The sequence below is a fragment of the Papaver somniferum genome, chromosome 10 (assembly GCF_003573695.1).
Source record: "Papaver somniferum cultivar HN1 chromosome 10, ASM357369v1, whole genome shotgun sequence".
Taxonomy (NCBI): Eukaryota; Viridiplantae; Streptophyta; class Magnoliopsida; order Ranunculales; family Papaveraceae; genus Papaver; species Papaver somniferum.
The window spans coordinates 159393039-159465127 of NC_039367.1; the positions used below are offsets into that span (position 1 = coordinate 159393039).

At 35.4% G+C, this 72089-nt stretch overlaps 1 protein-coding gene across 1 annotated transcript; it reads left to right on the forward strand.

Moving 5' to 3' along the window:
• The first annotated feature begins 24053 nt into the window (after window positions 1-24053).
• LOC113316707 lies at window positions 24054-36903 on the forward strand. Its single transcript, XM_026564854.1, has 8 exons — window positions 24054-25773; window positions 25972-26494; window positions 26615-27060; window positions 27576-27634; window positions 32424-32583; window positions 32783-32910; window positions 33244-33326; window positions 36717-36903. The coding sequence occupies exons 1-8, from the start codon at window positions 24054-24056 to the stop codon at window positions 36901-36903; spliced, it is 3306 nt and encodes a 1101-aa protein (XP_026420639.1).
• The last annotated feature ends 35186 nt before the right edge of the window (window positions 36904-72089 follow it).

Genomic DNA, 72089 nt, shown 5'->3' on the forward strand with positions numbered 1-72089 from the left:
ATAAACTTGATCAAAGCGAAACGCTTTACCAACACATTATTTTGAGATATAGAAAGGCGAGATATACTCGGCTCGAAATATCAAATGTGTATGATCCAGTCTATATAGCATATGACTTTTGTCTCATAAGAATTAGGAGATAGAAGAGATATACTTTTGAGTGATAGATAAGTTCAAGTCTCCACATACCTTTTTGTTGATGAAGTTCCACGGTTCCTTGAGTAGATCTTCGTCGTTGTATGATGAATCGCCATGAAGTCCTTGAGCTCAACTACACTTTTCTATCCTAGTCCGAGACTTAGCTATGTAGGCTAGAAATCAAGACTCATAGTTTTGATCACTAACATTGACAAACATGCTTGAGATAACAACGTATGCGAGGTCGACGGAGCTATGCTCTAACAATCTCCCCCTTTGTCAATTTTAGTGACAAAACTATTAATACATATGGAATACAAAAAAGATAAACTTTAGTGGATCCTATTCAATAGTATAATCTTCAACGTTCCCTGAAATCTTCGTCCTTCCAAGTACTCCAATGATCCCAAAGGTTGTAATTTTAGCATCACCGTTGTTGAAGATCCGTAGCTATAACAATGAGAGAAATCGAGATTCTCGATCATCGTTATACAGTGACATAGTATTATTGTCCAATTGCATCACGACTTTTACAATAATACTAAGGTGATATGTATGACTCCCCCTTAGTCAATACTCCATCTCACATGGAAACCACTCCCCCTTACACAATGATCCGAAAACCATATGTATATGTAGTAGAACTACACATTAATTCTCCCCCTTTTTGTCAATAAAAGAACGGGATCCTATTGAAATTTCCGAGAAGAAACGTTTCATAGACTAAAAGAAAAAAATACATACCAACTTAATTTAAATGCAATCATAAATCCGAAGATAAATGCATTCATGAAGGAGTTTTAAGATACAAGATAACCCCTTTAAAATTCCACAACCGCACACCCCGCAAGATATTACCATTAAGCACAAGTTCAAAAGAACTCTCCCACATTTGATGTCATTTCCGAAAGAACAACAAGAGCGACCTTAATTTCGAAAGAAAAGAAGGATTTTTTAATTGGACACCAAAAACCATAGAAATGATTTTATATATCCAAAACTCAACCAAATTAATAACAATTAAATCCATGATTAATTTAATTGGAATACGCAACTAAATCAAACCACAAAAGTGATCAATTTAATTGAAAGTGCTCAACATAAGTAAACTTACGGAGCTACGACTAAGATAATCATACGGAGATGACTAACCTAATCGTTCACATACTCAACATAAGGAAAACCTTACGGAATATACGACTACATCAACCAATAGAACATGATTAGTATAGCCGTTCATACTCAACACAAGGACTTGTAGAATATATGAAAACTCAACTAGACTAATTACAAGAGAACCCATAATTAATCTAATTGGAATACAAACAACCAAACTAATCACAAAAGTAATAAATTTAATTGTCAAAAGATTTTCTCGACAAAAGAAGACTTTAGGAGCAAATAACTAAATAACCAACCAAGATGATTAATTTAGTTCATAATGCTCGACATATAGCATCTTATGGAACAACCAACAAAGCCAATAAGAATAATCGACTTAGTTGTATCGTGCTCAACATAAGACACACAATGGAGCCTTAACGGTAAAACATAACAAAATGGATCAATGAAGATCAATACCGTGGATAACATACAATGATCTATTATATTTTCCATCATAACGACATAATAGACTTTATCCTTGTCAAACTAAAGATTTTATCCTATTTTCCATCAAATACATGACTGCATAGGCATAACTTTTGTAATTGTCAAAAGTCCATTCGTCCTTTCATCAATACGAAAACCAATTTATGAACGACTTTACTTTTGACAGCATATGGGACCTTCAAGTTCACGGACGCAAACAATACATATCCCATAATCAAATTGCAATATCACAAAATCATAAATATCAATACTGCAATAACATCATCCTCCAAATATTTGTAGAATTTAATACCAATAAACCTAAAAAATAACATATGAAGATGAAAACAAAAATAGCTATGTGTAGTCACAATCTTCACTATTCAAAGCACTAGTTATTCTTCCAACAAATCCAAAAGGAAGACTATTAGGCAACAAACTAGAACCAAGATCAGACGAAAAAACTAAATCTTGTCTGCAACCAGAGATTGAACAAGAACGAGTTCCTTAGTCGTCTTCCTTAGTTCGCCTTTTAGGTAGTCGAGATTCCGCGTTGCGATACCAAGTTTTTCGCGTACGACCTTAAAGTCTCCAAGAAGATTTCCTACCGGTTGTGAAGAAATCTGAACTGGCAGTTTGTCTTCGTTTTCATGATCAAGAGCATGAAAGCATGAGATATCAATAGGACATAGCTCAACATCATCAACCTTGTTGCTTCCATCCATTGTGCACCAAAAAGACTTTTAGAAAATCTTTTTGCACCTCTGGAACACATTATATATAAGGAACTCTATCAAACCCTAGGAAACATGACGTTCGTGAGGGTTGGTGCGTGCACTAGAGAACCGGGCCTATGATAGACCAAAGAAGCCCAAACAGTAAAAGAAATAGATGTTGATGAGCAAATGGAATAATGTAACATCGAATGCAGTACAATCCTGCAACTTTCTCAAGATCAAAAATCCTGAGAATCATGAGCATCCCTTTTTAACAAGATAAACATTAAAAAGAGATGCAACATGAACATGTCAGGCTGTAATAAAATGAACATCTTTCTCATCATTATTCACTTCTTCTTTTTCCTTTTCATCGGTATTTAACAAACTACCTGGTTTAGTTGAAGAAGCATTATCAAGAGAAGATTTAGAAGTACCTGGGTTAACAACATTCCATGTTTTCTTGATATTCAGTCTCAGTCTGTTTAAGTGAATCTTTAGATCAGAGACTCGATTGTTGACATGTAAGAAATCTGGATTGGAAGTCTTGGATTCACAGTCCTTTTTAAGAAAATTAGAGGAAATTAACTCGTTTTTCTTTCTCATGTTCCTTTTTCTCCTTCCAGACTGATTTACTGCACCTATCACACTTTTGTTGTTTTTCCTTCCACCACTGTAGGCATCCTTCGGTTTGAAGACATAATTAGGAAAATCCTTATCACAGTATATCCCTTGAGGTCGAACAGGGTTGATTCCAATCTGTGATATAGGTTTAACAACTTCTTTAGATATCCAAATAAGAATGTTGTGAAGTTTTTCATTCCTTACCCGAAGACGACACCTTCGCTCAGAGTGTCCTTTGTTTCCGCAGTAATAGCAGTTGAAGGACTTACGTTCAGTAGTTCTCTTTTGAGAAGATTTAAAAGAAGTAGAATCCTTGTTTTTGCAAGCTGGCACATGTTTTTCACATGGAGAAATATTAACAGCTTTAACAAACTTAATCTTACCAATGTTAGGAGCGTTTATTCCTTTATATCCCAAACCACGTTTGTCATGATGTTCTTTACAGGCTCCCAGCATAGAAGACAGTTTTGTAGAGCTAGAACCGAACCTATTTAGATTCTCTTCCAGTGATTTTAGCTTATTAAAAGCAGCAGTGAGTTTGGTTTCCAAGGATTTCTCTTTGGTAAGAAGACTGTGTTCTTTGTCATTGAAACACTTCTGTTGAGATTGACATCTTGCTTCAGTTTCTGCAAGCCTCTCTTTTAATATACAGAGGTTACGAAGAAGAATATCACATTCAGATGTTTTTGAGCGAACCTCTTCTTCATGATATTTAACAGTAGATTGTAACAGTTTGTATTCACCATCATAGCCTTTGAAGAGTTTTCTCAACTTTCTGTTTTCTTGACAGAGAGGACCCATATACTTTCTCAAGCAAGCAGTTGTCCTCGTTTCTTTCAATTCACAATTAAACAACTTGATGTATTGAGAAACTTCCTCATCAAGACTCTGTCCTTCTTCAGAATCACTATCGTCCGAGAGATCGTCCAACTGTTCATCAAGAGATTTTCTCCACTTGAATGTAGATTCGGCTGAAGGAGACGAGAAGGAGTTTTCCTTAGTGGTTTCAGATCTTTGAAACTTATCTGAGCAGTCCTGTACTGATGTTGCATTTTCAGAGATAGTACTCTTGTATATAGAGTCATATCGCTATAAACACGGACTTGTTAGGTCTTAAACGTGTTTTCCTGCTCTGATACCAATTGAAAAAACGGGGGTCTAACAACACCACCCAATATTTCTCTTAGAAATCTGTATGGACTAGCTCCGAAATACTTTGCTAGAGAATCAACTAGACAGTCAGAATCAATCTAGATAAAAGTATCTCAAGAAGTTAATATCTCTCTCTTGATTTGATTTTTACTCAAGCAAAAAACAATATCGAGTATTTATCAAATACAAGGAATAACTTGTACGGTACCAAAGACCAATGTCCAAGGATCAATCAATATCAATCAACAACCAAAGGTTGGATTTCCAATTGATTATCACGAACGCACAACCTGTATTATTTCAATTATATAAAATATAATACGGAAAAGAAATAAAACAGACACTAGAAGTTTTGTTAACGAGGAAACCGCAAATGCAGAAAAACACCGGGACCTAGTCCAGATTGAATACACACTGTATTAAGCCGATATAGACACTAGCCTACTCCAAGCTAACTTCGGACTGGACTATAGTTGAACCCCAATCAGTCTCCCGCCGATCCAAGGTACAGTTGTACTCCTACGCCTATGATCCCAGCAGGATACTGCGCACTTGATTTCTTTAGCTGATCTCACCCACAACCAAGAGTTGCTGCAAACCAAAATCGCAGACTTGATAATAAACAAATCTGTCTCACACAGAAAAGTCTATCAAAGGATAGATTTGTCTCCCACAGAAAAACCCTAGGTTTTCTTCCGTATTAAGATATGAAATCAAGGTGAACATGAACCAATTGATAATCCGGTCTTATATTCCCGAAGAACATCCTAGATTAATCAATCACCTCTCTACAATCCTTCCTGACTACACATGCGGTTTGTCGAGGAATAACAAACAGTGAGACGAAGATATTTGTGACTTCTTTATCTTGCCTATCGGAGAACTCTCACGATATCAAGCCAATCAATAGATTGTACTCGTACGATAGAAGATGCAAGATCAGATCACACAACTACGATAACAGTAGTATCGGTCTGGCTTCACAATCCCAATGGAGTCTTTAAGTCGTTAACCTAGTTTTAGAGAAGAAACCAAAGGTTAAAGGCTAATAGACTCTAGCGAGCGCACTAGTATCACACAGACGTGTGGAGATTACAAAGCCAATTTCTCCGGTTTCTCTCAATCAACAAAGTTCGAAAACTTCGGATTAAGGAATACATGGTTATGTAATCTAAACTCTCATTCCAATCATTGAGACATTCTTAGAGGACGTTATATAGTCATTATTCACAGACCGTTTCACGTCAGAGCAATTCTCAAAATAATTGAAACTTTTCATGACTTTCGTCACTAGGTGAAGATAAACTTGATCCAAGCCAACACATGATTTCGAGATATAGAAAGGCGAGATATACTCAGCTCGAAATATCAAATGTGTATGATTCAGTCTATATAGCATACGACATTTGTCTCATAAGAAGTAGGAGATAGAAGAGATATACTTTTGAGTGATAGAAAAGTTCAAGTCTCCACATACCTTTTTGTTGATGAAGTTCCACGGTTCCTTGAGTAGATCTTCGTCGTTGTATGATGAATCGCCATGAAGTCCTTGATCTCAACTACACTTTTCTATCCTAGTCCGAGACTTGGATATGTATGCTAGAAATCAAGACTCATAGTTTTGATCACTAACATTGACAAACATGCTTGAGATAGAAACGCATGCGAGGTCGACCGAGCTATGCTCTAACAAGACTCAATCGAGATAAAAGTATATCAAAGAGTTTATATCTCAATCTCTCGATTTGATATATACTCAAGCAAATAGAAATCTGCGAGTCTTTCTCAAAGAGAGATAACTTGGATGGTACCAAAGACCAATATCCAACTGTCAATCAATTTAAACAAACAACCAAAAAGTCGGATATTCTAATTGATTGAACAACGCAGAACCTATGATATTTAAATTATATAAGCAAATATAATGCGGAATAGAAATAACACAGACACCAGAATTTTGTTAACGAGGAAACCGCAAATGCAGAAAAACCATGGGACTTAGTCCAGATTGAACACACACTGTATTAAGCCGCTACAGATACTAGCCTACTCCAAACTAACTTCGGTTTGGACTGTAGTTGAACCCCAATCAATCTCACACTGATCCATGGTACAGTTATGCTCTTACGCCTCTGATCCCAGCAGGATGCTGCGTACTTGATCTACTTAGCTGATCTCACCCACAACTAAGAGTTGCTACGACCCAAAGTCGAAGACTTTAATAAACAAATTTGTATCACACAGAAAAGTCTACGGTAATATATAAATCCGTCTCACACGAATATACCTACGAGTTTTGTTCCGTCTTTTGATAAATCAAGATGAACAGGAACCAATTGATAAACCAGACTTATATTTCCGAAGAGCATCCTAGTATTATCAATCACCTCACAATAATCTTAATAGACACAACGAAAAAAGATATTGTGGAATCACAAACGATGAGACGAAGTGTTTGTGATTACTTTTCTATCTTTCCTATCGGAGATATAAATCTCAAGTCAATTATTACAATTGTACTCGTAACGACAGAAGCAGCAAGATCAGATCACACAACTACAAGAAAATTAGTATCGGTCTGGATTCACAATCCCAATGAAGTCCTTAAGTCGTTAACCTGGTTTTGAAGAAGAAACCAAAGGTTAAAGGAGAATCGACTCTAGCTTAGCACAACTAGTATCACACGTAAGATGTGGGGATTAGGTTTCCCAGTTTCTAGAGTTCTCCCTTATATAGTCTTTCAAATCAGGCTTTGCAATCAATGTTAGCTTGGTAACAAAGCATTCAATATTCACCGTTAGATGAAAACCTGATTAGATTCAATATAATATTTCTCAACCGTTAGAAAGAAGACTTAGCTTGTTACACACAAATGAAATGTTCAATTTTGGGTTTATGTAGCCGTTCCCAAACATTAACATTTTTTGGTTCAACAACAGTTAACCAAATGATTAGCCATATGATCACTTTCATATCCACCATATTCTTCTTCACCATAACTAGTCCAAATGACTCAAATGAACTAGTTAGAGAGTTGTTCAATTTATTATATCTTATGTAACTACACAAGACATAATCGAAGCAAAATCGGTTTGATTCACTCGAATCGGTTCATGAGCTTTATATCCATGGTTTGCAAAAGCATTCCTTAGTTTATATAAACATGAGTTCAAGAACAACCGATTTTAAATATAACCTACTGAAGTTCGCGGAATGGGTTCGCGGACTTAACCTCACGAAAGGAGTTCACAAACTCCAGCAGAAATTCTCGGGTCGAGAACTTCCGCCGGTTTGTGAACTGAGTTTGCGGACTTGGCTCACGCCACATTCCGTTTCTCTTGATCAACAAAGTTCACAAACTTTGGTTCAAGGAATTAGGACTTATACATATATGTGTTTCCACAATAATGCTTATATCCTACTAATGGTTATGTAATACAAACTCTTATTTCAATCATTGAAACATTCTCAGAGGACTTTATACAGTCGGTATTCACAGACCATTTTTCATCAGAGCAATTTCCAAAGTGATTGAAACATAACATGACTTTCGTCACTAGGTAAAGATGAATTTGGCTAAAGCGAAAGCTTACCAACACATATTTCGAGCAATACATAGGCGAGTTAAACTCGGCTCGTAATAGGAAACGTGTATAATGAAAGTCTATACATCAACACGACTTTTATCTTAAGAGTAGGAGATAGAGTAGATAGACTTTTGAGTGACGTATAAGTTCAAGTCTCCACATACCTTTTAGTCGATGAAGATAGACTAGTTCCTTGAGTAGTCCTTCGTCTTGTATGATGATTGGCTTGGAGTCTTGAGCTCAACTACACTTTCTATCCTAGTCCGAGACCTTTAGCTATATAGGATAGAAATCAAGCCTTATAGTTTTGATCACTAACATTGACAAACATGCTTGAAATAGAAACGCATGCGAGTTCGACCGAGCAATGCTCTAACAATGTGACTATGCACAGTACTCACATGGAGGTAGAACCGAAACTTGTTTTGGTAGAACCGTTAAACCCATGATTTGTGATTGAGAAGTTCTTAATCAATCGCATAGCTCTTCAAAGTCAGATGAACCAATTCTAAACTTGTTTGGAAGTGTGGTAATTCGGTTTCAAATGAGTAAGTATGAAAGAGGACTTACAAAGAAAGGATGTCGACACACTTTGAACACATGCAGTAATGTGTATATTTTTTATTGTTCAAAGATATTCCTTAACGGCTAAGAAGGAAGTAAATCCCAGGATCGAAATTAAATAAGTTTAGAATCTTTTAATTAAGGTTTTTAATTATATATGGAAAATAAGAATTAGTAATGTGCATTTTGATAGTTAAAGATTTTCCAAGGAGATTTTCAATCATTATTTTGGACAGAGCATTCTCAGGAATTATGAAAACCGAATATGGAAATTATTATTGAATATCTTGAGACTATTTTCGGTTTTGGAAATTCCTTGGTGTCCAAACTTCCTTGTCTATAAATACTTGAAGTTTTCCTTTCAAGCAAACTAATCCTTCGTGACAGTAAACTTCCTCTGTTGTACTGTTACTGGTGAAGCCGCCTATTCGGAGAAGAGAGTAACCTAATTAGGTGAAATTTCTTACGGCCGCTCAGTTTAACGTCTTCTTTGGGATTGAGAAGCTCTAGCGCGTACCGTTGGTGGGAAACTAGATAATTGCAGTTTATCTTTTGTTTTCATATTGATTTGATTGACTAATGGTGGTTGAACTTTTATTGCACCTAGTTTGTTTATGCTTGTGAATCTTCTCTTCTGATATAAGATTCACTCAAACTAGTTCAAGGTTTCGACAGGGATCTTTAGACTATTGTTAGTGCTAAAGACAATCTTGTGATAATCCATTGTTAACAGACTCCGTGCTGTGTGTGATTGATCATAAGAGATTCAAGTAGTTGTGTGCAGGTGTTTATTGAAGATCTAAGAAGATTTGAAGACAACAAAGATATAAAAGATTTCTGACTTGGTTATATAAATCTTTGGTGTGCACAATAATTGTTTCGGTAAAAGAGGATCCAACTATAATCGATTTATCCTTGTGGTATTTTGATAGAATAGTTTTGTGGATCGGCATAAATACGTTTCCTTGGGATTAAAGGTATTGATTGCAAAATATTAACGATTACCTTTTGGTAATTGAACATAAGATAGATCTTGGAACCTGGCAAAGGAGTTTATGTTAAGATAAACAGAAGATCCTTTGTCCAACTCATATCACTTGGTTGAAGAGAGTTGATACCAAACAGATTTGTTGTTTCTTTACTATTTGGAATACGAACCAAAGGAATTGGTCCAAGTACGTGACTTGTTTACAGGTCGGAGGCGTGGGAATATAGACGGAACTAGGTGAACTATAGGTTTAGTTGCTTGGTATCAACTATACGAAGTTGGTTTATTTTGTATAACGGCTTAATCCTGAGAGTATTCAATTCTGGACAAGGTCCCGGGGTTTTTTTGTATTATCGGTTTTCCTCATCAAAAAGATCTTGCTGTGTCATTTACTTTATGTTTTCGCATTATAATTTTTTATTATAATTAAAGGAAATTACACAAACGTTAATTTCTATTTACTTGATAAGAAATCCTATTGTGTTTGGTTAAGTCCGAACCTTTTGTATCAAGTAAACATACTTCGTTGTTGTATCGTCCCGATCTCGTATCCATAGATGATCTCACGAAGTGTGAACCGATTTGTTGTATTGTCTCGACTCAGTCCATGGACAATCAGTTTCGGAGAAAGGACTTATAGGAAGGAAAAGTTTTAGCTTGAGGTATATTTGGGTACCGTCGCCTTTTCAGATCTTCAGATTCTCTTCTTTCAGACTTTATTTCTTCAATGAAGACAAAATTTGCTCTGAAAGACTTGGGTGCACTCCACTATTTTCTTGGTATTGAAGCTGTACTAGTTACTTCTTCATACTCCATGTTACTTACTCATACAAAGTATTCTTTGGAACTTATCAAGAAGTTTGATATGCTAGAATTCAAACCTTGCAAAACACCTATTGCACAAGGTCAAAGAGCTTCTATTTGTGATGGCACTCCTCTCATAGATCCTGCTTACTATAGGCAGATTGTTGGCAGTTTACAATATCTGACTCTAACTAGACCAGATATCAGTTTTGGTGTCAATTATATTTCTCAATTTATGCATCAGCCAACTGATGTTCATCTGCAGCTAGCCAGAATAATTTTGAGATATGTTAAGGGATCTTTTAGTTCAGGTATTACTCTTAATGGTGGCAACTGCTCTACTGTTACTGCTTATTGTGACAGTGATTGGGATGGCTATCTTGACTCTAGAAAATCTACAGCTGGATATTGTGTTTTTCTTGGACCAAATTTACTGACTTGGTGTAGTGAACCCACTACAAATTAGTTTATCAGGAACATCTTGGATCTCTAAGGATAGATATGATTTAGGATAGATAGAGGGATATAGAGACTTAGGAGAAGAATTGGACGAATTAGGGGAAAAATAAGAAGGCATTGATAGACAAGAAGTTTCAAAAGGATTTACTGAAGAAGATGAAGTTTTACATTTTCATTGGCCAGCTCATAAAATACAGCTCGTTTGGATAATATAGCCGGTTTACTACTCTAGACAATATGAGCACCTAAACTACCCTCCAGATAACAATAAACACCACATATATCCTAGCCCCGGTACATGACACTTGGTCTTCTAAAAAGTGTCCTACTGTGTCAAATTCTTCCACAAAAGCTGAATATAAATCCCTTGCAGTGGCTGCTTCGGAAGTTATATGGGTTTCATATCTCCTTCATGAGTTACAGGTTGACTGTCAATATCCCTGCACTATTTTCTGTGACAATGTAGGTGCCGCTCATTTGGCTAATAACCCTATATTTCATGCTAGAACAATGTAGGTGCCGCTCATTTGGCTAATAACCCTATATTTCATGCTAGAACAAAGCATGTTGAAATTGATTATCACACTGTCAGGAGTTTAGTAGCTACTGGTTTTCTTCTGGTTGAGTACATTCCTTCTCCACTTCAGCTAGCAGATGTCTTCACAAAAGGGCTTTCCAAGAGTTTATTTTCTACACTGCAGTCCAAACCGATGCACTCGACTAGTCCTCAGTTTGAGAGGGATGTTAGCAGTATTGTCTTGCACTGTCTTGTACCTGCTTATAGCCTATCTATGTATGTACTTAGTAATTCCATGTTGTACTTTACAAGCTGTCTCTTGTAATTGTAACTGTCTTTATCAGACAGATTGTCAGTCTCTGCAATATAAGCACAGACCTTGTGTCCTGTAATCTTAAACAAAAATTAATACTGCTGATCACCATTTCTACGCACATATCTCCAGACTACGACATCTGTTTGTGCACCTTATGTGATCAAGAAAATTTAGTTCCATCTTACTGCAAAATATGGTACCGAACAACTTAGCATTGGCTCACTGCTCATACAATGAACTAATTTTGACCTAAACCAAAAGGAGACTGTACTGCCGGTGCAAAGCACGGTTTACGATCTAGTAGTAACAACTTGATTTCCCACGTTTGTTAACACGTTATGATCCCTTCTTTTCCGTAGGGCTTGTTTTGGGCGAGGTGGTTTTGAAGTCAGTTTCCGTGTTTCCCCCAAAGTGCATACATGCACTATATATACCCAACTTGTTCTTCTAAATCGTCATCAGATATTTGAGAGGCATGAGCGATTACGGAACGGAGACAGTATTACCACATGATGTTGCCCTACAGGTATTTTACCGATTACCTATTCAATCAATCTTTAAATGTAAGCTAGTTTGCAAAGCATGGTTAGGTATTCTTAAGGATCCCTTTTTTGCCCTACAGCATGTTGTCTATCGCCAGCTTATTAATGGTAGTGATCATTATGTTTATGACCACGGCTTCCTTTTGTTAGTTATAGATAGTTCAATCGTCTACGGTTATTCCCTTTGGTATCAAGATTATGTTAACAATAACGAAGAGCAGGTCGGATTGTACATGCCACCAATCAAGAGGATCAGACATCCTCCTATTCAGAGATACGATCGCTATGACCGCAAATCTATTATTGGTTCTTGCAATGGGTTAATTTGTTGTTTTTTGAGTTTTGACGGCGATCCTATTTATATTTGTAACCCCGTCACCAAAGAGTACTTGTGTCTTCCTAAATTGATGGACTCTCAGATGTATGCGTCTGGCGGATTTGGCTATCATCATTCAACTAATGAATACAAGGTCGTTAGAATTTTAAGAAGAAGAAGCACCTCTGGGAAACGACAAGTCCAAGTATATACTCTTGGTGGTACAATTGATCATGGATGGAGAAACAAAGATGATATTAGCTATCCAATTTTCAGTCGAGGGGGCATCTTTGTAAATGGAGAAATTTATTGGTTGTGTCATGACAAGACAATTGTGGCCTTCAATATATCTGACGAAAAGTTTCACGAATTTATCAGTTTGCCACCTTCTATAACAGATTCGGTTTTCCGCCATCCCCCTTTTGAAGTGGACGGATGTCTGTGTGTGGTGGAATGGTTTTGCGATGATAAGAAAACTGACGTGTGGTTGTTAAGAAAGAGAACTGGTAATGATGTGAACGGGCGAGAATTCCATACTTGGAGTTGGAGGAAGGAGTTCAGTATCTCGACTACTATGACCATTTTTCCACTCTCTATTACAAAAAGTGGTGGACTTTTAATCTGGCAAGATGGTGAGTGTGTTTGTTATGATCCAAAACATGGAATTGCGCAGCACATTGGATACAGTAACATTGGAATGTCACTAGAGGTAATTCCACATACAAACAGTTTAGTTTCGTTGAAAACTCTAGTTGGTGAAAGGCCTGCTGATAGGAAAAAAAGAAAATTATGTGTAACAGGATAAGAAGAGAATAACTTGTAAGTAATCTTTAGTTGTTTGAATGGTTTCTTTTATGCTTTTTTAGGCATAATTTGAAAACACAGTAATTTTTCTGCATTTTATCGTGAAGGAAACCAAGAAGAAGCAGAAGCTTCAGGACTTCTACAAGCATCACAGTGGGCTAAGGAGAAAGAATTGAACCACTTCAGCATACAAGGAGACTGGGGGAACTCAAGGCTCTAAATTTAAAGTATTGCTATTTTGGAGGAGACAAAAAAAAAATATTATCTCTTGTCCCAAATTTCTAGGTTTTTCTTTTGATCATAGAAATGGGAATGGGGTGGCTGATGCCTTCGTCAAGCAGGAAAAATATTATACTCGTAATCTTGATTGCTATGTAGTTCCCCATCTTTGTATGAAGCGAAAACTTAAGTAGATAAATACAATACTACTAGAAGTCTTGAAACTTATAAGGCTTTAACCTTTCAGACATGCATATTTTGCCATTTCAGGGATGTTTGTCGTAACTTACGTTTATTTGAGCATATCTCCATAAATGAGTTGCTGTGTTACCCAGTCTCCACCGCTTGACGCTTTATTCATGGTTTTACAAATGCCTTGATCATTGCTTCAATGCACGGTTTGCAGAACTTTGGCCCACCCAACCCAACGATGGAACGCTCATCAAGACATTTTTTTTTTTAAAATTAGAGTGAAGCGCAGTCCATTAGAAATTGCTAGCCTCCGCAAATTGGAGGTGACTAATTTTAGTTCCATTAGACTGCGAATCCTCCAAACAGTAGGAACTTAAGAGACAAGCAAGAGGAAGGGAGAAAGATGCGCATTAAGAAAAAATTAATCAGAGACTCTGGTCTCATCTAGGATAATTCCCATTCACTATTTAGCAACGCTGTGAAGACTAAAAGTACATAGACAGAGAACAAGGTAAGATCCAAGATAGAGATATCTAATGACCGGTGGTAAACAAACACGTGTGATTTGCAGATAACATGGCAAACTGTAGCTTTGATAATGATGATGTGCTGGAAGAAGTGTGATTAATAGATGACATGGAAGAGTTCAATCAACTGGCGAGCCCTGGATTCTTTTGAGATGGTGCAACTTTTTTCTTTTGAAATACCGTTTCACCTAGACTCTCAGTTTCTCACATATTCTTTTACCCCATATATATCCAAAAGAGTACCCGTGTCTTCCAAATATTATGGATCGTGAAACGTTTGCATGTACCGGATTTGGCTACCATCATTCAACTAATGAACACAAGGTCTCTGAATTTCAGGACCATAGGCTGGAAAACGGGTGCAAGTGTATACTCTGGGTGGTAAGTGATGGATGGAGAGACAAAGATGATATTAGCTCTCCATCTTTCACTCTGAAGGGTATCTTTTGAATGGAAAAATCTAATGGTTGTTATATGATATGAAAATTGTGGCTTTGAATGTAGCTGAGGAAAAATCTCATAAATTTATCAGTTTTCCACATGATATACAGGATTTTCGGTTCTCTACCTCGCGTTTTTTTGACGGATGCTTATATGTTGTGCAACGTTTGTTGCATCATGATAAAGATGACGTATCGTTATTAAGAAAGAGAACTGGTAATTATGTGAATGGGCAAGAATGTCATACTTGGAGTTGGATCAAGGAGTTACTTTTAATTTGTTGGTACATTTTAAGGATAAAAAATGCCTTCTCTATTGACGTAGTTTACCTATCCCCGATTGTACCATAACCTTGCAGCATCAGCAAGAAATTTAGCATGCCATGGAGACGCAGCTGATGTTATTAAGGTTAAGCATTTACTCCAGATCAAATCAAAGTGTTACGTTGCAGTAGCTCTGCGTACATGGAAAGTCGATGCTTGCTATTGGTGCACTTTATTTTTGAACTGTACATATACTCTTATAGGATATGGGTTTGCAGAATTTTAAAGAGTGTCATGATTGATTTGGGTGACCAGATTCTAATATTCAGAACATACCTATTTTGGTTTACGAGTGGTCTGAAAAATCTACTACATATATTCAGTTCTAGCAATAACTAGTGTTGTTAAATACTAGTAACTAATTTTACTGATATTTTCCATAGAGTATATTCAACTGCAGAAAAACAACATAAATGTGATCATCTTATTCATGAAAAACTGGAAATCTACAGCCATGATGTTAGAAAAGAGTAAAACAATCCGAAATCTTACATCGTCACATCAACTTTAAAACAAAGAGCGAGAAGAGATTGGTACATAAGAAGATAGTGGTAATCATAGCGACATACCCAGCATTTAAGTTTAGAAAGGACAGAATCTCTGAAAGATTTCACTTTGAATTCTAACCTTACAGATCAAACTTCTAAAAATAAATTATCACTCCGTTCTCAACTTATTTCTAGCCTTAATTATTCCCCAGGATCACCTGAGTCCCTGGTCAACCTCTTTTCCCAAATTTCCTCCTCCGTAAATTCCTTTGTTTCCATCCGGAATGGATGTAAAGCTGCTGAAGTTCCCATTCCATTAGTTATTTCCGCTGTTGCGGCCGTTGCATCAGGAGAAGGGTGATGTTGGGGGTGTTTTCCATATTATTAATTAGTTATTTCCGCTGTTGTGGTCGTTGCAGATGAAGGTATACTAATTTCACTCAGTTTTTGGTTAGCAGTATCAAGATTCGGAGTAACAGTACGCAATCTCTTATGAAGTGATAAAACAGTTCCAGTTGTGCCGTGAACATAGTCGTAATGTCGAGCATGAACTTCAAACATTAGTCATGCGCTTCTTTAGCCTACGATATTTGTATTCAATAAGCCATGAGGTATATTGATTTAGATATATGAACTAAATCAGATAATATAATACACAAAAAACAAACAATTTGACATCTTATTCGGAGTGAATGGGACTCCGAATAAGACTTTTAGATCTAAACAAACAAGGTCTGAGTATTTGAACTGGTGTCTACTGGAATGGTTCATTGAACTGGATGAATGATGAAGGTACTTTAGTTTGTTTTGAAGTTGATCACGAATTAATCAAGCATCTCACCGTGATGCCGTACGAAATTGAAGAAGTAACAAAAAAAAGTTCACTACTTGGATGTTTGAAGGGGTCACTTGCTAATGATCGTGCAAGATGGCACAAGTGCAGGTAGCCATTTTGATGTTTTTGAGATAGAAACTGCTTACACAGGGTGGAATCTAAGATCAACCACAGTCACGCCTAAATTTGGGGACTATACCCAAATTTGGTCCGAAAACGCAGTGCAGTGGGACGGATCATAGGTATATTAGTCTGGAAAACTAGGGTTTGAGACTAAATGTAGTCGTCAACCCAGACTAAATCAACATATAGTGGGGCGTAAGTATTGAGAGTGTGTGTTCAGGTGAGAGTATAGTGACCGTTTCATTTTGGGCGTGAATATAATTAACGTACGAGAGTTGAGCGGAGATAAAATAACCGTCTGAATGAGGCGCACTAATAAAATCCGGAAAAATATATACAATACATTGTAAGGCGCTAGTACAATGTTCGCCTGGTATAAATCACACCCCACTACATGAAGCTAATAAGTCTGCCCCTCAACGGGTGTGCTTTCTATGTCCGTGTCGCGTCTGGCGTGGGTAATAAATACGCCTCACAATAAGCGATCAAAATACCCGCGTCCCATTCGCAAGGATACAATACATACGCCTCAACATCAAGCACCAATAATATGTGCGTCCAGCTTCAAACGTTGTTTTAAGGTCCGCCAGACTAAATTTCAGTCGTTTGCCATTGCGTTTCACCTCAAAAAAAAAAACAATTCTTTTTCGCTTTTAGCATGGCATTTGGTCTTTAGTTCCCCTCATGACTGTGGTTGCTCTAAGAGGCATCAAAAAACATCAAAATGGCTACCTAAACCTTTATTTTGCAAGTGTCCCCTGCAAACATCAGAGTAACCTTTTATGGATATTTCACCCAAATTTTATGACTGATTTTATATTCCGGTACTAATATACCCTTTTTAATTATCATTTTTTACAACCTCGACGGCGGCCACAACCTTTTCTTTTTCAAATTGACACAGCTTCCCCTCCTCCTTCTTCTTCTTCTTCTTCTTCTTCTTCTTCAGTTCAGAGGAAAGAAGCACAGATCCGTTGATTGTTGAACAGGGATTTCAGCCAGGCAAAGAATGATAGGTCTCGAATTAGTGGAAATTTGGTCGAGTTTCAAGATCAGAAATGGAAGCTAGGGTTGGTGATGAATGAATCGAAGAATCTGGTGATGATAATTAATGATCTAAAAAGGGAAGAAGATGGGATTCACTTGGTTTTAATGAATTGAAGAATTAATCCATCAGGTAAACTCCTTTATTTAGGTTTTAATATTTCTGGTGGTAGCTGCATTTGGATTCGTTTGGTTAGTTTTCTTTGTGCATGAATATTTTCTGTCTAAGATGTGTTTTTAAGATGGATTTTAATTGTAAACTATAATTCTTATATTGGGTTTAATAAATTATGAGTATCGAGACGGATCATCGATTAGAGAAAACGAAATAAAGGAAAACAATGTTTAAAGTGGTTCGGCACTAACGCCTACGTCCACTGATAGAACCCCGTAGGGTGAATTGGATTACGGATCTCCAGAGTTTTATGATTCTGGGATACTTTTACATATACATTAGGATTCCTATTTATAGGAATGACTAGATGATTAGTAAACCTAATCCCTAGAAGATAATAACAAACTCATTGGCTTGGCTAGGTAACCTGACTATACAAACATATTTACTAGGTTGACTACAATGACTTGGTCTTCTTCTGACTTTATCTTCACTCTGCCTCGGCTCTTGTATATGACGAGATATTCTAACACCCTCTCAAATTGAACACGGAAAGTCTTCGAAGTGTCCAACTTGAACAATCTTGAGTAGAAATGCAGAATCTAGTAGCATAAACTTCAATTAAAGTCTTGTAACTTGGACTTCAGTATCATTAAAATTCACTTAATCTTCAATCACCAACATTAGTGAAATACAACAACAAGCATCAAAGGACTTCCACAACTCCAGCTTCAAATACTTAGTGTGTTGAAACCTGATTTGATTGCCCAATAGGCTTAAAAGCTAAGACGTTAAGCAGCAAACTCGTCTTAACGGACCTTGATCTTGGCATAAGCCTTTAACTCCACCGTTCAGCATTGACAAAATATTACAGACGATAAAACTCTACAGGTGATACTTAAAAGAGTTTGAGAACAATAATTGATTGGATGCATGGACTTGATTCGAAAAGCAAACATGCCCACATAAATGGATTAAAAAGCTAATTTTATCCTTGACGAGAAATTTGATCAAGTCAGTCAATAGATAAGAAACTGACCAGTAGAAAATATAACAAGAGCATATGTTGTTAAAGGGATCGACCTACTTGTTGTATTTTCGAGTAGCAAGAAGCTTGCCGGAAAACATTGATTGGTCGTCGAGATAAGAACACGAAAAATGAATTGTTCTCAAAATTGATTTTGGATTAATACCCAAAGAAACAATGACATGTTTGATCTGGAAAAAAAAATGTTCACAAAGACAAAGATGATTTATTTCTTGATGAGATGATAAAACATCAAAAATGATGATGAGATGTAAAAAAAACTCAGATAACAAGTTTAAATATAAGAAATAACAGTCAGTCATCGAAATATAGTGATAGACGTCCAACTGTAATGTTCCGAGAAAATCCATATAGTGATTAATGGATTGTGATGAATAGATCCAAAAAAAAATATGTCACAAGAGCAGGATAGAGTCGTAGTTGATAACAGCAATAGAAAGCACGAGCCGTATTGTGCACGGCTTAATGACATGACTAAAAGTCTCTCCATAGTCCAAACCCTCCTGCTGATTACAACCCCTTGCCACCAGACGAGCCTTGTACTTGTGTATACGTCCATCAGGGTTCTGTTTTACAAAATACACCCATTTTGATCCAAAAACATTCATGCCCTTCTCGTATTTCACAAGAGAATACATACCATTTCGAATTAGAGCATTAATCAGGACATCCACTGCTGTCTTGCACTAGGGTTTTTCGAAGCCGTACTGTAACATGTTGTCTCCATGTAGTCTTCATCAGGAAGTGGGTGCTTGGAGGAAGTTAAACACAGCTTCTTGATGGGTTTGACAATACCATCCTTTGATCGTGTCACCATTGGATGAGTCAAAGATTCTCGCTGAACTTCAGGTGCTACAGGGGCAGTTTGAGACTGTGTAGTTGAACTAGATGATGAGGAAGAGTTAGCTGGACTGACATCTATAGATATTTTTGGCAGCTGTGGAGAGTTTTGTGACGCAGACACAGTTGGTGAAGCTTGCATATAGGCTTCACTATGCACTGGTGATTGTTCAGAAGTAGTTCTTGAAGTATCTGGTTCATGACTACGAACAAATGACGGTGACAATAAAACAGTGGTGCTTGATGGAATTCTACCTTGGAAAAGCTGAGGATCCTTCAACTTAAGAGACCGAAAAGGGAATGTACTTTCTTCAAATCGAACATGGAGAGATATATAAAACCTGTTGGTTTCTCTATGAATACACACATATCCTTTGTGCGCATTGCTATACCGTATGAAGACACAAGGAAGAGATCTGGGGTATAGTTTTGTATCATTGTATTGTCTAAGGCACGGATAAGCCAAACACCCGAAAACGCGCAGAAATTTGTAGTCAGGTTTTAAGCCAAAAAGAAGCTCTAAAGGGGTTGAACTTTCTGATGCAGATTTAGGTAACCTATTTATCAAATATCACGCAGTAGTAAAGGCATCAGCCCAAAAAGTTTTTCTCATATGTGCATTATACAACAAAGCAAGACCTGATTTTGTGACATGTCTAATATGTCTATCTGCTATCCCATTTTAAGGAGAGGTATGTGGACATGAAAAACGATGATGAATTCATGATGCATTGAGGTAGGATGTAAAAAATTTGTATTTTAAAGCATTGTCTGACTGGAAAACTTTAATTTTATGGTCTGTCAAGTTTTCAGCTTGTTTGTGAAAGTGGATAAAAGTTTGTAGTGCATCATATCGTTGTACAAGAGGAAACACCCAAGTAAAATGAGAAAAGACATCCATTATTAGAAGATAATAACGAAAACCAGACCTAGATTTTAAGGTGAAACCCAAATATCTGACACAACCAAACTCAAGGGTTTGTCATAGACAGTACTACTCAAGGAAAAAGGCAACTTCTTGCTCTTACTGATGGAAAGAATGACAGTACTCAAAGTTTTTACTGGAAAAAGAAAGGGAATTTTTAAGAAATATATGAGACACATTTCTTAACATAGGATGTTATAATCGTTGGTACCATAATGGGAAGGAAGTTGATACATGTGCTTGTGGCTTAACAGGGTTGTCCAGCATGTCTACTCCTTCAAAAACGTACAGCCCATTCCTATTTATCCCTCGCAGCAGAATGATCCCCGTGAGCTTGTCCTTCACAAGGAAATGAGAATTGTGAAATTCAAAATACACATTGTTATCTTTACAAAATTGGCACACTGACAACAGATTAGTTTTTATCTTAGGAACATGATATATGTTATTCAACCGAAATGATCTTGAGTTGTGTGTGAATGATGCATTACCAACGTGAGCAATGCCAAGAGTATTACCATTGCCAACATGAACCATTTCTGTGCCATCGTATTCATGGAGAATGGTCAAGTTTCTCATATCTGACGTAAGATGGTGTGTTGCTCTAGTGTCAGTAACCCATTCATTCCCATGTGCACCATTTGGAAGAGCAATATATGCAGCAAGCTGATAATATTGATTATTGCTTGGTTTGTAACGAAACCAACAGCAATCTTCCTGATGATTATCATTCTTACAGATCTGACATGGTTGCTCAAACTTGGGAGATTTTATTTTAGATGTCTGAGAACGTCGATTTACTGAATTATTTTTGTTGGGATGGGATGGTCCACTATTGCCGTTGTTGTAGTGCCGCGGTGCAACTTTACTGGAGGAGCCATGGTTAGCAACAACTACGCTTGCTATGGGCTGTTGAATAGGACATAGTTATTGTTCGAGCCTCAAATCAAACGTCAGAAGATGTGCATAAAAGGTTTGCATATCCAAATCTTCTATAGTGCTCAGCGCAGTGACAATCGGACCATACGTTTGATTCAATCCATTAGTTATGGATTTTTTCATCTCATCAGCATTAACAACATAACCGATAGCTGCAAGCTGAGAAAATAATGCTTTAGCATCATTAAAATAATCTTTGAGTGATTGATTACTCTATTCAGTGAATGAAGTTGCTTCTTCAAGTGCATTTGATGAAACTTTGTTTTTGAAGCGTCCTCTGCTTCTAACATATCCCATACTTCCTTTGATGTGTCTAAACCTCTAAGTACCCTAAAACTTCAGGAGTGGGGGTTGAGTTTAGCCAACCAACCAGAAGGGAGTCTTGTTCTTCATAAGTTGTAAAATCAGGGTTCACAGCTTCAGAATTTGGTTAAGTTCTTGCCGGTTTTGTTTTTGTGCCATCAATGAAACCAGTTAAGCCATGGCCATTCAGGATTGGTTTGAACTGCGTCTTCCATAATGGATAGTTTGTTTCTGGTAATTTGAGGGTTACCATATGATGAATCTGGACGTTTCTGAGTTGATTGGTTGTTATCATTTTTTTTTGATAGGGTTTTGTTGTTTTTGTTTTTAGGTTTTGGAAGCATAGCTTGGATTGAGGATGATTCCAAGTTAGAAAGTGGTTTGGGGGGAATGACTTCCACACAGAAACTTGTGGAGTCGAGATGTATTTATATTGAGAAAGATACCTCTTAGGTGTCACAACTTATTGGCTATTCAATAGCTAACAGATTGCTATTCTAATGATAACAAAAGAACCTTAAAAACAACATGAAGACTTTCCCAGTAAACTCGGTCTTGTAGAAGTGTTCTCAGTGCGTTTACCCAATCTGTTGAGAGTCTTCAGCTGCCGAGCTGTTAGCCTTAACAAGTGCTAATATGGTTACACATTTACTAGGAAGGGTACCAAGTCTTCTTATATAAGGCAAAATATTTTTTTTGATTTTTGTTATAGGAAAAGCTGATTTGTTTAAGGGGAAAGCATTTTAAGGGGAAATCTAGTACTCCCTCCGTCCCACTCCTAAGTGACCTATTTGATTTTAGATTTTGTCCCAATGATAAGTGACCTATATCACTAAACAATGAGATATTCCGGAATTATCCTTTTAGTTAATTATAAATAATATATGAAATATGTATAATTTGATAGGCATGTTTATATTCGTTACGTAGGTGTTTTAAAATGCTTTTCAATTGTATGAAATTTGCGAACATCCGTGGAGTATTTTGAGAGATAAACCATTTTTAAATTTCACTAGTTATTATTCATAAGGGTATAATTGTAAAAAATGATTAAAAATACTATTTTCCTTGCTTGCCTTTAAAGTTGTGCAAATTTCAAATAGGTCACTTAGGAGTGGGACGGAGGGAGTATTATGAAAATGTGTATAGGGAGAAGTATTTACTGTATCTGACTTTTAGAAATTATCTCGTATTACCGGTTTACCCTCCGACCAAACCCATACCCTAACAGACCGTAACAGCCGAGTAAAGAATCATTACGCCCAAAGAAGAAGAAGAAAAGACATGTATTGTTTTGGATGTGCTGCCTTAAAATTTTATCGTCTTGTCTTATGGATTAAATCTTAGTTTATTTTATCAAATCATCTCATGTGATCTTTCTATCTGTTATATAGCAAATGTTGCAATATCAATTTTTGCAATCAAATAATTGTTTTAGTATGCTCTGACGGATGCTTATGTGTTGTGGAACGGTTGTTGCATCATGATAAAGATGACGTATCGTTACTAAGAAAGAGAACTGGTAATGATGTGAATGGGTAAGAATGTCATACTTGGAGTTGGAACAAGGAGTTCAGTGTTGTGTTCCTGCAACTATTTCCATTACCCCGCTCTCTATAACAAAAGGTGGTGGACTTTTAATGTGGCAAGTTGGTGAGTGTCTTTGTTATGAGCCAAAACATGGAATTAAGCAACACATTAGATACAGTAAAAATGGAATGATTGTAGATGCAATTCCACATATAAACAATTTAGTCTCGTTGAAAGGTCTAGTTGGTGAAAGGCCTTTTTTGTTTTTTTGATCGAGAAAGAAGAAATTTATTAAAGAGAGGAGAAAGAATTACAAGCAATAAGTTACAATCAAACAGGAAGATTGAAGTATAAAAAGAGGCAACAAAGGGATACATTCCAATCGCAATGGATTGGAAGTGAAAGGGACAAAAACAAAATTGTCCGAAAGTAATACCTGCAAGTAGGTTGGTTTCGTTTCTTTTATCGAAAGATTTTATTTTTGAGGCGGTTTATCTATCCGCCCATTGTACCTTAACCTTGCAGCATCAGCAAGAAATTTAGCATGCCATGGAGATGCAGCAGATGATAAGCATTTACTCCAGATCAAATTTTACGTTGCAGTAGCTCTGCAGTACATGGAAAGTCGATGCTTGCTATTGGTGCACTGAATTATTTTTGAACTGTACATATACTCTTATAGGATATGGGTTTGCAGAATTTTAAATAGTGTCATGATTTGATTGACCAGATTCTAACATTCATAATATAACTATTTTGGTTTACGAGTGGTCTGAAAATCTATATGTTCATTTCTAGCAATAACTTGTGTTGTTAAAGAACTAATTTACTGATATTTTCCATAAAGTATACTTAGTGCCGATTCAACTGCAGAAAAACAACATAAATGTGATCATCTTATTCATGAAAACCTGGAAATCTACAGCCATGATGTTAGAAAAGAGTAAAACAATCCGAAATCTTACATCGTCACATCAACTTTAAAACAAAGAGCGAGAAGAGATTGGTACATGGGATCATTTCCCATGTATCTCTGTCAAGGCTATGGCTAGGCCTATGTCTGACCACAAACCAATCTTATTGAGTTGCAATATCGAAGACTGGGGTCCTCCACCTTGGAGATTCGAAGGTATGTGGCTGTTTGAAAACTCTCTATTGGATCTTATGGCTGAATGGTGGAACTCTTTTGTAGTCAGCGGTCCTCCGGGATTTCAATTGGCTAAAAAATTCCAGTTGTTAAAGGCCAAGATAAGGGTCTGGAATAAAGAAGTCTTCGGAAATATTGATAGAAAATTTGAACTGACTCTCGATCAGATTAAACTTCTAGATCAGTTGGCCGATGAGGGTTCTATCTCTATGGATCAACTTGATACTAGGAACCACCTAAAGCTCAAGTTTGAGGACATTGCGGATATGCAAGAGATGCACTACAGGGCTAAATCTAGAATCCAGTGGCAGATGGAGGGGGATCGGAATACCAAATATTATCACAGAATTGCTAAGTCTCGTAGGAGGAGGAATACTTTCTCCAAACTGCGTATTGAGGGTTCTTGGGTGGAAGATAAAAAAACTATAAAAGACAGTATTGTCTCTCATTTTCAAGAGAGATTTAAACTGAAGGATGATTTTCAGTTCTCTCTTTCTAATCTTGGTCTTAATTCAATTTCTGAAGAGGAAAGTGTGATTCTCGAGAAAAGAATTGAAGAAGAGGAAGTTTTGCTTGCTCTTAAAAGACTGGGGCAAGATAGAGCTCCAGGGCCTGATGGGTTCCAAGTCAATGTTATTGTGAAGTGCTGGAGTTTTATGAAGAATGATATCATGGAAGTGGTTAGGAAATTCGAAAGCTCGGGTTTTATCGACTGGAGGCTTAAGTCCACTTTTATCTCTTTGCTTCCAAAGAAATCTGTGGTGGAAGAGATAAAGGACCTTAGACCAATCAGCCTTTCCAATACGGTCTTCAAAGCTATATCAAAAGTTCTCGCTGAAAGGTTGAAGTTGTTGTTGTCAAAGCTCGTCTCCAATTCTCAAACAGCCTTTATTAAAGGTCTTCAAATCTTGGACAACATATTAATAGCTAATGAATGTCTAGACTCCAGGTTGAAATCTAAAAAGTCGGGGCTGATTTCTAAAATCGACCTTGAAAAGGCTTTCGACAATGTTAAATGGTCCTTGGTCGACGAAGTTCTTCAGCAAATGGGTTTCGGACAAATTTGGAGAATGTGGATTAAAGGTTGTATTGAAAAAATACCCTTTTCTATTCTAGTAAATGGAAGCTCTTGTGGGAAATTTATCAGCGAGAAGGGTCTTCGTCAAGGCGATCCTCTTTCTCCGTTTCTTTTCTTGCTCGTCTCTGAAGTCTTAAACATTATGTTCTCTAAAGCTTCACGTGCTGGTAAAGTAGGTGGTTTCATTGTTAAGAATGGAGGCACCACCATTAGTCATCTGCAATTTGCAGATGACACTTTGGTTTTTCTTGACGTCGACCTGGAGCAAGTTAGATTTTTAAAGTATATTCTCTTATCGTTCGAGTTCGCCTCAGGTTTAAGCACAAATTTCAGTAAGTGCAGTCTCTTTGCAGTCGGTGAAGTGAATAATCTCAACACTTCGGCAGCTGTCTTTGGGTGTTCTTGTGAAGCTTTTCCTTCAATTTATCTCGGTTTACCTCTTGGTGAGCAAAGTCTTTCGAAATCTAAATGGGATAGAGTAATCGAAACTTGCAAAGATAGATTAGCCTCCTCGAAGAGAAGCTCTTTAACGAAGGAAGGTAAACTTACTCTAATTAAAAGTGTGCTTCTAAGTTTTCCTGTTTATTATATCTCTCTTTTCATGGTTCCGAAATCAGTTGTTAATAAAATTTAGAAAACAATTAGAGACTTCTTATGGCATAATTCTGAAGACAAGAGAAAAACCCATTGGGTAGGCTGGTCCAAAGTACGTAAACCTCTTGATCATGGTGGGTTAGGTATTCGGAAACTAAATAGTATGAATAAGGCGTTACTTATGAAGTGGTGGTGGTGTCTTGGAAAGGAAAGAAATTCTTTGTGGGCTAAAATTACTTTTGAAAAGTATGGATGCTCTGATCTCGGTTGGAGGACTAAGAAAACAACAAGTTCTCATGGTGTAAGCTTGTGGAGGAACATTTATAAGGTTGCAGAGGACTTCTTCAAGTTTACTCAATTCAAAATTGGAAGGGGTCATAAAATTCTCTTTGGGGAAGATAAATGGTGCGCACAAGGTCCATTTGCTGAAACTTTTCCAAGGTTGTATGAGATATCTAATATCAAACATTGCTCCCTGCTCCAACTTTATGTTCTTGATGAGTCTGGATGCCATTGGAACTTCGGTATCTCCCATAGACATTTATACGATGCTGAGATTGCTGAATTTACTGTTTTGACTCCAATTCTTAACAGTGTAGTCTTTTCTCCCGATGAAGATGATGAGCTTGTTTGGGTTGGTGAATCTTCAGGAGCTTTCTCTGTTAAGTCTGCCTATTAGCTAGATACCTTAACTACCAGTAATCCTTCTTTTCCTAGAAAGAAAATTTGGTCCAATGCTTGGCCTCATAAAATTGGATTTTTCCTTTGGCAACTTGTTCTTGATAGTCTTCTTACCATTGACAATCTGCAGCGTAGAAATTGCTCTTTGTCTGTTTTTGGGGGCTCGTCAACAACAAATTTATGTTCTCTGTTCAATAATATGTTGGAATCTGGTACTCACCTCTTCTGGAATTGTCGGTTCACTCATCAAGTTTGGGCTTACTTTTTCGCTCAAGCAAATGTGCAGTTTCCTACTTTCTCATCCCTCTTAAATTTGTTTAAGAACTGGTCATCTGTGGCCACTCAAAATGATGGGAAGGAGATATGGAAGAGGATCCCTGCCAGGGTTTGTTGGAACGTTTGGAACGAGAGAAATGTCCGCACTTTTAATGGCAAGAAAAGCACTGTGGAGGCTATCATTGCTGATTCTAAAATCAGCGCTTTTCATTGGGCTGCTAAGAATTTAACTTGTACAAATCTGTTGCATCATGATGTGATTTCTAACTGGAGAGGTCTGTTCTTTGACCCTCCCTAGTCTTTCCTTTGGTTTTCTTTGTTGTGTTTCCTTTCCCCCCTGATTGGTGGCTTCTACTTTGCAGAGTTTGTAAATTGCCTTTTTCTTGATATAATTCTATTTACCGAGCAAAAAAAAAAACATAAGAAGATAGTGGTAATCATAGCGACATACCTAGCATTTAAGTTTAGAATGGACAGTTATCTCTGAAATATTTCACTTTGATTTCTAACCTTTCAGATCAAACTTCTAAAAATAAATTATCACTCCGTTCTCAACTTATTTCTAGCCTTAATTATTCCCCAGGATCACCTGAGTCCCTGGTCAACCTCTTTTCCAAAATTTCCTCCTCCGTAAATTCCTTTGTTTCCATCCGGAATGGATGTAAAGCTGCTGAAGTTCCCATTCCATTAGTTATTTCCGCTGTTGCGGCCGTTGCATCAGGAGAAGGGTGATGTTGGGGGTGTTTTCCATATTATTAATTAGTTATTTCCGCTGTTGTGGTCGCTGCAGATGAAGGTATACTAATTTCACTCAGTTTTTGGTTAGCAGTATCAAGATTCGGAGTAAGAGTACGCAATCTCTTATGAAGTGATAAAACAGTTCCAGTTGTGCCGTGAACATAGTCGTAATGTCGAGCATGAACTTCAAGCAGTAGTCATGCGCTTCTTTAGCCTATGATATCTGTATGCAATGAGCCATGAGGTATATTGATTTAAATATATGAACAAAATCAGATAATATAATACAGAAAAAACAATCAATTTGACATCTTATTCGGAGTGAAAGGGACTCCGAATAAGATTTTTAGATCTAGACAAACAAGGTCTGAGTATTTGAACTGGTGTCTACTGGAATGGTTCATTGAACTTGATGAACGATGATTTTAGTTTGTTTTGAAGTTGATCACGAATTAATCAAGCATCTCACAGTGATGCCGTACGAAATTGAAGAAGTAGCAAAAAAAGTTCACTACCTGGATGTTTGAAGGGGTCACTTGATAATGATCGTGCAAGATGGCACATGTGCAGGTAGCCATTTTGATGTTTTTGAGATGGAAACTGCTTACACAGGGTGGAATCTAAGAGGCATCAAAAAACATCAAAATGGCTACCTAAACCTTTATTTTGCAAGTGTCCCCTCACTACAAGAAAACTTGGTTTAAGCGACCAAAATCTTAGCAAGCTCTCAAAATTTTGGTCGCTTTAATAGTTAAGTAATCATGTTTGCAATTACCAAAAACTTTGGCTGCTATTAACATGCCCCCATTAAATCGTAGCTACTAATTAAATTTATGGGTTGCTCCAGCCTTTTTCCCAGTACTACATAGCGGGTGGAATAGTAGGTTAGTAGCTATTTACTTCAAGCTACCGTGTATCAGCAATTCAAAATATGTTTGGCTGCTAAAAACCTGTCTCAGCAACTAAGGTATAGCGACCACCAATTCAGAAAAGGAAAGTGGATGATTCTAATAATGGAAAGGGAAGCGATCACCAATCTAGTGTTTGATGTTTGATGTTTAATTTTGATTTGTAGAAATTTTACGAGGTGGGTTTCTAATAGAAGTTCTACAGTAATTTTACGAAGTGGGTTTCCCATTCTTTCTCATTTTTCTAATCATTTTCATTCAATTGATTTATACACATTCGTAGTATTCAATCCAAAATATATATATTCTACATATTTTCTACGATAATAATTCACTTGTTCATTCCGTCCATTTCTAATACAATACTCGAAATTCTATCTAATTGAAAACCGAAGGTAATTACCGAATTTGTTTCCAATCATTACCTAGCTCTTGGCTTTCTATTGGCCAGATAAATTTGAAAAATCGTATTCCTTGTTCGTTTTGTAATTAGCACAATTTTATATGATCTAAAATACTCTTTATATCCTAATTGCGTGATTAAAAAAAATTGGGACAGAAAAAAGAAAGAATCGGAAAAATCTGATTCCTATGATTCAACATGAAATTGTTTTAGGTGTTTTATCAAAACCTTGAAAATTTAAAAATTATATCATTAATTCCTTTTTTTCAAAAAATCGGTGGAACTTGGTCAATTTTCCCGATTTACTGTCAGTAGTTCCCATCCTCGGTGAACTAATGACGGACATTCAGTTAAAATAATGAATAACTGGATAAACCAATTTATGTAAGAGAAATTGAGTAAGGTCGAGCGAATTGGATAACATTGATAGATAAAGGGTGAAATACACAAAGGTCGATGGACATTCAGTTAAAATAATGGATAACTAGATAAACCAATCTATTTAAGAGAAACTGAGTGAGGTCCAACGATATTGGGTAAGATTGATGGATAACAAGTTAAATTAAGTCAAAGCGAAGGAAATTTAGTTTATTTGATCGATAACCATATAAACTCATGGAATCTAAGAAAAATTGAGTGAGATCCAGTAATATTGGACAAGATTGATAAATAATGTCTTTAATTAATTAAGGTCGATAAACATTCAATTAAAATGATAGATAACTGAAGAACCTTATGATTTTTGGGAAAATCTGAGTGAGGCCGGTTGACATTGGGTAAGATTGACAAATAACAAGTGAAATTAAGTGAAGCCACGAACATTCGGTTTATTTGATAGATAACTATGTGGCGAAATTGACTAAGGTCGATCTATTGAGATGCACTTGTATAAACCAAACAGTAGGTTTCGGATAACAAGGCCGGTCTAACTTATAATCAGGAATCTATTTTTAATGACAAAGCTGGTTCAAGTAGTGATAGTGTGTTATACCGAATTTGAAGTTCGAACGGACATTGAGCTTCATATTTAATGATTACGATGATGTATCATGCTAAGTTTCAAGTCAGAACTCTTCTGAAGCTTCGTGGTTCATAGTTTGTATGCCATTTTACCACATTTAAAGTACAAATCGACATTGAGATTCATATTTATCTATTTTGATGATGTATCCTTCTAAGTTTGAAGTCAGAACCCTCCTAGATCTTCTTGGTTCATAGTTTCGTTGTCGTTATACCGAATTTGAAGTTCGAGTTGGCATTGAGCTTCATATTTATCGATTTTGATGATGTATCATGCTAAGTTTGAAGTCAGAACCCTCCTGAAGCTTCGTTGTTCATATTTTCTATGTCGTTGTACCGAATTTGAAGTTCGAATCGACACTGAGCTTCATATTTATCGATAAATATGATGTATCATGCTAAGTTTGAAGCCAGAACCCTCCCGGAGATTCGTGGTTCATAGTTTCTATGCCGTTATACCAAATTTGAAGTTCAAATCCATACTGATCTTCATATTTATCTATAATGAATAGTAGAAATTACTTCATGACCTACATGACTAGTAGAAATTACTTCATGACCTATGCGGCTAGTCGAAATTCAAACCGGAAACACACAAAGAAAGCACAAAAACACAAAGAAACACACCAATTATCGATTTCATTTTTCATTTTCCCGATTCATTCTTATGTATTTTTTGGATTTTTTTATATCATAATGTCGATAACAATGTCCTAAATTTATTAATATTTTTTTTGGATTTTTTTCGTGTCAAATGTTGATAACAAAACCGGATACATGAGTACGTATTAGCACAAACAGAAAAACACTTACTTCTCAATCCGCATGAACATCCCAAATATAATATCAACCGTCAAGATCTTTTTCTTGATCCGTATGAGTGGATCAAACGAAATGTGGTCCGTCGATAATTTTAGTTTTCATTTTGGTTGTATCATCAACTATTCGAACTCTAATTCCTTTTGGTTCTCTCTTTCTTTCTTCCTCTCCTCCGAAGCACACCGTCAGCGCTGCATCACCACCGCTGCTCTTCTCGCAATCCCTCTTATTCATCTCCATTTCTTGATAGAATCGACCCATCTTAATTCTTATCTGCAATTTCTGGTGAAAATTATCACAACCTCAGTCACAAAAACTCATCAATTGAATACCTCAGATCCACCTTCTACAAACACTAAATCAAACGAAACCCGATTTCAATTCGTGATCTTCTACTGATTTCTTCTTTCACCGATTCAATCTCAGAACCCCTTTCAATTCTTCATTCAACATCTAACCTAGCCATAAGAATCATATCTCTCCATCCCTGAACATCGAATCAATAACAGAAAATTCATAATCTCTTCTATCTCTGATTAAAGTTTCTTAATCATGGGTTCGATTTGTGGAATTGGTGTTGCTGCTGCTAGAAATCAAGATGGATGGTGAATTACAGTTAGGGTTTGAACAAGATATTGGAGATGAAGATTTTAACTGAACTGTAGATGGAATTGATTACAGAAAAGAAGGAATTGAAATCAAGATGGATGGTGAATTACAGTTAAACCCCATCATTTCTAATGTTTATAATTTTGTTTTCGTGGCCATACAAACACTGAAGTTCGGTCTTACAAAGATCTTGAAAGTAAAATGCTTAAGAAACTAAAGAAATCAATGTTTTTAGGGATTTTTTTTCTCTGATTGTGCGGCTTTTTATGGGATCCCATATTATGAAAATGTAGTTTCAGATGTAATTAGGATTTTAGAGGGGTTTTTTGTTTGGTAATACTTGTCTGAGGCTTTAAGCATCTCATTTTGATTGTTTGATAAACATTTTGTTACATGCTTATGATGTGTTTGTTAATATTCCTCTGAGAAATAATTATTTTGAAGTGATTTATAGTGTGATTCATTCAGTAACTTGAAGGAAGTTCTTTGATAATATAGTTGGATTATAGTAGCCTTTGATAATATGGTTGATTATAGTAGGTCATTCTCTGTATTGTTAGCATGGGAGATGAGGGTAAAGTTGTTAAAGTTTTGTTGAATTGAATATGGTTTAGTCTTTCATTCGTAGTCACTTATTCATTTTTGTTTCTTTCATAGTGTTTACATTGGGATGAGCTAGAACGGGATTATCACAAAGTCTTGGCGAGGTGATCCCTTGCACTATTCTCTGCCAAGTAGAAGTGTTATTGCAATTCTGGCGAGTTGAAATTTAAGTCACTTGACTTCTTACATTTTCTCAATTACCTTGTGTTGGTTTGCTAATTTATGCAAGTGGTTAATTGCAGGAACAGGGCAAATTAGTTCTATTTGGTAATACTTGCAAGACGATGTTCGAATCAATCATATTATTGTTTGTCATGCACCCATCCTGACCACTGTGTTTCTAAGGTTCGACAATCAAAAGCTAATCTATATGTAGGTAGGACATTTGTGTCCACCTTCATTACATTTTTGGATCATACTAGGTGGTTCAAACTACCTGCAATGAACCCCATTTGCTAAAATATCTGCACAAGCATTTCCCTGTTTGTGGATATATGATTCATACTGTTCAGTTGATTGATAGTTGCATTTTCTGTAGGAATTGATGCAGAGGTCAAGGACATGTGATCCATTATGTTCAGTTGATGATGTGAGCTCCCAAGATTTTGAAGCGAGTTACCAGCCAAAGACTGATTTCTTGAAAGCGTTTGCAATCGTTGGAGCAGCTGCGGCTGGGGATGTGGGTTGCTGCCAATCAGGTCCATCCCCATGTTTTGTTTTCCTGAATCGTCATTTAAATTGTGCTTTCTTTGATTGCTTATGAGTAGAACCATTGCATATATCCATATAGGTTAAGTTTCTCTTTAACACTGTTCGTTGTTTATCTCCATTGAAGTGCCTAGACATGCAAAAGAACTTGCTGACACTGGTTTAACTGGAATTTGTATCATGGTACAGGACATAGCCATGGATTGGTATTCGGATTAGGATATGCAGGGATTATCTTTGAGGAATCTTTAGCATTCAATAAAAGTGGACTTGGATTATTGATGGCAGTTAGTTTATGGGTTATCAGAAGCATCGGGGTAAGATTCATTTCAATTTCTTGAGATTTCAGCTTAATGGGAAAAGTATATAGAAACATGATACTTCATATTTTCTTTTTCGAAATAATCAGCTGCTTGGTGCTACAAAGTCGAAGGAGTGTTCATCTTTAGTTTCAAAATTAAGGAAATTGTAATCAGCATTTTTTAAAGAAATGATTAGTTTGTATTTTTGATCTTTTTGTTCCTCTAAAGATTGTCTTTTTTTTAAGAAATGATGTAAATTGATCTATGTGATATAATAAAACATGATTCAGTTTTTAATTTGGTTCATAATTTGTTTTAGTATCAATTTTAATTGTAATTTCAATTTAGGATTATCTAAATCGAAATAGGCCAGATAAGTTCGGCACCAGAACAACAGATGTAGCGGGAAAAAAGTTTGATAGCTCAAAAATGTAAGCAACCAACTTTAGGGAAAAAAGTTTGGTAGCTCAAAAATGTAAGCAACCAACTTCGGTAGCTCAAAAATGCAAGCAACCAACTTCAGGGCAAAACATTTGGTAGCTCAAAAATGTAAGCAACCAACTTCAGGTATTTCACTTGCTCTATTATGGTTGGTCTATCTATGAAGTGATCAACGTTTTACTTGCTGTATTTTGGTTGGTCTAGCTTTAAAGTGATCACTATTTTGCTTGCTCTAGGGAGGTCGGTTTAGCCATGAAGCAATTAAGAAAAAGCACGTTACATGATAGTTGCTTGATTACTAAAGCGATTGCCTAGCTGCTCTAGACTTGTAGAAATCCCACCTTTTGCAACTCGAGAGCGAGAGCCAAATTAAGTCGCTTTAAGGGTTAGAGCGACTCAATATGGGCTTTTCCAACCAAAAATGCCTGATCGCTTAATCCAACTTTTCTTGTAGTGCCTGCAGCCATCAATGAACACTTTTTAATTACTCCATATGGCATAAATGTAAGATGCTTGATCATTTCTTGATCAACCTTAAAAATAAACCTAAGTCCCCTAATCGCTCAACCAGTTCAAAGAACCACACCAGTAAAGCCAGAGCTAGATGACACGTGAGCCTGTGTTTTCCACAAGCCTTTCACCTTTTAAAAAGCGTATTTGAATGGATCGGAAGCTAAGGTAAAACTAAAACGGCATCTTCGAGGTATGAGTTTATAGTATATACTTTTTTATAAAGAACGAAAATTGGAGAAGAAAGAAAATAAAATAAAATATGCAAATCAATGAGAGAAGAGGAGAAATAACGAGAGATGGTAGCCTGCTCTAGCCTCTCGGATGGTTTGTAATTGGTATTTTTATTTGTATTTGGGTTTTAAGTTACGGAAAATGGGTCATTTGACCAAATATTTTTAAATCACGGTTGAAATGGAAGAGTAAAAAATAGTTTGGGTGAAATGGCCAGAAAAAAATTAGTAAGGATGAAACTGGCAAGGATGAAACTGGTTTCATCCTAGCTTAAATTTAAAAAATAGCAAGGATGAAACTGGATACATCCCGTGTAAATTAAAAATACGAAAAAATATTTGAAAATGGGGACGATGAAACTGGTTACAACCTGCCTATTTTTACATTTTTGTCCATTTAAACAGTATTAAAATCTAACTGTCCATTTCACCTAGGAATTGTTAATTTTGGTTTTTTTAACCAATTTTGTGTTTAAATTACTTGTATTTTGATATTCTTTTTCTTGTAAACAATATGTAATCAGTCCACAATGAATGCAAAATTATGACATAATATTTCGAGATTACAACAAAATAATGTTTAGCGTTTTGAAAATATTCTGTAATAATGTTGCAGAATTTATTAAGCAAAAGATACTCACCTAATCAGATGTAATAAAAAAAGAGATCTCTTGGTTTACAGCCTCCAATTCCCTCTTTATATCAATTTATATAGGTACTACGAATTCTTCTATAATCCTCGTAGAATTTTAAAACTTGCTCCATAAATTAAAATTTGCAATGAGTTATGGAAATTATCTCATGATCAAAGATTTGTTCATCAAATTATGAAACCATTCATGTGATCCAAAATTTATAATAGAATTTTAAATATGCGTTAAGGACCTTTAATTTTTCTCAGGACCTGAAATATATCTTCTGATCCAATACATATCCACTGATGCGGAGTTACTTGGCAACTTAGAACTTTCTCCCTAGCAAAAACCCTATAATATGTACCAAGTGATCCGAAGATTACCAAAAATTGTAGTAAGTTACAACTATAATTTACCCTATAACTTACAATGTGTTTTCATGAAGACTATTCGTATATTTTTCTTTTAAAAGTAATTCCGATATTAATTTGTACCTGCTAGACTAACCAGTCCATTTTGGCCAGAATTTTGGGCTAAATTATACGAAAAACAGTGAATTACTGGGAAGGCACCCCGTTTGGAAACCGTAGCCAAGTCAGCACCTCTATGTTTAACTGTCTACGTCGCGTGGGTAAGTAATTCAGATTCCCAACAAAAATCAGATTAGTGAGCTACTTCCTACCTTCGTACCTTGAATATATATACTACATAGTACTCAAAAAGTCTCAAAGAAGAAAAAAAAGGTCTCAAAACTTAACCTTGAAAACCGATAGAAACCTCTGCCAGCAAAAAACTAGGGTTGTTCTTTTTTTTTTAGATCCATGGAGAACCTTCATCCAGATATTACTGAAAACATACTTTCGCGTGTGCCCCGGAAATCTGTCTCAAACTAAGAAAATCCTCGTTGATATTAAGGTATGGGTCTTCTTACTTAATCTCATCCATAATATTGTGTTTCATTGTAATTATTTATGATGCTTATTAATTTTTAATATATTCTATATGATTGATTTTTTGAAATAGAAAAAAAGACCCAAGGTTACGAGATCATGTGAAGGTTGTGCAGCCTGCAAAACTCAGAGGAAAAAATGTACACCAAATTGTCCCTTGGCACCATATTTTCCCCGAGAGAAGATGAACGCTTTCATGAATGTGCGTGATGTTTTCGGCGTACGTAATTTCCTACGGTTACTGGAATCGGCCAAGCCTCACAAACAATATACGGCAGAGAGGCTAATATCTGGAGCCTGGTTTATAAAAAAATATCCTGTGGATGGGATGTTTAGAGTAGCTATTGGAATTAATCAGCGATTGAGTCATTGCACTGCTCAACGCGATTCTTTAATTTAAACAGAACAGGATTTTATCTGAAGAAAATGAAATTCTCCGCCGGTCTGCTGCGAATATGGAACGAATCTTACAATTTTAGCACAAGGAAAACAAAGCTTAAAGCTTATCACGTTCTACTCCGTTGATGTCAGTACTAATATTAGACAGAATTTTATTCGTAAGAACGTATTTGGATTTAGTCGCAAAACCTTAAGTTTATCTAATTTTCTATTCTCATTGGAATTTTCTTATATAGTATATTTAGTCGGTTACAATCTAATCGAGAACTAAATTAAACAGCTAAGACAAGCAAACCATGGGTTACGAAGTGCAACAATAACACCTTTACTTCAAAAATTATTGAAGTGAAGGCATGGCCTCTTGGTCTTTCCTAATTATCCCCGAAACATACAGCTTGAGCGACAATGGGCAATGCTTCTTCTTTAAATTTTTGCGTTGCATGTATATAAAAAACTCAGTTTTGTGTTGCTCTTGTTTACGTCTCTTAAGTTCTGGTACACCTATCTCATCCACTCATCATCCTGGTTTTCGCAAAACTGAATTCCATCCTCCACAAAAAACAAGTGGTGGACTATGACTCAATTTCTTGTCAGATTTGTCATAAACAAGGCCATCTTGCAAATCATTGTATATTTCGATATACTGCATCTAGAAACAATGTTGCACCTCCACAGAAGGCTTTTCTTGGACTTAATCTCAATGCAGGAAGTACCTCAAATCCTTCTCTAGGGTTCTCAAATGAGTTTGATTTTAATGTGCAAATTCCTTCTGATACCGCTAATGAGAGTGGAGGATATTGGAGTCACGGTACTTCTGGTCCTGTTTGGATACCCGACTAAGGGGCCTCTAGTCATATGAAAAATGACTCATCCATTCTACAGGCAACTACTATACATTTTGGCACATAAAAGATTATGGTTGGGGATGGTAAGTTACTTCCTATCCGTAAGAATTCCTTAAATTGTTGTTATGAATCCCTAGATTATTACATAACAAGGATACTACTTATACTACCACACATGGTATAACCCAAGTGTTACTTACATATCCTAATATCCCCCCTCAAATTGATGCACGTTGACCATACAAAGGGATCAATTTGCAGAAAGAAAATAAATGCAAAAAAAATCTTCGAACTTCAAATTCCCTTTAACTTTGTACGAGAAAATTGGTGTTTCTCTTCGAATCCATAGTGTGAGATAGTCAAAATATCCCTTCAAATAGTTGTGTGAGATAGTCAAAATACTTATTCAATTGGTAGTATTGATCTGTGTTAGTTAACGAACATAATTGGTATTGGTATTATCTGTGTTGGTTAATAAATATAATTGATAATGGTTTTGGTATTGATTTGTTGTGATCTCATTGTTTAAATGATTTTGAACGGTGTTTAGAATTGGTGGAAAGTAAGTACTGGATTAGTTGTGAAACAAAGATGAATCCAGGTATTAAGAAGTTTTAAATTGGTTTTAAGATGTTGTTAATGGGTAGTGGAGATTTTTTAAAAGATTTAATGGTGGAGATTTTGGTTGCAAAGCTCATGACCAAGTTCTGAGTTGTTTAGGGTTTTAAATCGTAGTATGAAATAGTCAAAATGCCTCTTAAAAGTTGTTCCACTATGTTGGTTAACATAGGGGGTATTGATGATTTTTCAGACCAGTAAGTTGTCTTCATTACCAATTTTTAGGAGATTTTAGGAGATGGTTATGTAATAAGCATCGAGAAGAATTAAAAAAATTTGAGGTGTTAAAATATTGAAGAAGTATTGAAATATTATTGAAAGCAAATTCCCATGTACACAACTCCTCTCAGAGACCATAGAAGTAAGCATATATATAATTGTATCATTGCCAACCTCAGCAGAAGAAACATTTGACTCACCATTTACATTCAAACCGTATTAATCAGATGTAGTACTTGAAAATATGCAGTTTATAAGATATCACAGGAAGTAAAATTGGTGGTGTTGATAATGGGTATTAGTAGACATAGATATCAATAAGACAAGATGTATTGAACGATGATAAGAGTTTTTGAGTAATTTAAACTAATGTTGAAAAGAAAAGGTTATTGAATGAATTTGAACGGGAATTTCCAGATCTTTCTCCAATTTTACTTCCTTCACAATTGATGCCTTCTTCGTTACCAATTTTGGGTTACTACCAAAATTCACCAATACATATTCTCCAAAAAAAGGTTGATACGGACCATTCTCAAATTTTAGAATCCTCATATAACATCATACACAGATTGTAAGAAAAGTTGGGCCATTCATTGAAGATATGTGAAATGTAGAAAACCTCAGAAACCCAAAAGAACCAGAAATTTCTATTACTTGATATAAATTCCAAAGTCTCCAATTTTTCTCTGCTTCCTTTTCCTCGTCCACTTCCTCCTCTTCTTCTTCCTCTATTTCAACTTCACTTTCATTTGTGAATAATCAGTAATCTGAGATGACACTACACCATTTTAAGGTTTTAGCAACCCAGAGTAGCAACAACACTAGTGCAGTTGCGAAATTTTCGTTGCTAATTTCGGTTGCTAATATTTCGCAACGGCGGAAACCTGTTGCTAATTTCGCAACCTTGAAATTGTGATCGCTAACAGCAACTGCTGGTTATTCATGCATGCGAAGCACGCGTGTGGTCGGGAACACTTTGACTTATGTTTACGCCCAAGTCAAAGTTTGGTCAAGTCGTCTTCTTTTGTTTTCCGCCCTTTAGCCTTATCTTCCTTATCTTTCCATGTTTGAGTTATCTCAGCAACATTTTTTTTTCATTCTCTTTCTTCTTCGAGATGCATCTCTAAAGAACCCTAGTTCAGCAACAACTCCAAACCCTTTTAACCAGATCGATCATAGGACCACCATCAGTCTCTTCACATCTCAAGACCTCATCTCATATTCAAAAGAAAACTCTAGTCTCTTCTTCAACTGACTTCTTTTTAGTCAAGAGCATAAATTCATCAGAATCAGCTTCAGATACCCTTTCGCACAGAAACCCTAGCTAGTTTGATCAACAGGTAATAATCATTTTGTTTTGTGTATATGTTGGTTTTAGGTTTATGTTTGCTAATGGATTTCAGTTAGAATTTTTATTGCAGTTAGAAGCATTGATCTGAGATTTTAGGTCATTTTTGAGATTTGGAAGTATCGATATGATAATCAGGTAATAAGGTTAGCTTTTCGTTTTAATTTTATGATTTTGGGTTCAAGTTTAGGTTTCGTTGTCTGCGAGATTTGGGTTTCTGTATTTTTTTTTCTCGATTCTGAGTTTAAATGTTATACCCAAATAGCAGTTGCTGGAGGTGTTAGGTGATACATCCTATTTATGCTACCACATACCTTAGATATAATATTTGATTATATGATTTGAAAGTAAACATCTTTTATGTGATTATGTCTTTTGATTGTGGAAGAGTTAGCGTTTTAGGAAATTATTTATTCTCAATGGTAGGATTAACTTATGGAAGTTCTTTTTCTTTTAACAGGTTCGAACCTTATGGGAATTCTTTTTATTTTAAAGGGGTTGTTATTTGAAAGCTTCTTGAAATTGTATGGATGCTTTTATGTACCAACTGTCCTTGCTATTTACTTTTTACTTTCTGGAAAGCTTTTTCATCTAATTTGGTGGGATGTTTATTACATCTTTTATTTTTTCATAGTTATGTGCAAATTATGTTTTTCATAGGTTCATATTCCATAAAAATATATGCTTATTTCATATTTTACATTTCTATAGTCTTGAATACTGCGGTCATGAATATCAAACGATAATGGCCGTGCTTTGAAAGCAAATCAATGATACTAGCAAAAATTGGCGCCACGTGTACAAAGTTTGCACATCCCCTATGCTCTTTCTGATTTTTGTAGAGCTTTATATCTGAGATGCTATGGCGCGGTATATGTGGTCTTGAATGGTGGACATTGAGTCAATGCCCGATATCAACTTCATCACTTACTTATTGATGTATTTTCTGATCGCGTCTTTGTATTTTTGCAGTCCGAAAAATTAAAAATTGCTAAGACAAGAAATGCGATTCAAGTGGAAGTGCTCGAAAATACTTTAACATTCGGTTTATGATAATACAGGTCACTAAATTAAACCCCTAAATATTCAAAAATTTGGATAGAATTTTAGACACAAATTGAAGTAGCTGCTGATTCTAGTTAGTAAAACCATCCGAGTTTTGGGGAATATGATGGAATCCCTATTTGTGTTTACCTATCTTTGCATTTAGTGTGGTAAAATGTAGTTTGCAAGTATGAGATGAGTGGTGGAAGATTTAAAGTACCTCTCCTGGTGCTTTGCACGTAACCACAGTTTTGTTTTAACGGGAGACTGGGCATAGCTGATAATGGACACGATATATAGAATGACGTAACCACAGTTTTTCTCTTTTGATTGTCTTCTTCAGATTTCCCATACAATGAAGGCTTTTGGCTGTAAATTTTTGAACTGTTTACAGTGCATGTTTTAGAACAGCGCCCACTTATTCATAATTTAAAACGATAGTCTTCACGTTATCTCTGTTCTTGTTCATCTTTATATCACGATCTTTTTATTAGTCAGCAGCATAACTGAATTCCCACTAACCTCCCATTGATTTAAAGCTTTAGAGAGCCCTCTTCATTGGATTGCCACTAACCTTACCTGGTGGGACATGGGTCTTAACGTGTTATCGATGAAATCAAAGAACATGCCAAATTTTATCTCTGTCTGTTAATATTTTCCATTTGGAAATGATTGTTTGCAACATCTAATTTGAGTAAGTTTTTACGATGTAATTAAGTATTCTTGATGATACTCCTGTTGAGTTTATTTCGCAACTCTCTGTTAATCGCACTCCTCCATTTTAAAATATATTAAGTGAGCTTCTTTACTGAAACATGCAAACATTATCTGATTTTCAGTATATGGAATCCAGTTGGAGGAACCAGGGAAGTAATGTCATACAGAAAACTCAGTCTTTGGTGGCACTAGTGAACGATAAAGTTCAAGAAGCCAGACAGAAAGCAGGGAGAAGTCAGTCTCCTTTCCAGAATACTCGAATGATTTTTAAACCTATTGCATATGGATAAAATTTTAAAAACTTATTATTTTACCACATACCGTAGTAATCTTTTTAAATATTTTTAGATAACCAAGATTAACTCTCTTGTATGCTTGTGTTGCTCAAGAATGGACTTTTCATTATTTGAAGTTTCAGAAACTTATGGTAAATTCGGAGAATATTTCCTGCACATATTATAAATCAATTCCATTATTTACCTTGTCTATGTTCTTGTTTACGAAAGTTAAATTTTCATACATAACACCTTTATGTATACCGACCTTTAAAATTTCATAGGATTGGCACAAACTCACCCAGGGGAATGTCTAGGCCCGGTTCAAGAGGTTATGGGGATGAAGATTGCTACGGAAGTAGAGCCGATGACCGAAATGATTATGGGAGAGAAAGTGAATATGGCTATAAGGATGATGACAAAAACAGAAGAGGTGGTGATTCATACAGTCGCGATAGAGACCGTTATGGTAGAGATTCTGATGGTGGTTACAAGGATGATGATTATAATAGAGGAAGAAGTCGAAGTAATGAAGACTTTTAGTCTGGCCAGAGAAGTAGGATTTCTGATAAATACAGGGAATGTGGTTATGATGATGATGGTCGTCATTCATCAAGGTATGCTATTACTTTTCAGTTACTTATATTTTGGTTAAGGAAGATTCAACACATTTAAGGGGTGTGAAATTTAGTTTTGATTTTATGATTTCAGATCATAAAAAAGTTAAAAAAAATTCTATGCAGTCAGAAATATCCTCGTAAGGCACTACACCAAAACCAGGATTTTGTAACAGTGCAACCTATCACAGTTTATTTTTCAGTTACAGATACACATGTGATAAGTCCTGCAACAGTTATAACTGTTATTAAATTTTGTATTCGTGATAATAATTAGGAATATTAAATTCTTTTATTAGTCACAATAATATTTGTTGACAATTTTACAGACAATCACAATTATAATTCAAAGTGATGATTCCACCCAAATATTTCACCACATCTAAAACAACCCCAAAATTATAACACTTTGAATTTTACTTGTCACTAATTTTCACACATTTGTACAAACTAACAATTATGTTTCATTTCTATAAATCAAAATACATTTTTCTTTTCTTTTTAATTTTCTTAATATTAGAAAACAGGATCAAGACCAAGTCAACAAGTCATGACTTTATAGAAATTTGACTTTGACAAATCTGCTTCTTCCGAAGATGGTGAAAATTATCAGACTACCCTTATCCGAATAAGTACAATAAAAATTCCGAAGATTGTGAAAATGACCAGACTGCCCTTATCGGAAATAAGTAAAGTAAATATTACAGACTGTTAAAATGACCATATTACACTTAATGGAAAAGTGCAACAAAATATTATGCAGACTGTGAAAATTACCAGACTACCCTTATCAGAAATAAGTGAAGTAAATATTACAGACTGTGAAAATATTACCCTTAATGAAAATTAATGCAATAAATATTATCGAAATTATGAAAATGACCAGACTACCCTTATCGGAAATAAATAAAGTAAATATTATAGACTGTGAAATGGTCATTTTCCGGTAAAGTTAAAATTGTCATTTTCACAGTCTATGATATTTACTTAACTTATTTCCGATAAGGGTAGTCTGATCATTTTCTTTGTCACCATGATATTTATTGCACTAATTTCTAGTAAAGGTAATTTGGCCATTTTCACTATCAGTGATATTTACTTTACTTATTTCCGATAAGTGTAGTTTGGTCAGTTTCACAGTTTCCATAACACTTATTGCGCTTATTTTCCCTAAGGGTAAAATGGTCATTTTCACAGACTGCAACATTTATTTTACCCATATCCGAAAAGGGTGGTCTGGTCATTTTCACAGTCTTAATAATTAATTTTTGCACTTATTTCCAATAAGGGTAGTATGGTCATTTTCACTGTCTATAATATTCACTTTACTTATTTCCAATAAGAATAGTATGGTCATTTTGACAGTCTCCGTAATATTTATTGCACTTATTTCCAGTAAGGGTAAAATAGTCATTTTCACAGTCTGTAATATTTACTTTACTTAATTTTGATAAGTTAGTCTGGTCATTTTCATAGTCTCCATAATATTTATTTCACTAATTTCCAGTAAAGGTAGTATGGACATTTTTACCGTCTGTGTGATATTTATTGCACTTATTTCTAATAAAGGTAGTTTGGTCATTTTGACAGTCTCCATAACATTTATTGCACTTATTTTACCTAAGGGTAAAATGGTCATTTTAGCCGACTATAATATTTACTTTACTCATATCCGATAAGGGTGGTCGGTCATTTTCACAGTCTCCATAATATTTATTGCACTTATTTTCTGTAAGGGTAGTATGGTCATTTTCTCTTTCTGTAATATTCACTTTACTTATTTCCAATAAGAATAGTCTGGTCATTTTGACAGTCTCCATAATATTTATTTCCCTTATTTCCAGTAAGGGTAAAATAGTCATTGTCACGGTCTATAATATTTATTTTACTTGTTTTTGATAAGGTTAGTCTGGTCATTTTCACAGTCTCCATAATACTTATTTCACTAATTCCCACTAAGGGTAGTATGGTCATTTTCACCGTCTATGTGATATTTATTGCACTTATTTCCATAAAGGGTAGTTTGGTCATTTTGACTGTCTCTATAACATTTATTGCACTTATTTCCCCTAAGGGTAAAATGGTCATTTTAGCCGACTGTAATATTTAGTTTACTCATATCCGATAAGGGTGGTCTGGTCATTTTTGCAGTCTTCATAATATTTATTGCGCTTATTTCCATTAAGGGTAGTATGGTCATTTTCACTGTCTGTAATATTCACTTTACTTATTGCCAATAAGGATAGTCTGGTCATTTTGACAGTCTCACAGACGGTGATAACGGTAGTTATTTTCACAGTCTGTAATATTTACTTTACTAATTTTTGATAACGGTAGTATAGTCATTTTCACCGTCTGTGTGATATTTATTGCACTTATTTCCAATAAGGGTAGTTTGGTCATTTTGACAGTCCTAATAATATTTATCGCATTTACTTCCAGTAAGGTTAAAATAGTCATTTTCACAGTCTCTAATATTTACTTTGTTTAGTTTTGATAAGGGTAGTTTGGCCATTTTCACTGTCTCTGTGATGTCTATTGACTTATTTCCAGTAAGGGTAAATAGTCATTTTCACAATCTGTAATATTACTTTACTTATTTTTGATAACGGTAGTCTGGTCATTTTCAAAATCTCCATAATATTTATTTCACTAATTTCCAGTAAGGGTAGTATATTCATTTTCATTGATTGTGTGATATTTATTGCACTTATTTCCAATAAGGGTAGTTTGGTCATTTTGACAGTCCCCATAATATTTATTGCATTTACTTCCAGTAAAGGTAAAATAGTCATTGTCACGATCTATAATATTTACTTTACTTAGTTTTGATAAAGATAGTTTGGTCATTTTCATTGTCTATATGATATTTATTGACTTATTTCTAGTAAGGGTAATATGTTCATTTTCACAATCTGTAATATTTAACTTTACTTGTAGTCGTTTTAAATGTTTCCTTGATATTTATTGCACTAATTCTTAATAAGAGTAATATGATCATTTTCACTGTCTGTGTGATATTTATTGCACTTATTTCTAGTAAGGGTAATATGGTCATTTTGACAATCTGTAATATTTATTTCATTTATTTCCGATAAGGGTAGTATAATCATTTTCACTGTGTCCATGATATTTATTGCACTGATTTCTAGTATGGGTAATATGGTCATTTTCAGTGTTTGTACTATTTACTTTACTTATTTCCAATAAGGGCAATATGGTCATTTTCTTAATTTGTAATATTTGCTTTACTTATTTCCGATAAGGGTAGTGTGGTCATTTTCACTCTAGTAATCTTTGGACCTGTAATGTTAAATTCTGATGTTACAGGTTACAAGAGTTAGAAACTCAGGCCAAACTCTAATAACTGATGTTCATCCGAATCAGAAAACTCAGTTCTAACTCTGGTAATCTTTGAACTCGGGATGTTCAAATCTAATGAATTTCATCTTCAGTTCACCCGAATGAGAAACTCATGTCCAACTAATCTTTGAACCCGAGATGTTCAAATCTGATAAATTTCATCTTCAATTCATCCGAATCAGAAACTCTAGTGTAACTCTAGTAATCTGATATATTTCGTCTTATGTTCATCCGAACGAGAAACTCAGGTCTAACTCTGGCAATCATTAAACCTGTGATTTTCCAATCTGATATATTTCTCTTCAGTTCATCTGAACAAGAAACTCATGTCTAACTTTAGTAATCTGATATATTTCGTCTTCAGTTCATCCGAACGAGAAACTCAGGTCTAACTCTAGGAATCTTTGAACCTCTGATTTTCCAATCTGATATATTTCATCTTAAGTTCATCCAAACGAAAACTCAGGTCTAACTATAGCAATCTTTGAACCTGTGATGTTTGAATCTGATATATTTCGTCTTCAGTTCATCCGAACGAGAAACTCAGGTCTAACTCTAGTAATCTTTGAACCTGTGATGTCCGAATCTGATATATTTCGTCTTCCGTTCATCCAAACGAGAAACTCAGGTCTAATTCTAGTAATCTTTGAACCTGGAATGTTCAAAACTGATAAATTTTATCTTCTGTTCCCCCAAATGAGAAACTCAGGTCTCACTCTAGTAATCATGGAACCCGGGATGTTTGTAACTGATAATTTTCATCTTTAGTTCCTCTGAATGAGAAACTCAGGTCTAACTCTAGTAATCTTTGAACCTGGGATGTTCAAAACTGATAAGTTTCATCTTTAGTTCCTCTGAATTAGAAACTCAGGTCAAACTCTAGTAATCTTTGAACCTGAGATGTTTAAAACTGATAAATTTCATCTTCGGTTTATCCGAATAAGAAACTCAGGTCTAACTCTAGTAATCTTTGAACCTGAGATGTTCAAAACTGATAAATTTCATCTTCAGTTCCTACGAATGAGAAACTCAGATACTCTAGTAATCTTTGAACCAGTGATGGTCCAAACTGATATATTTCATCTTCAGTTCCTACGAATGAGAAACTCAGATCTAACTCTAGTAATCTTTGAACCTGGGATGTTGAAAACTGATAAATTTCATCTTCAGTTCATCCGAATGAGAAACTCAGGTCTAACTCTAGTAATCTTTGAACCTGAGATGTTCAAAATTGATAAATTTTATCTTCAGTTCACCCGAATGAGAAACTCAGGCCCAATTCTAGTAATCTTTGAACATGGAATGTTCAAATCTGTTAAATTTCATCTTCAATTCACCCGAATGAGAAACTCAGGGCCAAATAATCTTTGAACCCGAGATGTTCATATCTGATAAATTTCATCTTCAGTTCATCTGAATCCGAAACTCAGGTGTAACTCTAGTAATCTGATATATTTCGTCTTCAGTTCATTCGAACGAGAAACTCGGGTCTAACTCTAACAATCTTTGAACCTGTGACTTTCCAATCTGATAAATTTCGTCTTCAGTTCATCCGAACAAGAAACTCAGGTCTAAATCTAGTAATCTGATATATTTCGTCTTCAGTTCATCCGAACAAGAAACTCATGTCTAACTCTAGGAATCTTTGAACCTGTGATTTTCCAATCTGATATATTTCATCTTTAATTCATCCGAACGACAAACTCAGGTATAACTCTATCAATATTTGAACCTGTGATGTTTGAATCTGATATATTTCGTCTTCAGTTCATCCGAACGAGAAACTCAAGTCTAACTCTAGTAATCTTTGAACCTGGAATATTCAAAACTGATAAATTTTATCTTTAGTTCTCCCAAATGAGAAACTCAGGTCTAACTCTAGTAATCTTTGAACCTGGGATGTTCAACACTGATAATTTTCATCTTTAGTTCCTCTGAATGAGAAACTCAGGTCTAACTCTAGTAATCTTTGAACCTGGGATGTTCAAAACTGATAAGTTTCATCTTCAGTTCCTCCGAATGAGAAACTCACATCTAATTCTAGTAACCTTTGAACCTGGGATGTTTAAAACTGATAAATTTCATCGTCAGTTCATCCGAATGAGAAAATCAGGTCTAACTCTAGTAATCTTTTAACCTGAGATGTTCAAAAATGATAAATTTCAACTTCAATTCCTCCGAATGAGAAACTGAGATCTAACTCTAGTAATCTTTGAACCTGGGATGTTTAAAAATGATAAATTTCTTCTCCAGTTCCTCCGAATGATAAACTCTGGTCAAAATCTAGTAATCTTTGAACCTGAGATGTTTAAAACTGATAAATTTCATCTTTGGTTCATCCGAATGAGAAACTCAGGTCTAACTCTAGTAATCTTTGAACCTAAGATGTTCAAAACTGATAAATTTCATCTTCAGTTCCTACGAATGAGAAACTCATATCTAACTCTAGTAATCTTTGAACCGGTGATGTTCAAAACTGATAAATTTCATCTTCAGTTCCTCCGAATGAGAAACTCAGATCTAACTCTAGTAATCTTTGAACCTGAGATGTTGAAAACTGATAAATTTCATCTTCAGTTCATCCGAATGAGAAACTCAGGTCTAACTCTAGTAATCTTTGAACTTGAGATGTTCAAAATTGATAAATTTTATCTTCAGTTCATCCGAATAAGAAACTCAGGCCCAACTCTAGTAATCTTTGAACATGGGATGTTCAAATCTGTTAAATTTCATCTTCATTTCACCCGAATGAGAAACTCAGGGCCAAATAATCTTTGAACCCGAGATGTTCAAATCTGATTAATTTCATCTTCAGTTCATCCGAATTTGAAACTTATGTGTAACTCTAGTAATCTGATATATTTCGTCTTCAGTTCATCCGAACGAGAACCTCGGGTCTAATTCTAACAATCTTTGAACCTGTGATTTTCAAATCTGATAAATTTCGTCTCAGTTCATCCGAACAAGAAACTCAGGTCTAACTCTTGTAATCTGATATATTTCATCTTCAGTTCATCCGTACGAGAAACTCAGGTCTAACTCTAGCAATCTTTGAACCTGTGATGTTTAGATCTGATATATTTCGTCTTCAGTTCATCCGAACGAGAAACTCAAGTCTAACTCTAGTAATCTTTGAACCTGGAATGTTCAAAACTGATAAATTTTATCTTCAGTTCTCCCGAATGAGAAACTCAGGTCTAACTCTAGTAATCTTTGAACCCGTGATGTTCGAATATGATATATTTCGTCTTCAGTTCATCCAAACGAGATTCTCAGGTCTAACTCTAGTAAGCTTTGAACCTGGAATGTTCAAAACTGATAAATTTTATCTTCAGTTCCCCAAATGAGAAACTCAGGTCTAACTCTAGTAATCATGGAACCCGGGATGTTTGAAACTGATAATTTTCATCTTTAGTTCCTCTGAATTAGAAACTCAGGTCTACCTCTTGTAATCTGATATATTTCATCTTCAGTTCATCCGAACGAGAAACTCAAGTCTAACTCTAGTAATCTTTGAACCTGGAATGTTCAAAACTGATAAATTTTATCTTCAGTTCTCCCGAATGAGAAACTCAGGTCTAACTCTAGTAATCTTTGAACCCGTGATGTTCGAATATGATATATTTCGTCTTCAGTTCATCCAAACGAGATTCTCAGGTCTAACTCTAAGAATCTTTGAACCTGGAATGTTCAAAACTGATAAATTTTATCTTCAGTTCCCCCAAATGAGAAACTCAGGTCTAACTCTAGTAATCATGGAACCCGGGATGTTCGAAACTGATAATTTTCATCTTTAGTTCCTCTGAATTAGAAACTCAGGTCTAACTCTAGTAATCTTTGAACCTGGGATGTTCGAAACTGATAATTTTCATCTTTATTTCCTCTGAATGAGAAACTCAGGTCTAACTCTAGTAATCTTTGAACCTGAGATGTTAAAAACTGATAAATTTCATCTTCAGTTCCTCCGAATGAGAAACTTAGATATAATTCTAGTAATCTTTGAACCTGGGATGTTCAATTATGATAAATTTCTTCTCCAGTTCATCCGAACAAGAAACTCAGGTCTAACTCTAGTAATATTAGAACCTGGTATGTTCAAGTTTGATAAATTTCTTCTCCAGTTCCTCTGAATCGGAAACTCAGGTCAAACTCTAGTAATATTTGAACCTGAGATGTTTAAAACTGATAAATTTCATCTTCAGTTCATACGAATAAGAAACTCAGATCTAACTCTAGTAATCTTTGAACCAGTGATGTTCAAAACTGATAAATTTCATCTTCAGTTCCTCTGAATGAGAAACTCATATATAACTCTAGTAATCTTTGAACCTGGGATGTTAAAAACTGATAAATTTCATCTTCAGTTCATCCGAATGAGAAACTCAGGTCTAACTCTAGTAATCTTTGAACCTGAGATGTTCAAAATTGATAAACTTTATCTTCAGTTCACCCAAATGAGAAACTCAGGCCCAACTCTAGTAATCTTTGAACATGGGATGTTCAAATCTGTTAAATTTCATCTTCAGTTCACCCGAATGAGAAACTCAGGGACAAATAATCTTTGAACCCGAGATGTTCAAATCTGATATATTTCGTCTTCAGTTCATCCGAACGAGAAACTCAGGTCTAACTCTAGGAATCTTTGAACCTGTGATTTTCCAATCTGATATATTTCATCTTCAGTTCATCCGAACGAGAAACTCACATCTAACTCTAGCAATCTTTGAACCTGTGATGTTTGAATCTGATATATTTCGTCTTCAGTTCATCCGAACGAGAAACTCAGGTCTAACTCTAGTAACCTTTGAACCTGTGATGTTCGAATCTGATATATTTCGTCTTCAGTTCATCCAATCGAGAAACTCAGGTCTAACTCTAGTAATCTTTGAACCTGGAATGTTCAAAACTGATAAATTTTATCTTTTGTTCCCCCAAATGAGAAACTCAGGTCTAACTCTAGTAATCATGGAACCCGGGATGTTTGAAACTGATAATTTTCATCTTTAGTTCCTCTGAATGAGAAACGCAGGTCTAACTCTAGTTACCTTTGAACCTGAGATGTTCAAAATTGATAAGTTTTATCTTCAGTTCCTCCGAATGAGAAACTCAGGTCAAACTCTAGTAATCTTTGAACCTGAGATGTTCAAAACTGATAAATTTCATCTTCAGTTCCTCCGAATGAGAAACTCAGATCTAACTCTAGTAATCTTTGAACCTGGGATGTTCAAAACTGATAAATTTCATCTTCAGTTCCTACGAATGAAAAACTCAGATCTAACTCTAGTAATCTTTGAACCAGTGATGTTCAAAACTGATAAATTTCATATTTAGTTCATCCGAATGAGAAACTCAGGTCTAACTCTAGTAATCTTTGAACCTGAGATATTCAAAATTGATAAACTTTATCTTCAGTTCACCCGAATAAGAAACTCAGTCCCAATTCTAGTAATCTTTGAACATGGGATGTTCAAATCTGTTAAATTTCATCTTTAGTTCACCCGAATGAGAAACTCAGGGCCAAATAATGTTTGAACCCGAGATGTTCAAATCTGATAAATTTCATCTTCAGTTCATCCGAATCCGAAAACTCAGGTGTAACTCTAATAATATGATATATTTCGTCTTCAGTTCATCCGAACAAGAAAATCAGGTCTAACTCTAGGAATCTTTGAACCTGTAATTTTCCAATCTGATATATTTCATCTTCAGTTCATCCGAACGAGAAACTCAGGTCTAACTCTAGCAATCTTTGAACCTGTGATGTTTGGATCTGATATATTTCGTCTTCAGTTCATCCGAACGAGAAACTCAAGTTTAACTCTAGTAATCTTTGAACCTGAAATGTTCAAAACTGATAAATTTTATCTTCAGTTCTCTCGAATGAGAAACTCAGGTCTAACTCTAGTAATCTTTGAACCCGTGATGTTCCAATATGATATATTTCGTCTTCAGTTCATCCAAACGAGATTCTCAGGTCTAACTCTAAGAATCTTTGAACCTGGAATGTTCAAAAATGATAAATTTTATCTTCAGTTCCCCCAAATGAGAAACTCAGGTCTAACTCTAGTAATCATGGAACTCGGGATGTTTGAAACTGATAATTTTCATCTTTAGTTCCTCTGAATTAGAAACTCAGTTCTAACTTTAGTAATCTTTGAACCTGGGATTTCCAAAACTGATAAGTTTCATCCTCAGTTCCTCCGAATGAGAAACTCAGGTCAAACTCTAGTAATCTTTGAACCTGAGATGTTTAAAACTGATAAAATTTCATCTTCGGTTCATCCGAATGAGAAACTCAGGTCTAACTCTAGTAATCTTTGAACCTGAGATGTTCAAAACTGATAAATTTCATCTTCAGTTCCTACGAATGAGAAACTCAGATCTAACTCTAGTAATCTTTTAACCAGTGATGTTTAAAACTGATAAATTTCATCTTCAGTTCCTCCGAATGAGAAACTGAGATCTAACTCTAGTAATCTTTGAACCTGGGATGTTGAAAACTGATAACTTTCATCTTCAATTCATCTGAATGAGAAACTCAGGTGTAACTCTAATAATCTTTGAATCTGAGATGTTCAAAATTGATAAATTTTACCTTCAGTTCACCCGAATGAGAAACTTAGGCCCAACTCTAGTAATCTTTGAACATGGGATGTTCAAATCTGTTAAATTTCATCTTCTGTTCACCCGAATGAGAAACTCAGGGCCAAATAATCTTTGAACCTGAGATGTTCAAATCTGATAAGTTTCATCTTCAGTTCATCCTAACAAGAAAATCAGGTCTAACTCTAGTAATCTGATATATTTCGTCTTCAGTTCATCCGAACGAGAAACTCAGGTCTAACTCTAGGAATCTTTGAACCTGTGATTTTCCAATCTGATATATTTCATCTTCAGTTTATCCGAACGAGAAACTCAGGTCTAACTCTAGCAATCTTTGAACCTGTGATGTTGGAATCTGATATATTTTGTCTTCAGTTCATCCGAACGAGAAACTCAGGTCTAACTCTAGGAATCTTTGAACCTATGATTTTCCAATCTGATATATTTTATCTTCAGTTCATCCGAATGAGAAACTCAGGTCTAACTCTAGCAATCTTTGAACCTGTAATATTTGAATCTGATATATTTCGTCTTCAGTTTATCCGAACGAGAAACTCAAGTCTAACTCTAGTAATCTTTGAACCTAGAATGTTCAAAACTGATAAATTTCATCTTCAGTTCTCCCGAATAAGAAACTCAGGTCTAACTCTAGTAATCTTTGAACCTGAGATGTTCGAAACTAATAATTTTCATCTTTAGTTCCTCTGAATGAGAAACTCAGGTCTAACTCTAGTAATCTTTGAACCTGGGATGTTCGAAACTGATAATTTTCATCTTTATTTCTTCTGAATGAGAAACTCAGGTCTAACTCTAGTAATCTTTGAACCTGAGATGTTAAAAACTGATAAAATTCATCTTCAGTTCCTCCGAATGAGAAACTTAGATCTAATTCTAGTAATCTTTGAACCTGGGATGTTCTATTATGATAAATTTCTTCTCCATTTCATCCGAACAAGAAACTCAGGTCTAACTCTAGTAATATTCGAACCTGGTATGTTCAAGTTTGATAAATTTCTTCTCCAGTTCCTCTGAATCGGAAACTCAGGTCAAACTCTAGTAATCTTTGAACCTGAGATGTTTAAAACTGATAAATTTAGTCTTCAGTTCATACGAATAAGAAACTCATATCTAACTCTAGTAATATCTGAACCAGTGATGTTTAAAACTGATAAATTTCATCTTCAGTTCATCTGAATGAGAAACTCATATATAACTCTAGTAATCTTTGAACCTGGGATGTTAAAAACTGATAAATTTCATCTTCAGTTCATCCGAATGAGAAACTCAGGTCTAACTCTAGTAATCTTTGAACCTGAGATGTTCAAAATTGATAAACTTTATCTTCAGTTCACCCAAATGAGAAACTCAGGCCCAACTCTAGTAATCTTTGAACATGGGATGTTCAAATCTGTTAAATTTCATCTTCAGTTCACCCGAATGAGAAACTCAGGGACAAATAATCTTTGAACCCGAGATGTTCAAATCTGATATATTTCGTCTTCAGTTTATCCAAACGAGAAACTCAGGTCTAACTTTAGCAATCTTTGAACCTGTGATGTTGGAATCTGATATATTTTGTCTTCAGTTCATCCGAACGAGAAACTCAGGTCTAACTCTAGGAATCTTTGAACCTCTGATTTTCCAATCTGATATATTTTATCTTCAGTTCATCCGAATGAGAAACTCAGGTCTAACTCTAGTAATATCTGAACCAGTGATGTTCAAACTGATAAATTTCATCTTCAGTTCCTCTGAATGAGAAACTCACATATAACTCTAGTAATCTTTGAACCTGGGATGTTAAAAACTGATAAATTTCATCTTCAGTTCATCCGAATGAGAAACTCAGGTCTAACTCAAGTAATCTTTGAACCTGAGATGTTAAAATTGATAAACTTTATCTTCAGTTCACCCAAATGAGAAACTCAGGCCCAACTCTAGTAATCTTTGAACATGGGATGTTCAAATCTGTTAAATTTCATCTTCAGTTCACCCGAATGAGAAACTCAGGGACAAATAATCTTTGAACCTGTGATTTTCCAATCTGATATATTTCATCTTCAGTTTATCCGAACGAGAAACTCAGGTCTAACTCTAGCAATTTGAACCTGTGATGTTCGAATCTGATATATTTTGTCTTCAGTTCATCCGAACGAGAAACTCAGGTCTAACTCTAGGAATTTGAACCTCTGATTTTCCAATCTGATATATTTTATCTTCAGTTCATCCGAATGAGAAACTCAGGTCTAACTCTAGTAATATCTGAACCAGTGATGTTCAAAACTGATAAATTTCATCTTCAGTTCCTCTGAATGAGAAACTCATATATAACTCTAGTAATCTTTGAACCTGGGATGTTAAAAACTGATAAATTTCATCTTCAATTCATCCGAATGAGAAACTCAGGTCTAACTCTAGTAATCTTTGAACCTGAGATGTTCAAAATTGATAAACTTTATCTTCAGTTCACCCAAATGAGAAACTCAGGCCCAACTCTAGTAATCTTTGAACATGGGATGTTCAAATTTTTAAATTTCATCTTCAGTTCACCCAAATGAGAAACTTAGGGAAAAATAATCTTTGAACCTGTGATTTTCCAATCTGATATATTTCATCTTCAGTTTATCCGAACGAGAAACTCAGGTCTAACTATAGCAATCTTTGAACCTGTGATGTTGGAATCTGATATATTTTGTCTTCAGTTCATCCGAACGAGAAACTCAGGTCTAACTCTAGGAATCTTTGAACCTCTGATTTTCCAATCTGATATATTTTATCTTCAGTTCATCCGAATGAGAAACTCAGGTATAACTCTAGCAATCTTTGAACCTGTGATGTTTGGATCTGATATATTTCGTCTTCAATTCATCCGAACGAGAAACTCAAGTCTAACTCTAGTAATCTTTGAACCAGAAATGTTCAAAACTGATAAATTTTATCTTCAGTTCACCGAACGAGAAACTCAGGTCTAACTCTAGGAATCTTTGAACCTCTGATTTCCAATCTGATATATTTTATCTTCAGTTCATCCGAATGAGAAACTCAGGTATAACTCTAGCAATCTTTGAACCTGTGATGTTTGGATCTGATATATTTCGTCTTCAGTTCATCCGAACGAGAAACTCAAGTCTAACTCTAGTAATCTTTGAACCTGAAATGTTCAAAACTGATAAATTTTATCTTCAGTTCTCTCGAATGAGAAACTCAGGTTTAACTCTAGTAATCTTTGAACCCGTGATGTTCCAATATGATATATTTCGTCTTCGGTTCATCCAAACGAGATTCTCAGGTCTAACTCTAAGAATATTTGAACCTGGAATGTTCAAAACTGATAAATTTTATCTTCAGTTCCCCCAAATGAGAAACTCAGGTCTAACTCTAGTAATCATGGAACCCGAGATGTTTGAAACTGATAATTTTCATCTTTAGTTCCTCTGTATTAGAAACTCAGGTCTCACTCTATTAATCTTTGAACCTGGGATTTCCAAAACTGATAAGTTTCATCTTCAGTTCCTCCGAATGAGAAACTCAGGTCAAACTCTAGTAATCTTTGAACCTGAGATGTTTAAAACTGATAAAATTTCATCTTCGGTTCATCCGAATGAGAAACTCAGGTCTAACTCTAGTAATCTTTGAACCTGAGATGTTGAAAACTGATAAATTTCATCTTCAGTTCCTACGAATGAGAAACTCAGATCTAACTCTAGTAATCTTTGAACCTGGGATGTTGAAAACTGATAACTTTCATCTTCAATTCATCTGAATGAGAAACTCAGGTGTAACTCTAATAATCTTTGAATCTGAGATGTTCAAAATTGATAAATTTTATCTTCAGTTCACCCGAATGAGAAACTTAGGCCCAACTCTAGTAATCTTTGAACATGGGATGTTCAAATCTGTTAAATTTCATCTTCAGTTCACCCGAATGAGAAACTCAGGGCCAAATAATCTTTGAACCTGAGATGTTCAAATCTGATAAGTTTCATCTTCAGTTCATCTGAATCCGAAACTCAGGTGTAACTCTAGTAATCTGATATATTTCGTCTTCAGTTCATCCGAACGAGAAAATCGGGTCTAACTCTAACAATCTATGAACCTGTGATTTTCCAATATGGTAAATTTCGTCTTCAGTTCATCCGAACAAGAAAATCAGGTCTAACTCTAGTAATCTGATATATTTCGTCTTCAGTTCATCCGAACGAGAAACTCAGGTCTAACTCTAGGAATCTTTGAACCTGTGATTTTCCAATCTGATATATTTCATCTTCAGTTCATCCGAACGAGAAACTCATGTCTAACTCTAGCAATCTTTGAACCTGTGATGTTGGAATCTGATATATTTTGTCTTCAGTTCATCCGAACGAGAAACTCAGGTCTAACTCTAGGAATCTTTGAACCTCTGATTTTCCAATCTGATATATTTTATCTTCAGTTCATCCGAATGAGAAACTCAGGTCTAACTCTAGCAATCTTTGAACCTGTGATGTTTGGATCTGATACATTTCGTCTTCAGTTCATCCGAACAAGAAACTCAAGTCTAACTCTAGTAATCTTTGAACCTGAAATGTTCAAAACTGATAAATTTTATCTTCAGTTCACCGAACGAGAAACTCAGGTCTAACTCTAGGAATCTTTGAACCTCTGATTTTCCAATCTGATATATTTTATCTTCAGTTCATCCGAATGAGAAACTCAGGTCTAACTCTAGCAATCTTTGAACCTGTGATGTTTGGATCTGATATTTCGTCTTCAGTTCATCCGAACGAGAAACTCAAGTCTAACTCTAGTAATCTTTGAACCTGAAATGTTCAAAACTGATAAATTTATCTTCAGTTCTCTCGAATGAGAAACTCAGGTCTAACTCTAGTAATCTTTGAACCCGTGATGTTCCAATATGATATATTTCGTCTTCAGTTCATCCAAACGAGATTCTCAGCTCTAACTCTAAGAATCTTTGAACCTGGAATGTTCAAAACTGATAAATTTTATCTTCAGTTCCCCCAAATGAGAAACTCAGGTCTAACTCTAGTAATCATGGAACCCGGGATGTTTGAAACTGATAATTTTCATCTTTAGTTCCTCTGAATTAGAAACTCAGGTCTAACTCTAGTAATCTTTGAACCTGGGATTTCCAAAACTGATAAGTTTCATCTTCAGTTCCTCCGAATGAGAAACTCAGGTCAAACTCTAGTAATCTTTGAACCTGAGATGTTTAAAACTGATAAAATTTTATTTTCGGTTCATCCGAATGAGAAACTCAGGTCTAACTCTAGTAATCTTTGAACCTGAGATGTTCAAAACTGATAAATTTCATCTTCAGTTCCTACGAATGAGAAACTCAGATCTAACTCTAGTAATCTTTGAACCTGGGAAGTTGAAAACTAATAACTTTCATCTTCAATTCATCTGAATGAGAAACTCAGGTAACTCTAATCTTTGTATCTGAGATGTTCAAATTGATAAATTTATCTTCAGTTCACCCGAATGAGAAACTTAGGCCCAACTCTAGTAATCTTTGAACATGGGATGTTCAAATCTGTTAAATTTCATCTTCAGTTCACCCGAATGAGAAACTCAGGGCCAAATAATCTTTGAACCTGAGATGTTCAAATCTGATAAGTTTCATCTTCAGTTCATCTGAATCCGAAACTCAGGTGTAACTCTAGTAATCTGATATATTTCGTCTTCAGTTCATCCGAACGAGAAATCGGGTCTAACTCTAACAATCTATGAACCTGTGATTTTCCAATATGGTAATTTCGTCTTCAGTTCATCCGAACAAGAAAATCAGGTCTAACTCTAGTAATCTGATATATTTCGTCTTCAGTTCATCCGAACGAGAAACTCAGGTCTAACTCTAGGAATCTTTGAACCTGTGATTTTCCAATCTGATATATTTCATCTTCAGTTCATCCGAACGAGAAACTCATGTCTAACTCTAGCAATCTTTGAACCTGTGATGTTTGGATCTGATACATTTCGTCTTCAGTTCATCCGAACGAGAAACTCAAGTCTAACTCTAGTAATCTGATATATTTCGTCTTCAGTTCTCCCGAATAAGAAACTCAGGTCTAACTCTAGTAATCTTTGAACCTGAGATGTTCGAAACTAATAATTTTCATCTTTAGTTCCTCTGAATGAGAAACTCAGGTCTAACTCTAGTAATCTTTGAACCTGGGATGTTCGAAACTGATAATTTTCATCTTTATTTCTTCTGAATGAGAAACTCAGGTCTAACTCTAGTAATCTTTGAACCTGAGATGTTAAAAACTGATAAATTTCATCTTCAGTTCCTCCGAATGAGAAACTTAGATCTAATTCTAGTAATCTTTGAACCTGGGATGTTCAATTATGATAAATTTCTTCTCCATTTCATCCGAACAAGAAACTCAGGTCTAACTCTAGTAATATTCGAACCTGGTATGTTCAAGTTTGATAAATTTCTTCTCCAGTTCCTCTGAATCGGAAACTCAGGTCAAACTCTAGTAATCTTTGAACCTGAGATGTTTAAAACTGATAAATTTAGTCTTCAGTTCATACGAATAAGAAACTCATATCTAACTCTAGTAATATCTAAACCAGTGATGTTTAAAACTGATAAATTTCATCTTCAGTTCCTCTGAATGAGAAACTCATATATAACTCTAGTAATCTTTGAACCTGGGATGTTAAAAACTGATAAATTTCATCTTCAGTTCATCCGAATGAGAAACTCAGGTCTAACTCTAGTAATCTTTGAACCTGAGATGTTCAAAATTGATAAACTTTATCTTCAGTTCACCCAAATGAGAAACTCAGGCCCAACTCTAGTAATCTTTGAACATGGGATGTTCAAATCTGTTAAATTTCATCTTCAGTTCACCCGAATGAGAAACTCAGGGACAAATAATCTTTGAACCCGAGATGTTCAAATCTGATATATTTCGTCTTCAGTTTATCCAAACGAGAAACTCAGGTCTAACTCTAGCAATCTTTGAACCTGTGATGTTGGAATCTGATATATTTTGTCTTCAGTTCATCCGAACGAGAAACTCAGGTCTAACTCTAGGAATCTTTGAACCTCTGATTTTCCAATCTGATATATTTTATCTTCAGTTCATCCGAATGAGAAACTCAGGTCTAACTCTAGTAATATCTGAACCAGTGATGTTCAAAACTGATAAATTTCATCTTCAGTTCCTCTGAATGAGAAACTCACATATAACTCTAGTAATCTTTGAACCTGGGATGTTAAAAACTGATAAATTTCATCTTCAGTTCATCCGAATGAGAAACTCAGGTCTAACTCAAGTAATCTTTGAACCTGAGATGTTAAAAATTGATAAACTTTATCTTCAGTTCACCCAAATGAGAAACTCAGGCCCAACTCTAGTAATCTTTGAACATGGGATGTTCAAATCTGTTAAATTTCATCTTCAGTTCACCCGAATGAGAAACTCAGGGACAAATAATCTTTGAACCTGTGATTTTCCAATCTGATATATTTCATCTTCAGTTTATCCGAACGAGAAACTCAGGTCTAACTCTAGCAATCTTTGAACCTGTGATGTTCGAATCTGATATATTTTGTCTTCAGTTCATCCGAACGAGAAACTCAGGTCTAACTCTAGGAATCTTTGAACCTCTGATTTTCCAATCTGATATATTTTATCTTCAGTTCATCCGAATGAGAAACTCAGGTCTAACTCTAGTAATATCTGAACCAGTGATGTTCAAAACTGATAAATTTCATCTTCAGTTCCTCTGAATGAGAAACTCATATATAACTCTAGTAATCTTTGAACCTGGGATGTTAAAAACTGATAAATTTCATCTTCAATTCATCCGAATGAGAAACTCAGGTCTAACTCTAGTAATCTTTGAACCTGAGATGTTCAAAATTGATAAACTTTATCTTCAGTTCACCCAAATGAGAAACTCAGGCCCAACTCTAGTAATCTTTGAACATGGGATGTTCAAATTTTTTAAATTTCATCTTCAGTTCACCCAAATGAGAAACTTAGGGAAAAATAATCTTTGAACCTGTGATTTTCCAATCTGATATATTTCATCTTCAGTTTATCCGAACGAGAAACTCAGGTCTAACTATAGCAATCTTTGAACCTGTGATGTTGGAATCTGATATATTTTGTCTTCAGTTCATCCGAACGAGAAACTCAGGTCTAACTCTAGGAATCTTTGAACCTCTGATTTTCCAATCTGATATATTTTATCTTCAGTTCATCCGAATGAGAAACTCAGGTATAACTCTAGCAATCTTTGAACCTGTGATGTTTGGATCTGATATATTTCGTCTTCAATTCATCCGAACGAGAAACTCAAGTCTAACTCTAGTAATCTTTGAACCAGAAATGTTCAAAACTGATAAATTTTATCTTCAGTTCACCGAACGAGAAACTCAGGTCTAACTATAGGAATCTTTGAACCTCTGATTTTCCAATCTGATATATTTTATCTTCAGTTCATCCGAATGAGAAACTCAGGTATAACTCTAGCAATCTTTGAACCTGTGATGTTTGGATCTGATATATTTCGTCTTCAGTTCATCCGAACGAGAAACTCAAGTCTAACTCTAGTAATCTTTGAACCTGAAATGTTCAAAACTGATAAATTTTATCTTCAGTTCTCTCGAATGAGAAACTCAGGTTTAACTCTAGTAATCTTTGAACCCGTGATGTTCCAATATGATATATTTCGTCTTCAGTTCATCCAAACGAGATTCTCAGGTCTAACTCTAAGAATATTTGAACCTGGAATGTTCAAAACTGATAAATTTTATCTTCAGTTCCCCCAAATGAGAAACTCAGGTCTAACTCTAGTAATCATGGAACCCGAGATGTTTGAAACTGATAATTTTCATCTTTAGTTCCTCTGTATTAGAAACTCAGGTCTCACTCTATTAATCTTTGAACCTGGGATTTCCAAAACTGATAAGTTTCATCTTCAGTTCCTCCGAATGAGAAACTCAGGCCAAACTCTAGTAATCTTTGAACCTGAGATGTTTAAAACTGATAAAATTTCATCTTCGGTTCATCCGAATGAGAAACTCAGGTCTAACTCTAGTAATCTTTGAACCTGAGATGTTCAAAACTGATAAATTTCATCTTCAGTTCCTACGAATGAGAAACTCAGATCTAACTCTAGTAATCTTTGAACCTGGGATGTTGAAAACTGATAACTTTCATCTTCAATTCATCTGAATGAGAAACTCAGGTGTAACTCTAATAATCTTTGAATCTGAGATGTTCAAAATTGATAAATTTTATCTTCAGTTCACCCGAATGAGAAACTTAGGCCCAACTCTAGTAATCTTTGAACATGGGATGTTCAAATCTGTTAAATTTCATCTTCAGTTCACCTGAATGAGAAACTCAGGGCCAAATAATCTTTGAACCTGAGATGTTCAAATCTGATAAGTTTCATCTTCAGTTCATCTGAATCCGAAACTCAGGTGTAACTCTTGTAATCTGATATATTTCGTCTTCAGTTCATCCGAACGAGAAAATCGGGTCTAACTCTAACAATCTATGAACCTGTGATTTTCCAATATGGTAAATTTCGTCTTCAGTTCATCCGAACAAGAAAATCAGGTCTAACTCTAGTAATCTGATATATTTCGTCTTCAGTTCATCCGAACGAGAAACTCAGGTCTAACTCTAGGAATCTTTGAACCTGTGATTTTCCAATCTGATATATTTCATCTTCAGTTCATCCGAACGAGAAACTCATGTCTAACTCTAGCAATCTTTGAACCTTTGATTTTCTAATCTGATATATTTTATCTTCAGTTCATCCGAATGAGAAACTCAGGTCTAACTCTAGCAATCTTTGAACCTGTGATGTTTGGATCTGATACATTTCGTCTTCAGTTCATCCGAACGAGAAACTCAAGTCTAACTCTAGTAATCTTTGAACCTGAAATGTTCAAAACTGATAAATTTTATCTTCAGTTCACCGAACGAGAAACTCAGGTCTAACTCTAGGAATCTTTGAACCTCTGATTTTCCAATCTGATATATTTTATCTTCAGTTCATCCGAATGAGAAACTCAGGTCTAACTCTAGCAATCTTTGAACCTGTGATGTTTGGATCTGATATATTTCGTCTTCAGTTCATCCGAACGAGAAACTCAAGTCTAACTCTAGTAATCTTTGAACCTGAAATGTTCAAAACTGATAAATTTTATCTTCAGTTCTCTCGAATGAGAAACTCAGGTCTAACTCTAGTAATCTTTGAACCCGTGATGTTCCAATATGATATATTTCGTCTTCAGTTCATCCAAACGAGATTCTCAGCTCTAACTCTAAGAATCTTTGAACCTGGAATGTTCAAAACTGATAAATTTTATCTTCAGTTCCCCCAAATGAGAAACTCAGGTCTAACTCTAGTAATCATGGAACCCGGGATGTTTGAAACTGATAATTTTCATCTTTAGTTCCTCTGAATTAGAAACTCAGGTCTAACTCTAGTAATCTTTGAACCTGGGATTTCCAAAACTGATAAGTTTCATCTTCAGTTCCTCCGAATGAGAAACTCAGGTCAAACTCTAGTAATCTTTGAACCTGAGATGTTTAAAACTGATAAAATTTCATCTTCGGTTCATCCGAATGAGAAACTCAGGTCTAACTCTAGTAATCTTTGAACCTGAGATGTTCAAAACTGATAAATTTCATCTTCAGTTCCTACGAATGAGAAACTCAGATCTAACTCTAGTAATCTTTGAACCTGGGAAGTTGAAAACTAATAACTTTCATCTTCAATTCATCTGAATGAGAAACTCAGGTGTAACTCTAATAATCTTTGTATCTGAGATGTTCAAAATTGATAAATTTTATCTTCAGTTCACCCGAATGAGAAACTTAGGCCCAACTCTAGTAATCTTTGAACATGGGATGTTCAAATCTGTTAAATTTCATCTTCAGTTCACCCGAATGAGAAACTCAGGGCCAAAAAATCTTTGAACCTGAGATGTTCAAATCTGATAAGTTTCATCTTCAGTTAATCTGAATCCGAAACTCAGGTGTAACTCTAGTAATCTGATATATTTCGTCTTCAGTTCATCCGAACGAGAAAATCGGGTCTAACTCTAACAATCTATGAACCTGTGATTTTCCAATATGGTAAATTTCGTCTTCAGTTCATCCGAACAAGAAAATCAGGTCTAACTCTAGTAATCTGATATATTTCGTCTTCAGTTCATCCGAACGAGAAACTCAGGTCTAACTCTAGGAATCTTTGAACCTGTGATTTTCCAATCTGATATATTTCATCTTCAGTTCATCCGAACGAGAAACTCATGTCTAACTCTAGCAATCTTTGAACCTGTGATGTTGGAATCTGATATATTTTGTCTTCAGTTCATCCGAACGAGAAACTCAGGTCTAACTCTAGGAATCTTTGAACCTCTGATTTTCCAATCTGATATATTTTATCTTCAGTTCATCCGAATGAGAAACTCAGGTCTAACTCTAGCAATCTTTGAACCTGTGATGTTTGGATCTGATATATATTTCGTCTTCAGTTCATCCGAACGAGAAACTCAAGTCTAACTCTAGTAATCTTTGAACCTGAAATGTTCAAAACTGATAAATTTTATCTTCAATTCACCGAACGAGAAACTCAGGTCTAACTCTAGGAATCTTTGAACCTCTGATTTTCCAATCTGATATATTTTATCTTCAGTTCATCCGAATGAGAAACTCAGGTCTAACTCTAGCAATCTTTGAACCTGTGATGTTTGGATCTGATATATTTCGTCTTCAGTTCATCCGAACGAGAAACTCAAGTCTAACTCTAGTAATCTTTGAACCTGAAATGTTCAAAACTGATAAATTTTATCTTCAGTTCTCTCGAATGAGAAACTCAGGTCTAACTCTAGTAATCTTTGAACCCGTGATGTTCCAATATGATATATTTCGTCTTCAGTTCATCCAAACGAGATTCTCAGGTCTAACTCTAAGAATCTTTGAACCTGGAATGTTCAAAACTGATAAATTTTATCTTCAGTTCCCCCAAATGAGAAACTCAGGTATAACTCTAGTAATCATGGAACCCGAGATGTTTGAAACTGATAATTTTCATCTTTAGTTCCTCTGAATTAGAAACTCAGGTCTCACTCTAGTAATCTTTGAACCTGGGATTTCCAAAACTGATAAGTTTCATCTTCAGTTCCTCCGAATGAGAAACTCAGGTCAAACTCTAGTAATCTTTGAACCTGAGATGTTTAAAACTGATAAAATTTCATCTTCGGTTCATCCGAATGAGAAACTCAGGTCTAACACTAGTAATCTTTGAACCTTAGATGTTCAAAACTGATAAATTTCATCTTCAGTTCCTACGAATGAGAAACTCAGATCTAACTCTAGTAATCTTTGAACCTGGGATGTTGAAAACTGATAACTTTCATCTTCAATTCATCTGAATGAGAAACTCAGGTGTAACTCTAATAATCTTTGAATCTGAGATGTTCAAAATTGATAAATTTTATCTTCAGTTCACCCGAATGAGAAACTTAGGCCCAACTCTAGTAATCTTTGAACATGGGATGTTCAAATCTGTTAAATTTCATCTTCAGTTCACCCGAATGAGAAACTCAGGGCCAAATAATCTTTGAACCTAAGATGTTCAAATCTGATAAGTTTCATCTTCAGTTCATCTGAATCCGAAACTCAGGTGTAACTCTAGTAATCTGATATATTTCGTCTTCAGTTCATCCGAACGAGAAAATAGGGTCTAACTCTAACAATCTATGAACCTGTGATTTTCCAATATGATAAATTTCGTCTTCAGTCATCCGAACAAGAAAATCAGGTCTAACTCTAGTAATCTGATATATTTCGTCTTCAGTTCATCCGAACGAGAAACTCAGGTCTAACTCTAGGAATCTTTGAACCTGTGATTTTCCAATCTGATATATTTCATCTTCAGTTCATCCGAACGAGAAACTCATGTCTAACTCTAGCAATCTTTGAACCTGTGATGTTGGAATCTGATATATTTTGTCTTCAGTTCATCCGAACGAGAAACTCAGGTCTAACTCTAGGAATCTTTGAACCTCTGATTTTCCAATCTGATATATTTTATCTTCAGTTCATCCGTATGAGAAACTCAGGTCTAACTCTAGCAATATTTGAACCTGTGATGTTTGGATCTGATATATTTCGTCTTCAGTTCATCCGAACGAGAAACTCAAGTCTAACTCTAGTAATCTTTGAACCTGAAATTTTCAAAACCGATAAATTTTATCTTCAGTTCACCGAACGAGAAACTCAGGTCTAACTCTAGGAATCTTTGAACCTCTGATTTTCCAATCTGATATATTTTATCTTCAGTTCATCCGTATGAGAAACTCAGGTCTAACTCTAGCAATCTTTGAACCTGTGATGTTTGGATCTGATATATTTCGTCTTCAGTTCATCCGAACGAGAAACTCAAGTCTAACTCTAGTAATCTTTGAACCTGAAATGTTCAAAACTGATAAATTTTATCTTCAGTTCTCTCGAATGAGAAACTCAGGTCTAACTCTAGTAATCTTTGAACCCGTGATGTTCCAATATGATATATTTCGTCTTCAGTTCATCCAAACGAGATTCTCAGGTCTAACTCTAAGAATCTTTGAACCTGGAATGTTCAAAACTGATAAATTTTATCTTCAGTTCCCCCAAATGAGAAACTCAGGTCTAACTCTAGTAATCATGGAACCCGGGATGTTTGAAACTGATAATTTTCATCTTTAGTTCCTCTGAATTAGAAACTCAGGTCTAACTCTAGTAATCTTTGAACCCGTGATGTTCCAATATGATATATTTCGTCTTCAGTTCTTTCAAACGAGATTCTCAGCTCTAACTCTAAGAATCTTTGAACCTGGAATGTTCAAAACTGATAAATTTTATCTTCAGTTCCCCCAAATGAGAAACTCAGGTCTAACTCTAGTAATCATGGAACCCGGGATGTTTGAAACTGATAATTTTCATCTTTAGTTCCTCTGAATTAGAAACTCAGGTCTAACTCTAGTAATCTTTGAACCTGGGATTTCCAAAACTGATAAGTTTCATCTTCAGTTCCTCCGAATGAGAAACTCAGGTCAAACTCTAGTAATCTTTGAACCTGAGATGTTTAAAACTGATAAAATTTCATCTTCGGTTCATCCGAATGAGAAACTCAGGTCTAACTCTAGTAATCTTTGAACCTGAGATTTTCAAAACTGATAAATTTCAACTTCAGTTCCTACGAATGAGAAACTCAGATCTAACTCTAGTAATCTTTGAACCTGGGATGTTGAAAACTAATAACTTTCATCTTCAATTCATCTGAATGAGAAACTCAGGTGTAACTCTAATAATCTTTGTATCTGAGATGTTCAAAACTGATAAATTTTATCTTCAGTTCACCCGAATGAGAAACTTAGGCCCAACTCTAGTAATCTTTGAACATGGGATGTTCAAATCTGTTAAATTTCATCTTCAGTTCACCAGAATGAGAAACTTAGGGCCAAATAATCTTTGAACCTGAGATGTTCAAATCTGATAAGTTTCATCTTCAGTTCATCTGAATCCGAAACTAAGGTGTAACTCTAGTAATCTGATATATTTCGTCTTCAGTTCATCCGAACGAGAAAATCGGGTCTAACTCTAACAATCTATGAACCTGTGATTTTCCAATATGGTAAATTTCGTCTTCAGTTCATCCGAACAAGAAAATCAGGTCTAACTCTAGTAATCTGATATATTTCGTCTTCAGTTCATCCGAACGAGAAACTCAGGTCTAACTCTAGGAATCTTTGAACCTGTGATTTTCCAATCTGATATATTTCATCTTCAGTTCATCCGAACGAGAAACACATGTCTAGCTCTAGCAATCTTTGAACCTGTGATGTTGGAATCTGATATATTTTGTCTTCAGTTCATCCGAACGAGAAACTCAGGTCTAACTCTAGGAATCTTTGAACCTCTGATTTTCCAATCTGATATATTTTATCTTCAGTTCATCCGAATGAGAAACTCAGGTCTAACTCTAGCAATCTTTGAACCTGTGATGTTTGGATCTGATATATTTCGTCTTCAGTTCATCCGAACGAGAAACTCAAGTCTAACTCTAGTAATCTTTGAACCTGAAATGTTCAAAACTGATAAATTTTATCTTCAGTTCATCCGAACGAGAAACTCAGGTCTAACTCTAGGAATCTTTGAACCTGTGATTTTCCAATCTGATATATTTCATCTTCAGTTCATCCGAACGAGAAACTCATGTCTAGCTCTAGCAATCTTTGAACCTGTGATGTTGGAATCTCATATATTTTGTCTTCAGTTCATCCGAACGAGAAACTCAGGTCTAACTCTAGGAATCTTTGAACCTCTGATTTTCCAATCTGATATATTTTATCTTCAGTTCATCCGAATGAGAAACTCAGGTCTAACTCTAGCAATCTTTGAACCTGTGATGTTTGGATCTGATATTTCGTCTTCAGTTCATCCGAACGAGAAACTCAAGTCTAACTCTAGTAATCTTTGAACCTGAAATGTTCAAACTGATAAATTTTATCTTCAGTTCACCGAACGAGAAACTCAGGTCTAACTCTAGGAATCTTTGAACCTCTGATTTTCCAATCTGATATATTTTATCTTCAGTTCATCCGTATAAGAAACTCAGGTCTAACTCTAGCAATCTTTGAACCTGTGATGTTTGGATCTGATATATTTCGTCTTCAGTTAATCCGAACGAGAAACTCAAGTCTAACTCTAGTAATCTTTGAACCTGAAATGTTCAAAACTGATAAATTTTATCTTCAGTTCTCTCGAATGAGAAACTCAGGTCTAACTCTAGTAATCTTTGAACCCGTGATGTTCCAATATGATATATTTCGTCTTCAGTTCATCCAAACGAGATTCTCAGCTCTAACTCTAAGAATCTTTGAACCTGGAATATTCAAAACTGATAAATTTTATCTTCAGTTCCCCCAAATGAGAAACTCAGGTCTAACTCTAGTAATCATGGAACCCGGGATGTTTGAAACTGATAATTTTCATCTTTAGTTCCTCTGAATTAGAAACTCAGGTCTAACTCTAGTAATCTTTGAACCTGGGATTTCCAAAACTGATAAGTTTCATCTTCAGTTCCTCCGAATGAGAAACTCATGTCAAACTCTAGTAATCTTTGAACCTGAGATGTTTAAAACTGATAAAATTTCATCTTCGGTTCATCCGAATGAGAAACTCAGGTCTAACTCTAGTAATCTTTGAACCTGAGATATTCAAAACTGATAAATTTCAACTTCAGTTCCTACGAATGAGAAACTCAGATCTAACTCTAGTAATCTTTGAACCTGGGATGTTGAAAACTAATAACTTTCATCTTCAATTCATCTGAATGAGAAACTCAGGTGTAACTCTAATAATCTTTGTATCTGAGATGTTCAAAATTGATAAATTTTATCTTCAGTTCACCCGAATGAGAAACTTAGGCCCAACTCTAGTAATCTTTGAACATGGGATGTTCAAATCTGTTAAATTTCATCTTCAGTTCACCAGAATGAGAAACTCAGGGCCAAATAATCTTTGAACCTGAGATGTTCAAATCTGATAAGTTTCATCTTCAGTTCATTTGAATCCGAAACTCAGGTGTAACTCTAGTAATCTGATATATTTCGTCTTCAGTTCATCCGAACGAGAAAATCGGGTCTAACTCTAACAATCTATGAACCTGTGATTTTCCAATATGGTAAATTTCGTCTTCAGTTCATCCGAACAAGAAAATCAGGTCTAACTCTAGTAATCTGATATATTTCGTCTTCAGTTCATCCGAACGAGAAACTCAGGTCTAACTCTAGGAATCTTTGAACCTGTGATTTTCCAATCTGATATATTTCATCTTCAGTTCATCCGAACGAGAAACTCATGTCTAGCTCTAGCAATCTTTGAACCTGTGATGTTGGAATCTGATATATTTTGTCTTCAGTTCATCCGAACGAGAAACTCAAGTCTAACTCTAGGAATCTTTGAACCTCTGATTTTCCAATCTGATATATTTTATCTTCAGTTCATCCGAATGAGAAACTCAGGTCTAACTCTAGCAATCTTTGAACCTGTGATGTTTGGATCTGATATATTTCGTCTTCAGTTCATCCGAACGAGAAACTCAAGTCTAACTCTAGTAATCTTTGAACCTGAAATGTTCAAAACTGATAAATTTTATCTTCAGTTCATCCGAACGAGAAACTCAGGTCTAACTCTAGGAATCTTTGAACCTGTGATTTTCCAATCTGATATATTTCATCTTCAGTTCATCCGAACGAGAAACTCATGTCTAGCTCTAGCAATCTTTGAACCTGTGATGTTGGAATCTGATATATTTTGTCTTCAGTTCATCCGAACGAGAAACTCAGGTCTAACTCTAGGAATCTTTGAACCTCTGATTTTCCAATCTGATATATTTTATCTTCAGTTCATCCGAATGAGAAATTCAGGTCTAACTCTAGCAATCTTTGAACCTGTGATGTTTGGATCTGATATATTTCGTCTTCAGTTCATCCGAACGAGAAACTCAAGTCTAACTCTAGTAATCTTTGAACCTGAAATGTTCAAAACTGATAAATTTTATCTTCAGTTCACCGAACGAGAAACTCAGGTCTAACTCTAGGAATCTTTGAACCTCTGATTTTCCAATCTGATATATTTTATCTTCAGTTCATCCGTATGAGAAACTCAGGTCTAACTCTAGCAATCTTTGAACCTGTGATGTTTGGATCTGATATATTTCGTCTTCAGTTAATCCGAACGAGAAACTCAAGTCTAACTCTAGTAATCTTTGAACCTGAAATGTTCAAAACTGATAAATTTTATCTTCAGTTCTCTCGAATGAGAAACTCAGGTCTAACTCTAGTAATCTTTGAACCCGTGATGTTCCAATATGATATATTTCGTCTTCAGTTCATCCAAACGAGATTCTCAGCTCTAACTCTATGAATCTTTGAACCTGGAATATTCAAAACTGATAAATTTTATCTTCAGTTCCCCCAAATGAGAAACTCAGGTCTAACTCTAGTAATCATGGAACCCGGGATGTTTGAAACTGATAATTTTCATCTTTAGTTCCTCTGAATTAGAAACTCAGGTCTAACTCTAGTAATCTTTGAACCTGGGATTTCCAAAACTGATAAGTTTCATCTTCAGTTCCTCCGAATGAGAAACTCATGTCAAACTCTAGTAATCTTTGAACCTGAGATGTTTAAAACTGATAAAATTTCATCTTCGGTTCATCCGAATGAGAAACTCAGGTCTAACTCTAGTAATCTTTGAACCTGAGATGTTCAAAACTGATAAATTTCATCTTCAGTTCCTACGAATGAGAAACTCAGATCTAACTCTAGTAATCTTTGAACCTGGGATGTTGAAAACTAATAACATTCATCTTCAATTCATCTGAATGAGAAACTCAGGTGTAACTCTAATAATCTTTGAATCTGAGATGTTCAAAATTGATAAATTTTATCTTCAGTTCACCCGAATGAGAAACTTAGGACCAACTCCAGTAATCTTTGAACATGGGATGTTCAAATCTGTTAAATTTCATCTTCAGTTCACCCGAATGAGAAACTCAGGGCCAAATAATCTTTGAACCTGAGATGTTCAAATCTGATAAGTTTCATCTTCAGTTCATCTGAATCCGAAACTCAGGTGTAACTCTAGTAATCTGATATATTTCGTCTTCAGTTCATCCGAACGAGAAAATCGGGTCTAACTCTAACAATCTATGAACTTGTGATTTTCCAATATGATAAATTTCGTCTTCAGTTCATCCGAACAAGAAAATCAAGTCTAACTCTAGTAATCTAATATATTTCGTCTTCAGTTCATCCGAACGAGAAACTCAGGTCTAACTCTAGGAATCTTTGAACCTGTGATTTTCCAATCTGATATATTTCATCTTCAGTTCATCCGAACGAGAAACTCATGTCTAACTCTAGCAATCTTTGAACCTGTGATGTTGGAATCTGATATATTTTATCTTCAGTTCATCCGAACGAGAAACTCAGGTCTAACTCTAGGAATCTTTGAACCTCTGATTTTCCAATCTGATATATTTTATCTTCAGTTCATCCGAATGAGAAACTCAGGTCTAACTCTAGCAATCTTTGAACCTGTGATGTTTGGATCTGATATATTTCGTCTTCAGTTCATCCGAACGAGAAACTCAAGTCTAACTCTAGTAATCTTTGAACCTGAAATGTTCAAAACTGATAAATTTTATCTTCAGTTCACCGAACGAGAAACTCAGGTCTAACTCTAGGAATCTTTGAACCTCTGATTTTCCAATCTGATATATTTTATCTTCAGTTCATCCGAATGAGAAACTCAGGTCTAACTCTAGCAATCTTTGAACCTGTGATGTTTGGATCTGATATATTTCGTCTTCAGTTCATCCGAACGAGAAACTCAAGTCTAACTCTAGTAATCTTTGAACCTGAAATGTTCAAAACTGATAAATTTTATCTTCAGTTCACCGAACGAGAAACTCAGGTCTAACTCTAGGAATCTTTGAACCTCTGATTTTCCAATCTGATATATTTTATCTTCAGTTCATCCGAATGAGAAACTCAGGTCTAACTCTAGCAATCTTTGAACCTGTGATGTTTGGATCTGATATATTTCGTCTTCAGTTCATCCGAACGAGAAACTCAAGTCTAACTCTAGTAATCTTTGAACCTGAAATGTTCAAAACTGATAAATTTTATCTTCAGTTCCCTCAAATGAGAAACTCAGGTCTAACTCTAGTAATCATGGAACCCGGGATGTTTGAAACTGATAATTTTCATCTTTAGTTCCTATGAATTAGAAACTCGGGTCTAACTCTAGTAATCTTTGAACCTGGGATTTCCAAAACTGATAAGTTTCATCTTCAGTTCCTCCGAATGATAAACTCAGGTCAAACTCTAGTAATCTTTGAACCTGAGATGTTTAAAACTGATAAAATTTCATCTTCGGTTCATCCGAATGAGAAACTCAGGTCTAACTCTAGTAATCTTTGAACCTGAGATGTTCAAAACTGATAAATTTCATCTTCAGTTCCTACGAATGAGAAACTCAGATCTAACTCTAGTAATCTTTGAACCTGGGATGTTGAAAACTGATAACTTTCATCTTCAATTCATCTGAATGAGAAATTCAGGTGTAACTCTAATAATCTTTGAATCTGAGATGTTCAAAATTGATAAATTTTACCTTCAGTTCACCCGAATGAGAAACTTAGGCCCAACTCTAGTAATCTTTGAACATGGGATGTTCAAATCTGTTAAATTTCATCTTCTGTTCACCCGAATGAGAAACTCAGGGCCAAATAATCTTTGAACCTGAGATGTTCAAATCTGATAAGTTTCATCTTC

Bases quoted from the DNA above. Each gene is read 5' to 3' on its own strand.
- LOC113316707 (XM_026564854.1), top strand. From the start codon at position 24,054: ATGGCTAGGCCTATGTCTGACCACAAACCAATCTTATTGAGTTGCAAT. The intron at 27,635-32,423 runs GTACGCAATCTC...CATTTTCTGTAG, and splicing joins TATCAAGATTCGGAGTAAGA to GAATTGATGCAGAGGTCAAG. The intron at 32,584-32,782 runs GTCCATCCCCAT...ATCATGGTACAG, and splicing joins TGTGGGTTGCTGCCAATCAG to GACATAGCCATGGATTGGTA.